This window comes from Pipistrellus kuhlii, unplaced genomic scaffold, assembly GCF_014108245.1.
Source record: "Pipistrellus kuhlii isolate mPipKuh1 unplaced genomic scaffold, mPipKuh1.p scaffold_m20_p_160, whole genome shotgun sequence".
NCBI lineage: Eukaryota > Metazoa > Chordata > Mammalia > Chiroptera > Vespertilionidae > Pipistrellus > Pipistrellus kuhlii.
This window is the reverse complement of record NW_023425472.1, coordinates 41699-106162: the sequence shown is the minus strand read 5'-3', so window position 1 is coordinate 106162 and position 64464 is coordinate 41699. Positions and strand designations below refer to the sequence as shown.

Sequence of the window (64464 nt, the reverse complement as noted above, 5' to 3'; positions counted from 1 at the left end):
GCCACCATCTGGGCATGTGCCCTGACTGGGAATCGAACCCTGACCTCCTGGTTCATAGGTTGATGCTCAACCACTGAGCCATGCTGGCCGGGCAGAGACCCACCCAGTTTTAACGACAAGCATAAGTGAAATCCATGGGTCTGCTGTCCGTGGGGCTGGCTCCACCGTACCCTCAGGGACCGGGCGTCCCAGCACAGCCAGGCAGGACCAGGCCTCACCAGGATGCTGCAGCCTAGGGGAACTCTGAGAAGGTGTGGGCAGCCTCCGGTTTCCGCTCAGGGCCTTGTTGAGGAGAGCAGCGTGGGCTGCCCCTGCCTTAGCTCCAACGCCCAGCCAGCTGCTCTCCCAGCATCAGGCAGCGGCTGTGACACATTACGGTCTGATTAGTGTAGTGAGGTTTTATTGCAGTAAAAGTGCTCGTTGAGTTCACTGGATTATTCATAGTTTAAAAGTTTTATGAGCATCATCTTGGCAAATAACTGTCATTACGATTAAAAATAAAGTGCAGTAAAAAATTACTGATTGAGTCTTGAATAGCCAAGAGAACTTTATGATCTTGCTCTAAACTAGGGGTGTCGAACTCAATCAGAGAAGGGGCCAAAATCTAAAATCCAGCCTAAATCGCGGGCCGAATGGTTTACTGAACAGTCATAAACTGTCATTGTGATGGAAACGCAGCGGAGTGCAGTGATGACAGCGCGGTGCGGGCCACATTGCAAGGCCTGGCGGGACGGATTTGGCCCTCGGGCCTTGTGTTTGACACATGTGACCCGTTTGGCTCCGTGGATAGAGCGTCGGCTTGTGGACTGAAGGGTCCTGGGTTCGATTCTGGTCAAGGGCTCGCTGTACCTCAGTTGCAGGGGCCCCAGGTTGTGTGTGTGTGCCGGAGGCAACTAACTGATGTGTCTCTCTCACATCGATGTGTCTCTCTCTGTCTTTCCCCCTTCTTCTCTTAAAAAAAAAAATCAATGGAAAATATCCTCGGGTGAGGAGTATTTAACGCAAGTTGCATGTGAGAAGTGGTGGGGGTGCAGAAGGCTGCTTGGCAGCTGAGAAGCCGCGCCGGCCGGTGCGGGGGGTGGGGTGGGGGTGGTGTGGCTCTCGCAGGCGCTAGAAACTGAAGCGGATGGGAGACTACAGCTTCCTTCCCAGGGTCGGCCCCGAGAGGATGGGGCTGTGGGGTGACCGTTCCAGGCCTCCCATGGAGGGGTGTCCACGCAGGGACTGGGAAGGCGGGAGTGGGGGGCAGGGAGGGGAATCACAGGGAGAGGGCTGGGCCCTGGAGGGAGCCGAGGCGCCACAGCCGAGCCACAGTGGCCGAGACGTGGGTGCTGCGATGATTTCTCGGCACAACGCCAACACCTGCCTGGAGTGAGTGCTCCTGTCCGGCCGGGGGGTCAGCATAGGCTGGCAGGGCAGGGTGCCTGGATCGGCCCCACGCAGCTCCTGAGGGCCCAGGCCAGCCCTGCCCTTCCAGCCTCCCTGTCCCCCCGCCTCCCACCCCTGCTCCGGCCTGTGAGCACCTGGAGCCCTGGTTCGCAGTGACAGGTGAGGAGCGTGAGGGTCCTCGGCATCGGGGTGGGAGCGGCCTGACTCGTGGTTGGGTCCAGTGACGGGCCTGCCCCCTTCCTCCTCTGATGGCGCCTCCCTGGGGCTGTTCTCAGACCCCGAGGCCCAGGAGCGCCGCCTTCTGGCTGTGCAGCTTCCCTGGAGGTGGGCTCAGGCTCTGGGCCCTGGGCGTGCTCTGGGCCCTGGGCGTGCACCAGCCCCCATGCCGGGCCCCCATGTTGCCAGGTGGGGTGTGCAGTCCCCCCCGGGCTCCCACTCTGAGCCTGTGTCAGCCGGGGACGCCCATAGCCGTGTCTGTGGGGGTGCACGGGGGGGGAGGTCGTGGCTGCAGCGCCCCCAGACCGGACCTCCAGGCTGGGCAGAGACAGCAGCTCGCCCAGGGCAGGAGTGGCCGGACACGGACCAGGCAGGAGCGGCCGGTGCCCAGGACAGTGACGAGGGGAAGCCTCAGAGGGAAGGGTCCGTGTTGGGGGGACAGTGTGGAACCCGCAGCGGGGCGGGGAGCAGCTGGGGTGGAAAGGACAGGCTCCTCTCGGACCGCAGGGCTCAGCAGAGACGCTGGGTGGCATTTGCCAAGCAGGAGCGACTAAACCCACAGACACAGCCCCGGTGGCAGGCGGTGCCGTCCTTTATTGCCAGGGGGGGGTCCGGGGGGCGGGGGTCTGTGGCCGCCCGGAGGCGGGCTGGCGCCTGCAGGCCGGAGGCTCAGCCGCTCGGCCACAGGAGGGCGTAGGCGCCGCGGCTGCAGCGGAAGTCGGGCTCTGGCTGCTCCGGCCGCGGCTCCACGGACACCAGGCGCCGGGAGCCGCGCTGGCTCAGGGGGATGCAGTCGGACACACGGACCTCCAGGGGGCGGCCCTCCCTGCAGCACAGGGAGAGGTCAGGTGCGGAGGGCAGAGGGCAGGGGGACAGGTGGGCAGGCGGGGAGACAGGCAGGGGTGCGGGCCCCGAGCACCCGAACCCCTCGGCCCCGGCTCGCCCCGGCTCACCCCTGGCAGTGTGCGGCCAGCACGCCCACCAGCTCCCCGACGCGGTTGTCCAGCGGCGGCCTCGAGCGGTGCAGACACACCACCAGGTCGTCCTGGCCCTTGGCGTGCAGCACCACCAGCTGGTCCCGCCCGCTGGTCACGCTCAGCCCCGTCACCTGGGGGCCGGGTCAGGGGGCAAGTCCTCCTCTGACCGACCTCGGGGCCCACCCGCTGCTCCCCGTGGGTCCCAGCTCCCCTTCCGCCTGCCGCCCTGTGGGGCCGAGGGGCTGGCCTCCCATTCATCCCGACTCCCACCCCGGGTCTGCCACGGGGACCGGGACCCGCCCGGCCAGCCCTGCCGTCCGCGGGCACAGGCCTGGGGGCGGGCGGTGGCTCAGCCGGGCGGCACGGCGTGGGGAGAGGCCCACGGGGGGCTGCGGAGGGCGTGGTGGGGACCCGCTGTGCCCACAGGAAGCCATGCAGGCTGCTGCTGGGGGGGGGCATCCTGAGCTGAGGCTGTTCTAGAACGTTCCGGGCACCCGGGCAGGCGGGAGGGGAGGGCCCCACAGGCTCACCAGGTCCAGGGGAACGGCCCGCATCACCCGGTACTGCCGGGCGGGCTCCAGCTTGTACAGGTGCCGGTCGGTGAGCAGCAGGGCGCGGTCCCGCCTCTTGTTGAAGCGGTTCACCTGGGGCGGGCGCTGGGTCAGTGCCCCCTGCCCCCAGGGGCCTCCCCGCCCCGCGGTCCCCCCGCCCCGCGGTCCCCCCGCCCCGCGGTCCCCCCGCCCCGCGGTCCCCCCGCCCTGCAGTCCCCACACCCCGTGGTCCCCCCGCCCCGTGGTCCCCCCCCCGTGGTCCCCCCGCCCCGTGGTCCCCCTGCCCTGCAGTCCCCACACCCCGCGGTCCCCCCGCCCCGTGGTCCCCCCGCCCCGCGGTCCCCCCGCCCTGCAGTCCCCACACCCCGTGGTCCCCACACCCCGTGGTCCCCCCGCCCCGCGGCCCCCCCGCCCCGTGGTCCCCCCGCCCTGTGGCCCCCCCGCCCCGTGGTCCCCCCGCCCTGCAGTCCCACACCCCGTGGTCCCTCCGCCCCGTGGTCCCAACACCCCGTGGTCCCCCGCCCTGCAGTCCCCACACCCCGTGGTCCCCCTGCCCCGCGGCCCCCCCCCGCCCCCCCCCCCCCCCCCCGGGCTGGGCTGGCCCCGCCCCCGCCCCCGCCCCCGCCCAGCGCGCACCTTGCGGACGTGGCAGGAGAAGAGCACGGCCCCGAAGCCGTCCTTGTCCCGGAGCGCCTTCAGGCGCTGGGCGAACAGGCCGGAGGCGGCAGGGTTGTCGGCGGCCTGAGCACAGAGGGGGCCGCTGGGGACGGGCCAGGGCAGCCCCTCCGGGCGAGCGGCACAGCCCCCAAACCTCGGAACCACGTTGGGCCGGGCGGGTACTGCCCTCGCCGGGCCACCCTACACGGGCCCTGAGGGCCAGCACAGACCTCCCAGCCCGAGGGTCAAGTCAGCAGGTTCCTGCCCTCCACGCCGGCCCCCTCCCCCCGCCCCCCCGCCCCCCGCCTGCTCCTCGGGCCCTGGGCCTGGACAGATGGACCTGAGAAGGCAGCAGCCAGCGGGACCCGGCCCCATGCTGATGCCCACCTGGGCCTCATCTGCTGTGATCCAGGCCAGGGGCCTGCGGGCAGCACCCAGCCACGGAGGGCCAAGGGGAGCCCTGGCCGGGGTGCCACCCGGGCTTGGGGGGCTGTGTCTGAGGACGGGGTTGGGCTGTACCTGAGAGTGGGGGGCGGTGTTCTTGAGGATAAGGGGGTCGGCCTTAGAATGGGGCGGGGGGTGGCGGGGAGAAACAGGGCGAGGAGCAGGTGCACTGCAGCCCAGGCCAGTGGCTCTGGGTGAAAACAGAACCGGGCGTGGCCCAGCTGAGCGACAACCTATGACCCAGGAGGTCACGGTTCAGCTGACCCACGTGGTCGGTTTGAGTCCCGGCCGGGGCACATGCCCAGTTTCGAGCTCGATCCCCAGTGAGGGGCGTGCAGGAGGCAGCCGAGCAGTGATTCTCATCATGGGCGTTTCTCTTTCCCTCTCCCTTCCTCTCTGACGTCAATAAAAAAATGTTTGAAACAAACAAACCAGAAACCTTGCAATGCTCTAGCAGTTCGGCTCAGTGGACAGAGCCTCAGCCTGTGGGACAAAAGGTCCTAGTTCGATCCCCAGTAGGGGGCGTTGGGAAGCATCATTGATGTTTCTCATCATCATTGATGTTTCTATCTCCCTCTCCCTTCCTCTGAGATCAGTAAGAATATGTTTAAAACAACAAGAAAACCACTTAAACTTCGGCCGCACTCACGGAGGACAGGTAGTCCCGCAGCCAGGCCCGCCGGCAGCCCCAGTCCGGCCGCAGCTCCTGCAGGGCCCCCATGGCAGCCACCTTGGCCTTGATCTGGGCCATGTCCGAGGGGGGGATGTTCTTCACCAGCTGCCGCGCCCGCCACCTGCGGGAAGGTGCTCGGAGGGGCCTGAGCCGCCCGCCCCCCAGGCCTGCCCCTCCCTCAGCCTGGCCTGACCACCCACGGGCACGGCCCAGCCACCCCTCCTGCTCTGAGCTGCCGTCGCCCTGGGGCCCTCCTCCCGGAGAACGCCTCCTCAGCCTGCAGAGCCCCCCTCCCAGCCCAGCTGCCACCCTCCCGCAGGCCTGTGTCCCCTCCGATGCCCAGCGTGGTGGGACTGCAGGGTCTGCTACCAACTGTGGAGTTCCGGCCGGTGTGGCTCACTGGGTAGAGCGAGCGTCAGACTGAGGGGGCCCGGGTTGTGGGCTCCATCCCCAGTAGCAGGGGTGCAGGAGGCAGCTGATGAATAATTCTCTCTCATCACTGATGTTTCTCCCCCCCTCTCCCTTCCTCTCAATAAACGTATTTTTAAAGCAAATAAACAAAGCGCTGTGGAGCAGCCGGCTCTCCCGACGTGTCCAGTCGGCCGCAGGGGCTGGAAGTCGGGGGTCGGGGTCAGGGTGCTGAGCACCGGGAGGCCCGGGCGGTACCTGCAGAAGAGCGCGCGGCAGGCGGCCTGGAAGGACTGCAGCGCGGCGGGCGGCGGCGGCCACTCCAGGTCGCGGCCGAACAGCGGGGGCCGCCGCGCGTCCTGGAAGCGGAGGAGCAGCTCGGCCAGGTGCGCCCGCACCTTGTGCCGCCGGTAGCAGCGCATCACGGTGTAGGCGGCACGCAGGCGGCGGCAGCGCCACCGGGCCAGGGTGCCCCGCCAGGCCTGGGGGACAGGACAGGGTCAGGGTGCCCCGCCAGGCCTGGGGGACAGGACAGGGTCAGGGGGCCCCGCCAGGCCTGGGGGACAGGACAGGGTCAGGAGGCCTGGGGGACAGGACAGGGTCAGGGGGCCAGGGGGCCCCGCCAGGCCTGGGGGACAGGACAGGGTCAGGGGGCCAGGGGGCCCCGCCAGGCCTGGGGGACAGGACAGGGTCAGGGGGCCAGGGGGCCCCGCCAGGCCTGGGGGACAGGACAGGGTCAGGGGGCCCCGCCAGGCCTGGGGGACAGGACAGGGTCAGGGGGCCAGGGGGCCCCGCCAGGCCTGGGGGACAGGACAGGGTTGGGGGGGACAGGGTCAGACCCACCCCCGGCTCAGGGCAGCCTCTGCCCGCCCCCCGCCTGAGTGCCAGTGGGGCTCACCTGCCCGGCTCTGGAGCCGCCCCACCTGGCCTGCCCCGGCCTCTGCCCAGCTCCGGGGAAAGCGGCTCACTGAGGCCGGCCCTTTGAGCTGAGCCCCCCTCCCTCCCCCAGGTGCACCGCACGCACACGCACACACGCACATGCACACACGCACATACACACACGCACACGCACACACACACACACACACACACACACACACGCGCACGCCCGCCCCGCACCTTCTGCAGCAGCAGCACGATGATGGGCACCAGGCGGGCGCGGCTCTGCTCCAGCGCCACCAGCGTCCTCGGCGAGCGGATGAAGAGCTTGCTGCGCCCGAAGGCCACGTCGCCCTGCAGCCCGTGCTGCTCCAGGAGCGCGGCCACCGCCTCGCGGTCCGAGCCCAGCAGGTGGTTGGGCCACGTGTACTCGCAGGTCATCTTGTACCTGTGACCCCGGGGGCGGTGGGTGCCAGGCGGGTGTGTGTGTGTGTGTGTGTGTGTGTGCGCGCGCTGTTTGGCCTCCCCTCCCTCCCCCGTGTGCCGCTCACACACGAGCCCCGCCCACCCACTAGCCTCCTCCTGCCCCCGCCCCTGGCCCTGCCCCATCCCTGCCCCTGCCCCATCCCCTGCCCCCTGGCCCTGCCCTGCCCCATCCCTGCCCCATCCCCTGGCCCTGCCCCTAACCTGCCCCCGCCCCTGGCCCTGGCCCCATCCCTGCCCCTCGCCCTCTCCCCTGTCCCCTGCCCCATCCCCTGCCCTCTGGCCCTGCCCTGCCCCATCCCTGCCCCTGGCCCTCTCCCCTGTCCCCTGCCCCATGGCCCTGCCCCTGCCCCCTGGCCCTGGCCCTGCCCCTGTCCCTGTCCCCTGCCCCATCCCCTGGCCCTCTCCCCTGTCCCCTGCCCCTGGCCCTGCCCCTGGCCCTCTCCCCTGTCCCCTGCCCCCTGTCCCCTGCCCCCTGTCCCCTGCCCCCTGGCCCTGCCCCTGCCCCTGCCCCTGCCCCTCTCCCCTGCCCCTGCCCCTGCCCCTACCCCTCTCCCCTGCCCCTCTCCCCTGCCCCTGCCCCCTGGCCCTGCCCCCTGGCCCTGCCCCTGTCCCCTGCCCCCTGGCCCTCTCCCCTGTCCCCTGCCCCCTGCCCCTGCCCCTGCCCCTGCCCCTGGCCCCGCCCGGGACAGGGGACGGAAGGGGGCGGCGGTACCTGAGCAGGAAGCGCGGGTAGGGCTGGCGGGAGGCGAAGCCGGCCCTGCGGACCCGCACGTTCTCCAGGAGCCCCAGGTAGGCCACCTGGTGGCGGCAGTGCGCCTCGTCCAGCCGCGCGGCAGCCTTGTCCTGGTTGGGCTTGAGGCAGCGCACGTAGAAGGGCTCCTGAGGGGGCAGCCGGCGTCTCAGCGGGGACCCCCCGCCCCCGGGGCCCAGGGCGGCGAGGTCCCCACCTCCCCACCTCCCCACGGCCGCACTGGGGGGGGGAGGGGACGGGGGCGGAGAATGGGACCCCCCGCACCTTGGAAGCCAGGTTGTCCACCAGGGCCACCATGGAGTTCTTGAAGAGCGTGCCGGCCGTCAGCGGGCGCTTGGTCACCTCGGTGATGTCCTGCTGCCCCTCCGGCCACATGGCCCGCAGCGCGGGGTCCGAGCTGTGGACGGGCACATGGAGCGGCCGCAGGGAGCCCCTGTGAGCTGCCTTCCCCTGCGGGCGGGCCCCCACGCTGCGGGCGGGCCCCCACACTGCGGCCGCCTCACCTGTTGTACAGCAGCCGCTTGAAGTCCTGGAAGAGGGCGTCCCGGTTCTTGTCGATGAAGCCCAGCACGGAGTACCTGCAGGCGGCGGGCGTGAGGGCCGGCCTCCCCGCCCTGTCCCCTGTCTCCTCCCCTCCCCTCCCCTCCCCTGTCCCCCGTCCCCTCCCCTCCCCTCCCCTCCCCTGTCCCCCGTCCCCTCCCCTCCCCTCCTCTCCCCTGTCCCCCGTCCCCTCCCCTCCCCTGTCCCCTGCCCTGTCCCCTCCCCTGGCAGCTTCTCCTAAAGAGAGTCCATGGCTGTGCCCTGGCTCTGTACCCAGGTCTCACAGCCCTAAACCTGCTCTGGGCGTCCGTGCTGTGTGACCTGGACCAGTTACCAAACCTCTCTGTGCTCAGAAACACAACTGCATTACAGCCCGGAATTCCCAAGTCATGGTCCGTGTGTGTGTGTGTGTGTGTGTGTGCGCGCGCACACATGTGTGTTTATGTGTCTCTCTGTGTATGTGTCTCTCTGTATGTGTTTGTGTGTGTGCATGTGTGCGCATATGTGTATCTATGTGTGTTTGTGTGTCTGTGTGTGTGTGTGCGCGCGCATGCGCACATATGTATTTTTATGTGTATCTCTGTGTCTGTATGTGTCTCTCTGTGTGTATGTGTTTGTGTGTGTGCATATGTGTGTTTATGTGTATCTATGTATGTGTGTTTGTGTGTGTCTCTGTGTGTCTCTGTGTGTGTTTGTGTGTGTGCCTGTGTGTGTGTGTGTGTGTAAAATATATTTCTGTCCTAGCTGGTTTGGCTCAGTAGATAGAGTGTTGGCCTCCAGGCTGAAGGGTCCCAGGTTCGATTCCCAGTCATAACCGGCTTGCAGGCTCACCCCCAGTGTGCGTCATGCAGGAGGCAGCCGATCCATGATTCTCTCTCATTATTGTTTTATCTCTCTCCCCCTCTCCTGTCCTCTCTGAAACCAATAAAAACACATACAATTTTTAACAAATGGAGGGGCAAGAGGGCGGAGGGAAGGTGCGTGGGGACCTTACGTGACGTCCCCCGCATAGTGCTTGATCCGGAAGTCACGGCCGAACTCCATGGTCTTGTCCGTGGGGCAGAGCTGTGGGGGGGCAGCTGGGGTCAAGGCGGAGGAGGGGCCTGCAGGGCGGGGCGGGGGGGGGCATTCTTGCAGGGGAGGCCGGGCCACACCACAGCCCTGCGAGATGCCAGCGGGCGCCGAGGGTGCTGCCAGCCCGGGACCAGCTGGGTGTGGGGGTGACCGCGGGCCGGGCACCTGGCGGCTGGTGTAGTGCGGGTGGTGGCGGTGGTGCGTGTCCAGGCTCTGCAGGAAGATGCGGTCGGTGATGGTGCCCGCGCTGCAGCAGGCCTCGTCCAGCACGGCCAGGATGCCGCGGTGCGGCTGCTCCACCAGGTCCACGATGATGGCGTTGTTGAAGAAGTCCACCTGGAGGGGCGGGGCGGTAGAGCGAGCGGGCGGGGGCCACGGAGGGGCTCCCGGCCAGGCCTCTCCCAGGGCGGCGGGCACTCACGCTCTGCCAGGCGATGCCCTCCCGCTCGTACTCCTCCTGCTCCTGCTTCAGGATGAGCTGGATGAACAGCTGCTGCAGCTTCTCGTTGCAGTAGTTGATGCAGAACTGCTCGAAGCTGGGCCCGGCCGCCAACGTCAGGCTCAGCCGCCTGCCCGCCCCGCCCTGGCCCCTGGCCCCGCCCCACCCCACCCCCACCCAGTCCCAGCCCCGCCCTACCCAGCCCCAGCCCAGCCAAGGCCCCAGCCCCACCCAGCCCCCAGCCCCAGCCCTGCCCCCTGGCCCCTAGCCCAGCCCCCAGTCCCAGCCCTGCCCTGCCCAGCCCCAGCCCAGCCAAGGCCCCAGCCCCAGCCCTGGCCCCTAACCCAGCCCCAGCCCCCAGCCCCAGCCCCACCCAGTCCCAGCCCTTCCTTTGCCCCCAGTGAGGGCTGGGGCTCAGGATCTTCCCATTGTGGGCACCTTGGACCAGACCGGGGAGCAGGCACCGCTATGACGTGGGGTCAGGGACCACCCAGACATCTCACTGCCCAGCCCGCCCGCTGCCGGGCCGTGGGGCGGGGCTGGCCAGCCGGTCCGCACCTGTTGACCGGGAACACCTCGAAGCCGTAGATGTCCAGCACGCCGATGACCGTGTCCTTGCCGTCCCGCCGGGCGTCCCTGCCCCGCGGCTCCATGACGCTGTTGATGCGGTTCACCACCCACTCGAACAGCCGCTGGTACACCGCCTGGGAGAGCCGCTGCCTCAGGCCGCGCTCGCCGCCGCCCCCCCAGGAAGGCCTCCCAGTCCCTCCCAGGGTACCTTGGCGCAGGCGTCCCGCGCGTAGCTGGCCTCGGCCGCGGTGTGGCCCTTCTCGATGACCTCCCGGCCGCCCGAGGCCACGGTGCGGGCCAGCAGGCAGCGCAGCACCTGCTCCCTGGGCGTGGCCGTCAGCTCGGCCACGTGGTCCACCAGCTCCTCCTCGGCCACCGCCAGCTGCCCCTCCTCCGTCTCCACAAACTCGATGTTTCCCTGGGGAGGGAGCGGGAAGATTCAGGCCGCAGGGCCGGGAGGAGCTGGCGTGCCTCTGCCCCAGGAAGAGGGAGGGCATGGCGGGGACCCAGCCCGAGAGGAGGGCCCCAGCAGCCAGAGGCTTCCGCCGGCCACGCAGGTCCCTGCGCTCAGCTCACGGAGGGACTGCCCTTCCCGCTGGGTGGGCTCATCCGTCCGACACGGTGCGTCCTGGGTACACAGGGCCTGCAGCTCAGGGGGTCTCCAGGGAGCCCACAGCCAGGCAGCCGGGAGGAGGGACAGCTCCGGGCTGCGGTCAGAGGCCAGTCTCCCCCACCCCCTCGCCCCTGGGGCGGCGTGAGGACAGGGCAGAGGTCAGGGCAGAGGACAGGGCAGCGGGCAGAGTGGCCGGCCCAGCGGCGTGAGGACAGGGCAGAGGACAAGGAAGAGGACCGGGCAGCGGGCAGAGTGGCCGGCCCAGCGGCGTGAGGACAGGGCAGAGGTCAGGGCAGAGGACAGGGCAGCGGGCAGAGGGCCCAGCGGCGTGAGGACAGGGCAGAGGACCGGGAAGAGGACAGGGCAGCGGGCGGAGTGGCCGGCCCAGCGGCGTGAGGACAGGGCAGAGGACTGGGCAGCGGGCGGAGGGCCCAGTGGCATGAGGACAGGGCAGAGGACTGGGCAGCGGGCAGAGGGCCCAGCGGCGTGAGGACAGGGAAGAGGACAGGGCAGCGGGCAGAGTGGCCGGCCCAGCGGCGTGAGGACAGGGCAGAGGACTGGGCAGCGGGCGGAGTGGCCGGCCCAGCGGCGTGAGGACAGGACAGAGGACAGGGCAGAGGACAGGGCAGCGGGCAGAGGGCCCAGCGGTGTGAGGACAGGGCAGAGGACAGGGCAGCGGGCAGAGTGGCCGGCCCAGCGGTGTGAGGACAGGGCAGAGGACCGGGCAGCGGGCAGAGTGGCCGGCCCAGCGGCGTGAGGACTGGGCAGAGGACAGGGCAGCGGGCGGAGTGGCCGGCCCAGCGGCGTGAGGACAGGGCAGAGGACTGGGCAGCGGGCGGAGTGGCCGGCCCAGCGGCAGGCTCACCAGGTGCAGGATGGCAGCCAGGATGCGGCGCACGGACGCCGTCTCCTCGGCGCTGAAGCCGATCACCTGCATGGCCTCCATCACCGCCTGGTAGTGACTCCTCTCCTCGCTCTCTGAGGCCTGGGGGGGAGGGGGCTCAGCACCGGCCCATGCTCACCCCTCTTCCTGCCCCAGCCCTGCAGAGGCTGACCGCCGAGCCCCGGAGCCCACTCACGCTGAGCCCCGCGCCCTGGCGGGTGAAGCTGTACAGGGCGGGGTTTCTCTGCAGGTGCAGCTTCTGCAGCTCAGTGTCCTCACAGCCTCGCAGCACCTGCGGGGCACGGGCGGGGTCAGCCTGGGACAGCACAGGGGCCCCTCCAGCCCAATGACCCGCCAGCCAGGAGCTCGTGGTGCGTGGACACTGCCCTCGTGCAGGGAGAGCCCCTTCAGGCTCCGACGTACTGTGGACGCCAAGGTCCAGGCAGAAGGCGCCTCAGGGGAGGGCAGACCCGCTGAGTCCAGGGAACGCCCCCCTGAGCGGGAGGGGACAGGGGGGGCGGGAGAGGGCGGCCGCCTGCCTGGCTCACCTGGTAGAAGGCGTGGAAGTTCCTCTCCCCCACATGCTGCTTGAGGACCCGAGACTGAGGAGAGAGGGAGCGGGCTGAATGGGCGGGTGGGGACCCTCGGGCAGCCCAGAGCCCCAGGCAGTGAGGGAGCAGAGGCTGCCTGGCCAGACAGAGCCCACCTGTGCCTCTGGGGCACAGACGGTGAGTCCCTGCCGGGCATGGGCCTTAGGGAGGTCTGGCAGCACCTTTTCTTTCTTTCTTCCTTTTTTAAAAAATATGTTTTTTTACAGAGAGAAAGGGAGAGGAATAAAGAGCTAGAAACATCAATGAGAGAGAGTCATCGACCAGCTGCCTCCTGCACACCTCCTACTGGGGATGTGCCCGAAACCAAGGTACATGCTCTTAACCGGAATCGAACCTGGGACTCTTCAGTCCACAGGCCAGCACTATCCACTGAGCCAAACCGGCCAGGGTGTAACCCACCTTTTCATTTCTTTTTAAACATACAGGCTAATTCATGTTTATGTGTTTTCGTTAATCCTCACCTGAGGATATTTCCATTGGTTTTTAGAGAGAGTGGAAGGGAAGGGGAGCAACACGGAGAGAGAAACATCCTCTCACATTGATCGGTTGTGTCCCGCACGTGCCCAGACCAAGAGGGGGGGTGGCAGGGGGATAGACCCTGCAACCCAGGCATGTGCCCTTGACGGGAATCGAACCCGGGACCCTTCGGTCCAAGGGCCCACACTCTGCCCCCTGAGCACACCGGCCAGGCCCACCCACCTTCTCCAGCAAGTAGCTGTGGATGTGGCCGCCGACGGGGTCGCCCTTGAAGTCGAAGTTGATGTCCATGTACTTGCCAAAGCGGCTGGAGTTGTGGTTGCGGTTGGTGCGGGCGTTCCCGAAGGCCTCCAGCACGCAGGTGGACTTGAGCAGCACGTCCTTGACCCTGGACGGGCGCGGGGCGGGCTGCACACAGGGACCTCCAGCCGGGTCCGGTTTCCCCCGCGGGGCCCAGGCCGAGCCCCGCCGAGGCCGCCGGGCCCTGTGCCAGGCCAGGCCACCTCCCGCCTCAGGCCAGCTGCCGCCTGCGCGAGGACCTGGGTCTGGACCCTCCACTTGGACCTCCAGCGGCCGGGGGAGCAGCTGCTGTCTTCCCCACAAGCCCCAGGTCACTCCACGTCACAGGAAGAGCAGGTGCCCCCACAGGAAACTGCTCCTCAAGGCTTGGGAGGAAGTCCTGATCTCCAGCTCCTCACGGGCCTCACCGGTACCTGGCCGGGCTCCCTGGCCGCCCCCCCCCCGCCCCCCGCCCCCCTCCCTGCCCGGAGCCTCCCCTCCCCTTGCTGGGACTCGGTGCCTCCTGCTGTCGTCCCGCCCGCCCGCCGCCTCACCTCTCCACCTCGGCCCTCTGGCTGGGGTTGGTGACGGCCGCGATGTACTGCATGATGTGCTTGCTGGCCTCCGTCTTCCCCGCCCCACTCTCGCCTGCCGGGCAGAGGGACAGGCGGAATGGCGGCCGGGCGCCCGGCGCCTCCCGCCGCCCAGAAGGAAGCCGGCCGCCGTACCTGAGATCACGATGCAGGTGTCCCGGGCCCGGCGCTTCATGGCCCGGTAGGCGGCGTTGGCCACGGCGTACAGGTGGGGCGGCCGCTCGTACAGCTCGCGGCCCTGGTACCTGGCGATGGCCGCGGGCCCGTAGAGGGGCAGGGCCTGGTACGGGTTCACCGACACCAGCACCTCGCCGATGTAGGTGTAGATGCGGCCCTTCTCGAACCTGGCGGGGCAGGGCCTCCTCAGCCTCAGGCCGGCACCCAGCTCCCTGCCCCGCACCCAGCTCCAGGCCCCGCACCCAGCTCCCGGCCCCACACCCAACTCCCGGCCCCACACCCAGCTCCCGGCCCCACACCCAGCTCCCGGCCCCACACCCAACTCCCGGCCCCGCACCCAGCTCCCGGGCCGGCACCCAGCTCCCGGCCCCCGCACCCAGCTCCCGGGCCAGCACCCAGCTCCCGGCCCCACACCCAACTCCCGGCCCCGCACCCAACTCCCGGCCCCACACCCAGCTCCCTGCCCCGCACCCAGATCCCGGGCCCGCACCCAGCTCCTGGGCCCCGCACCCAGCTCCCGGGCCCGCACCCAACTCCCGGCCCCACACCCAGCTCCCGGCCCCGCACCCAGCTCCCGGCCCCACACCCAGCTCCTGGGCCGGCACCCAGCTCCCTGCCTCGCACCCAGCTCCCGGCCCCGCACCCAGCTCCCGGGCCGGCACCCAGCTCCCGGGCTGGCACCCAGCTCCCTGCCTCGCACCCAGCTCCCGGCCCCGCACCCAGCTCCCGCCCCGCACCCAGCTCTGGTCCCCGCACCCAGCTCCTGGGCCCCGCACCCAGCTCCCGGCCCCGCACCCAGCTCCCGGGCTGGCACCCAGCTCCCTGCCTCGCACCCAGCTCCCGGCCCCGCACCCAGCTCCCGCCCCGCACCCAGCTCTGGGCCCCGCACCCAGCTCCCGGCCCCGCACCCAGCTCCCGGCCCCGCACCCAGCTCCCGGCCCCACACCCAGCTCCCGCCCCGCACCCAGCTCCCCGCCTCGCACCCAGCTCCCGGCCCCGCACCCAGATCCCGGGCCCGCACCCAGCTCTGGGCCCCGCACCCAGCTCCCGGCCCCGCACCCAGCTCCCGGCCCCGCACCCAGCTCCCGGCCCCACACCCAGCTCCCGCCCCGCACCCAGCTCCCCGCCTCGCACCCAGCTCCCGGCCCCGCACCCAGATCCCGGGCCCGGCACCCAGCTCCGGTCCCCGCACCCAGCTCCCCGCCTCGCACCCAGCTCCCCGCCTCGCACCCAGCTCCCCGCCCCGCACCCAGCTCCCAGCCCCGCACCCAGCTCCCGGGCCGGCACCCAGCTCCCTGCCCCGCACCCAGATCCCGGGCCCGCACCCAGCTCCCGGCCCCACACCCAGCTCCCGCCCCGCACCCAGCTCCCGGCCCCACACCCAGCTCCCGGCCCCACACCCAGCTCCCCGCCTCGCACCCAGCTCCCGGCCCCGCACCCAGATCCCGGGCCCGGCACCCAGCTCCGGTCCCCGCACCCAGCTCCCAGCCCCGCACCCAGCTCCCGGGCCGGCACCCAGCTCCCTGCCCCGCACCCAGATCCCGGGCCCGCACCCAGCTCCCGGGCCGGCACCCAGTTCCCAGCCCCGCACACAGCTCCCGGCCCCACACCCAGCTCCCGGCCCCACACCCAGCTCCCGCCCCGCACCCAGCTCCCGGCCCCGCACCCAGCTCCCCGCCTCGCACCCAGCTCCCCGCCTCGCACCCAGCTCCCAGCCCCGCACCCAGCTCCCGGCCCCGCACCCAGATCCCGGGCCCGGCACCCAGCTCCGGGCCCCGCACCCAGCTCCCCGCCCCGCACCCAGCTCCCGGGCCGGCACCCAGCTCCCTGCCCCGCACCCAGATCCCGGGCCCGCACCCAGCTCCCGGGCCGGCACCCAGCTCCCGGCCCCCGCACCCAGCTCCCGGCCCCGCACCCAGCTCCCGGGCCGGCACCCAGCTCCCGGCCCCGCACCCAGCTCCGGTCCCAGCACCCAGCTCCGGTCCCCGCACCCAGCTCCCTGCCCCACACCCAGCTCCCGGGCCGGCACCCAGCTCCCGGGCCCCGCACCCAGCTCCCGGGCCCGCACCCAGCTCCCGGGCCCCGCACCCAGCTCCCGGCCCAGGCACCCAGCTCCCGGCCCCGGCACCCAGCTCCCGGCCCCGGCACCCAGCTCCCGGGCCCGTCCCACTGGGAGAAGCCCACCCCCACTGCTCCCCGTGGGGCCTGACGGCATAGGAACAGGGACCACCCACTTCATGGAGGGACTGGGCTGCCCAGAGCCACCCTGGGCGGGCAGAGCCGGCAGGTAGGAAGGAGCCAGCGAAGGCAGAGGGAGGGGCCTGGCTGTTTCCTGTTCCTCTGGGCCGGGCTGGGCGGGCGGGAACCCAGTGGCAGAAAGGAGCCCCACCCAGCCCCACCCAGGTGCCAGGGCCTGAGAGGGATGCAGGGAGGGAGCCCCCAACACCTCCTCATCCCTCAACCCTTCCCTTCAGGAACCGGCCACGGGCGGGGGAGGGGGGCCTGCGTCTGCGAGCCAGGCGGCTCGCCCGGGTGTGGGAACTGCCCCCCGGCCCCCAGCACCCGTCCAGGTTCCTCTTCCTCAGCTCCTGGCCTCTGACCGCGGGGTTCCCTGGGTACACCCTCTCCCGCACCCAGGACCCTCGCGGACGCTCTCTCTGTGCCCGCTGAGTGGGTGTGCCCCGGCTCAGCATCTGGGTCAGGATGGGGAGGGGGAGCCGTCCTGTGAGCTGATTTGTGTGAGTGAGCTGCCATCATGCCCAGCTCACTGTCCTCCAGCCCCACCATCTGCCAGGGGCTGCCTTCCGCCTGGCCCGCCACCCAGGGTGAGTCCCTGCCGGCCAGGGCGAGGCCCCCCCGCCCAGGGCGAGGCCAGCTCCTGGCTGCCCCCGGCACCACCTCATCCGGCTCCTCCCTTGGAAGCTGGGCCCCAGGTCATGCTCCAGCTGTGCCCTGCAGCACCGCACACTCGCCCCAAGACTCACTCGCTGCCCACTCCCTCAGAGCAGCAGGGCTCAGCGGGGCCCACGAGGGGGGTGGGCGCCCACCCATCTGGGAGCTGCTTCGGGTGCTGGGCAGGAAGTCATGGCTGTGTGGGAGGCAGGGGCCTGGGGAGTCGGTGCCAGAACTGGCCGGCCACTGGCCCTGCAGGGTCGGTCCCGCCTGGCCGCCACGCCCCCCACAGTGGCCCGGGCTGGACGGGGCCTGTGTCCCCCCCCCCGCCCCCAGGGCCCAGGACGCGGGAGGGCCGCCCACCTGAGCTTCAGGTTCTCCATGAAGTGCTCCATGGTCACCTCGTCCAGAAGCACAAAGTCTGCTTTGCCGCACTCGGGACCTTCGTCCTCCATCCTGCGGGAGCTGAGCCCAGGCCGGGCGCGACCCCACCTTCCCGCCACGGCCCACACTCTCCCCTCTGCCCGCCCCGCCTCCCCTGTGGTGAAGTAGGAAGTGGGTTCAGGCCCGGGAGGGGCTGCCTCCCTTCCAGTGAGGGGCTCTGACCCCTGCTTCCTGGGCGGGCCGCCTGCCCTGTGGGCCGGGTGGGCGGTTCCTCCAGGCCCGGAGGAAACGCACCCCATCGCCAACCCACCCTCCCCAGCAGCCGAGCACCCAACGGAGCGCCCTGCAGTGGAGGGAAGGTTCTGTCACCCCGCCCCACCCCGCACGGCTGCCAGCTCTGCCCTGGGCCCGGCGGGTGTAGGGTGGGCACAGGGCCCCTTGGTGACAGTGGGCAAACACCGTGCCCTGGCCTTTGTGTGGAGATGTCAGGACGTCAAGGACAAGCCCCGCTTTGCCTGGGACCTGCCGTGGGGCGGGCGGGCCGGGTCACAGGCCCTGGTGCGTTACAGAGGCCCTCCCCGTGCCGGCCGCCCACCCACCCTCGGCGGGAACGGCCGGGACCAGCCTCCGGGCCCCTCGCTGTCTGCCGCCCGCGGTCAGCAGCCGCTCAGCCTTGTGCCGAACAGCATGCGTGACCAGGGTGTCCTCCGGGCGGGGCAGGTGGCTCTCTGCGTCCTCCCCTCCACAGGGGGGCCACGAGTTTCCCAAACTCAGCCACGTGCTGCCCTGGGGATTCTGCACTCAGAAAGCTACTTTACCGAATAATTGTCTTTCCCGAACTCCCTTCCTAAGCTCCGGAATAACTGATGTGCAGTCTCCACCCCCTCAAGAACCTTAAAACACACACCAACGTCATCAAACTGAACAGTGCTTATCCCGATGAACCAGGTGAGCTCCCAGCAGAGCAGCCTTTGGCTCTACCCAGGGGTCCCCGGGGCAGCCCACCCGCCCGCCCGCCCGCGGGGGCTGGTGCTTTTAAGGCCTTCCAGCCCGAAGCTGGGGAGAACCTGGGGAGTTCCGCGCAGGCGGGCGGCAGTTTCACTTCTCCCAGCCCCGGGTCAGCATCCTGGGTTTGAGTAAACTCAGAACTGAGGACAGGGGGCCCCAGAGCGTCAGGGACAACGAAACCCGAACTTGGCCACATTTTCACGTCACAGAAGTTTCTTTCCGTTACTTTTTTCATGTAAAACGTCAAGACCCTTTCAGGGATGTGGCTTCCAGGCCCCGGCTCTGGGCCTGAAGCTCACCCAGCCCTCCACCAGACAGCCTGGGGGAGCCCCACCGCCACCTCATTCCTCCGGGGTGAGTGACAGGACACCCAAGTCCTTCCCCTTCCTGGGTGCTGCCTGGTCTGCCTCAGGGCTGTCCTGGGAGCTCAGGGGGTGGCCTGACCCCTTCCCTGCAGGGCCACAGCTGGGGCAGGGCAGGCAGAACAGCAGGAGGGGGCAGCAGGGCCCCTCCCGTCTCCTCTGGAGCCCTTTTTTTAAGCGATTCTTTAACGAACCATGTAGGCCCCTTTCCCCTCATTCGCACCCCATCGCTGTCTGTCCCTGGGTGCTGCATCCGCATGGCAGGTCTTTGGCCGATTACGTGCCTCCCCCCACCCCGGCTCGGAGGAGCTTCCGCTGTCCCACACCCACGTCCTCGGGACCACTCCAGATGCTTCCCGGAGGTCCCCGGCGATGCCAAGCTGGTCACCGCCCCCTTCCCTGAGTCCGGAGGCCCCTCCCCTGGGCTGTGTGGCTGACCGCACTGCCTCGGCGAAGAACCTGCAGTGCTTTTCCGTTCGTCCTCACTAGCGACCGAATGTGAACCAGCCCCTCAGCCGGCGTGTGGCTGGGGACCCCGAGTGCACAGCAGTGGCTGCAGCCAGCACTTGTCAGATGGAACGGACGCTGCAGACCAGAACCCAGCCAGGACTCAGGGGAAGTGGCCCGAGCGCAGCCCTTCCCACCCAGTTGGCAAAGGCGCACGTGAGGGCTCGGAGGCACTTCGACTTGGCCCAGGCGCCTTCAGGGAGGCAGGTCTTCCTTTTTGTGCTGCGCGGACTTTGGGGAGGAGAGAAGCAGGCTGGACTCGATCGCTCATTTAAAGCTGTTTATTAACCCCCCGTTCTCATTCAGATGCCAGAGGGAAGACACAGGGCCAAAACCTGGGGTCAGAGAAGATGCCAGCCTGGAGCCACTACCAGCCCAGAACCAGGAAGCGACTTCTTGCAGAGGGGAGCAGTGAGGGCCTGGATTTAAATCCTGCCGCCCCTCGCTGGGCGTCCAGCGTCGGCATCCACTGCATCTGTAAAACAAGACACTGCTGGGGAAACTGACGACACGCCAGAGGCTGCCGGCCGCGGGGCCAGTGGCCAGAGCAGCCTTAAACCACCCTGGGCTCCCACTCCCGACTCCTGCCCCCCCTCTGCTGACCAGAAGGCCCCGGGGAAAGAGTGCAGGTGGATCCAATGCCTCACACTCAGCCCAGGCCCTGACACCTGTCCACGGCCCGCCCAGTCTCGTGTGCTAGGAGTTGAGCAGCCCTCCCGGGACACTCACCTGACCGCCAGGACGGAGGGGCCAGCCTCACGCCCCGAAGGGAACCCTCTTCTAGCTCCGACGTCCGCGAGACACTGGGGAGGGCGGGCGCAAGTGTCAGGCGCTGGGCAGGAACAGCTGTCTCAGGCACGGCTGACAAGGTGGTCCCACCAGGTTTGTGGGTGCCCTCCTGGGAGGAAGCCGGAGGCCTCAGCGAGAACCGGCTGGTTAGCCACAGGCAGTAAGCACCAGCATTGCTCCCAGGGGGACGTGAGCGGGGCGCCCTGCCTGCAGGGGCCAGAGCGCCGACCAGCACTCTGCTCGGGAGGGGCTACCCGACAGGACAGTCTGGGCCAAAGGCCAGCCAGAGCCTCACCCCAGAACCGAAGGAACACGAGGCTCCCGCACACACCAGTGTCTCCTGACGGCCACTCTGCAGAGGCCAGCGTGCCCATGTCTTCACTCAGACAGGAGAGGAGCCCTGGAAGGAAGGAGGCAGAGTGGGACCCTGCATGCACCATGCCGGCCACCTTTCCCTGGCGCCCACCCCAACTGCACCCATCAGCCCCCACACCAGGGCGAGGACCCAGGGCACGCCCTCCTGTCTGCGGGGCCGAAGGCCTGGCGTCCACTTGCAACCTGCCAGTGTCTGGCTGGGTGAGCCCGGAGAAGGGAGTTAGAGCAGAAGGCGCCGCTGTCTGCCTTGGCCTCCCCTGAGCACCGAGGGGTGGGTGGGGCATGCCTGTGCTGTCTGGTGGGCACTGGCCGCTGGCCCTGATAGCACCAGCTGCCTCAGGCGGATATGGCCGAGGGGAAACCAAAGGCGAGGCCAGAGCTGCCCAAAGAGGCTGTCCCAGCGGAGGGCCCCCTGCTGGCAGAAACAGGTCCCTGACAACACTGACTCCACGGGCACATCCTCAGATATTCCAGGAGCCGCTGGTACTCAATGTGGGATCCAGGTCTAGCTCTGCCCTGGCCCCAGATATTCCAGGAGCCCTGCCAAGGCTGAGGGTGTCAGACCCCCAGAAGGGAACACACAGCAAGAGCAGAAGTTCCTGCCAGCTGTGCCCCACGCAGGCTCCCTGTCAGAGAAGTACGGGAAGTGAGGAGTCCAGCCAAGCCAGCCAAGAGAGGCTTGGCTTCCTACCGGGGTGACCCCGGCAGCAGCTTGTCCTTCCTGACCGGCTGCCGGCCCACAGGCACCTGTGTGGGCACAAGGGCCTCCAAGGCTGAAGACGGAGAAAAGGGCAGGGATGGGCACCCCCAGCTCCTTGCCTGTGGGTCCCTGTGGTCTCCGCCTACAGCCCCTGCCTCTCTCAAGGTCACCCTCGCCTCCAGAAAGGTCACTGCCATGGGGCTTCCTACACCCCGCTCCCCCCTGAGACCCTCAGACGGCCCAACCAGCGTTCTTGTCTCCTGCTGGGATCTCAGCCACACCAGCCTCTCCACAAGCAGTCCCGGACGAGGTGCGATGTGTCCCCCGGCCCTCTGCCCCCCAGCCAAGTGCGAGGCCACCCGACCCCCCACCAGCTGTGGTTCCAGCCCACTGGCCCGCCTTCTGGGTTCCCCTTGCCCCCCAGGGCACCCTTCCTTTATGACTTCACCCACGGAAGTCACCGGACAATGCTGAACGTTCCACCCGAGCAGGGCCTCCAGGAGGCAGGGCAGCCACCGCCAGCCCAGAGGACTCTGCAGTGCGGGTGCGGACACTGCTGGCCCATGTCTCACCGGGGTGCAGAGAGCAGCCTCAGAGGCACAGGGTGCTCCCGGCACCATGGACGATGCTGCCGTCCTCAAGCGGCGAGGCTACATCTTGGGGATAAATTTGGGAGAGGGCTCGTACGCAAAAGTCAAATCCGCGTACTCTGAGCGCCTGAAGTTCAACGTGGCGGTCAAGATCATCGACCGCAAGAAAGCCCCCACAGACTTCTTGGAGAAGTTCCTTCCCCGGGAAATCGAGATTCTGATCATGCTGAACCACCGCTCCATCGTCAAGACCTACGAGATCTTCGAGACGTCCGAGGGCAAGGTCTACATCATCATGGAGCTGGGGGTCCAGGGCGACCTCCTCGACTTTATCAAAACCCGGGGGGCCCTGCAGGAGGAGGACGCGCGCAAGAAGTTCCACCAGCTCTCCTCCGCCATCAAGTACTGCCATGACCTGGACATCGTCCACCGCGACCTCAAGTGCGAGAACCTGCTCCTCGACAAGGACTTCAACATCAAGCTGTCCGACTTCGGCTTCGCCAAGCGCTGCCTGCGGGACGAGGGCGGCCGGCTGGCCCTGAGCAAGACCTTCTGCGGGTCGGCCGCGTACGCGGCTCCCGAGGTGCTGCAGGGCATCCCCTACCAGCCCAAGGTGTACGACATCTGGAGCCTGGGCGTGATCCTCTACATCATGGTGTGCGGCTCCATGCCCTACGACGACTCCAACGTCAAGAAGATGCTGCGCATCCAGAAGGAGCACCGCATCAACTTCCCGCGCTCCAAGCACCTTACGAGCGAGTGCAAGGACCTCATCTACCGCATGCTGCAGCCCGATGTCGGCCGGCGGCTGCAGATCGAAGAGGTCCTCAGCCACCCCTGGGTGCAGCCCAGGGCCGGGGACCTCAGCAAGGAGGGGGGCGGCCTCCTGGCCCCCGAGGCCCGGCGGACCCCCGAGCCCTCGCGGACTGCCGTGCCCTCGCGGACCCCGGAGCTCCGGGCGGAGCCCCCTCGGACCCCGGAGCTCCCTCGGACCCCGGAGCTCCCTCGGACCCCGGAGCCCTCACGGACCCAGGAGCCCCCTCGGACCCAGGAGCCCCCTCGGACCCTCGCGCCCCCTCGGACCCTCGAGCCCTCTCGGACCTCGGAGCACAGCTCTGAGAAGTCCACTCTCCCCCCGGAGTCCCAGGAGGAGGCCGAGCCTGAGGAGATGCCAGAGTCCAAGCCCCAGGAGGAGACGGGGCCAGGGCAGGGCACCGGGCAGCTGGAGCCCATGGAAAGGCGCTCTCTAAAGCCCCCGCAGAACCCGTGAGCCTCCCCCAGGGCCCAGGGGCTGGCGGGCGGAGGCAGAGACACAAGGCCGTGATGGTCGACCCCCCAGATGAGCCACTATTTTTGTCAATTTCCCTCCTTCCTCTGAGCATGCTACAGAAGCAATAAATCACTATATTGGTCCATAAACAGGGTGTAGGGTCAATGAGCTCTAGCCAACATCACTGCCCACCTCTCCTCGGCACACGGAGCTCACCAGCCGTCCGTGCACCACAGGATTCAGCTTGTGGTTCTCCAGGTTGTCTCCTGGACCCTCAGGACAGGGCTCGTCTCCCTTGCTGCTCCCTACTCCCTCTCCCTGCAGCTGACCTGCCTCCACTCCTCCACTCCCCAAACTTGTTTGTTTGTTTTTTAAGGTATTTTTATTTATTTCAGAGAGGGACAGATAGAAACATCAATGATGAATCATTGATCAGTTGCCTCCTGCACGCCCCCCACTGGGGATGGAGCCTGCAACCCCGGCAGGAGCCCTTGGCCAGAATCAAAACTGGGACACTTCAGTCCTCCAGTCAAGGCTCTACCCCCTGAGCCATACCAGCTAGGGCTCCTCCAGCTTCTTGTCAGTGTCTGTGAGGATACGATCAAATAAATGTGTGACAAGCCTAGAACACAGCAAACAACCTAAGGCCCAAAGCGCTTTCTGCAAAAACGTGACTGCTGTGGGGTCTGCCCTGCAGCGCCATCCGCCCCACCTAGTCCCTGTGAGCACCGGAGCCTGGGTGCGGTGAATGGAAGTGGGACTTGGGTTTGGACTCAGTGGTTACCACGGGGCAGTGCAGATCCGGTGTCCAGCACGCCGGGCCCTGGGCGGGAGCACCCGGCTGTCTGAAATGTCTATAACCTTGCTCCGGATGCAGCAGGGCAAGGCCTCAAACCGTTCCAAAATGCTCTCGCAAGCTCGGTAGGAATGCACAGGGTCACCCCAGACCCAAGCACGCTGGAGGCTTGCAGCCCCGCCCCGCCCCGCCCCGCGCCGAGTGGCCCGCGTGGGCTGCCTGGGGACCCGGGACCGGCGGCCTCATCAAAGGACGTCTCTGACACACACACCGCCATTCCAGCCCCGAGAACTTACCAGACCTGGGGGTTGTCCGTGCCGTCACGTCACTGGCAAACACAGGCTCGCTTCACGTGCTTCCTCCGGTGGGGCTCCCCTGCGGGATCACAGGCAGGACCACCAGTGACAGCTGCCCCTGAGCCCGGCGGCGGGGGACGGGGCGCTCAGCTCCGGGGCCTCGAGGCGCCGGGCTCCCTCCCCCGGGGAAGCCGCCCCAGCGCGTCCTGACCACCCCAGGCCCGTGTCAGGTGGCGCCGGGCACAGGGGGCCCCTCCCGCCCGCGCCCCTCACCAGTCTCCGCACTCTGCCGCCCGCCTGCAATCCCGATGGACCCGGATGAAAACCACAGCCCAGGCGCCTCGCAGAACCGTCCCACGGTAACCGCCGGCCATGGCTACCGCCTCTGGCGCCGCGCACGCCGCTTGCGTCATCACGCACTCCGCCGGAAGCGGCACGCGACGTCCGCTGCTCGCGGCCCCGGGGAAGCGACGTTTCGGGTTGCGGGCCGGGCCGGAGCCGGGTAGCTGCGCCCGTCGGCGGTTCCTGAGGGGACAACGCCCCAGTCCAGGCTCAGTGCCGCGAGCCTGCCACCCGGGCGGGGCGGGGGCGGCGGGGCCCGGGCGGCCTGGAAGTTCCTTGTGAGGAACTGAGCCGGGGGCTCCGCAAGTGAAAGCGGATGTTGGTCCACCCTGTTCCAAGTGGAAGGACCTTTTGCCAACAGAATCCCAGTCTCTGCCCTTTTCAAGTGAACGCACATCCCTAATGGCTCGTCTCACAATCCAGGAAGTCCGGGGGGAGGGCAAGGGCCCCACCTGTCACCTGACTCCAAGTCGCACGGCCTCCCCGCACCTTCTGCAGGCCGGGCACGCGCAGGGCCCAGCGGGCCCCGCAGAGCAGGAGCAGAGAGAGTCGGAGCCGAGAGGCAGGACACGCAGCTGCAGGGCACCCTCCCTGAGGAGAACGGGTGGGGACAGACACTGGCTTGGTGGGTAGCGGTTCGCACAGCCTGTGCTGCAGGGTCCGCACTGACAGGCGGCGTGGTTCGTGGCAAGACAGCGGCCTGCAGCCTGGCTGCCCTTTGCAATGTGCTTTCTTTCGGGCAAAGCACCGATCCCAGTTGGCTGGTAGCGTCCACGACTTATCCCGGTGCGTGTGGACGGTGAGGGAGCAGCCTCGGGAGCTTCGTGGTGTAACTTGAAATTGGCTTCCTGCACGGCTTCCTGCACGCTGAGGAGAGAGACCACTCGGAGTCGGCAGGTGACAGGTTTAACCAACCAGGTAACTTATTAGGACGAGCTCGCTCTCACCTTCCTGTTAGTACCGCCCCTCCTCCAGCTGGCCCCGCCCCTCCCCTCAGGCCCCGCCCCTCCCCAGGTCCCTCTTCCCCTTCCTTTGGCCCCGCTCCTCCGGCCCCGCCCTCCTACTCACGCCTGCCCGTGGTCGGCCTCCCTGAGCGCGAGGCAGGCCGGGAAGTTGGCTGCCGTAAAAATGGCGGCGGAATCCAAAAGCTGAAGTTGCTCCGGGGACCCTGAGGGGCAATGGGCGGGCTGGGGGCGGGAAAGGGGCGCGACAGACGCGCTCCCGCGGCCCCGAGGGCGGGGCGGGGCGGGCGCCATCCCACCGCCCTAAACGGCTGGGGGCGGGGCGTTAGGGGGCGGGGCCGAGCCCGGGCCCGGAAGTGCAGGGTGCGGGGTGCGGACGGCCCCTGGCGGCCGCGGGCGGAGACGGCGCAGGGCGGCGGGCGGGCAGCGCAGGAACGCGGCTGCGGCGGCCGCGGGGCCCGGCGAGCATGTAGCGGTCGCGGGGGCGCGGGGCTCCGTGGGCGGGCCGGCCGCGGGGACCGCTCGCGGCGACATGGAGGAGGAGGGCAAGAAGGGCAAGAAGGTGCGTCCTCCGAGGGCCGGGCGGGGGCCGAGGGGCCGGCCGGGGGCCCGGGAGCTCCGCTCAGCGGGCGCGAGCGCGGGCGCGGGGCGGCCGGGGGAGGGCGGTCCGGGCCGGGAGGTCGGACGTGCGGAGCCCAGCGCCCCGGCGGGCGGCGGAGGAGGCGCGCCCGGGACAATGCCGGTAGGTGGTCCGGGCCGGCCGGCGCGGCTGCGGAGGAAGGAGCCACGCCTTTCCGGCCCGTCGTGACTCCCCCAAACCCGGCTCCGCACGTGGCCTGGCCCGGGGGCACTGCCCGGGCTGCGCGGGCTCTCCCGGGACCGGAACCTTGGAGACGGGGCTCCGCGCGATGTACCGAACCTTTGCTGCTTCGAGTCCTCACGTTGTTGGGACCGAGTGAGGCCAGAAGCTGTGCCCGCCGGGCGCGTTTCCAGGTCGGGTTTCCTCCACCCGGCGCCATCGGGGGTCTCGGTGACGTGACGGTTCGCAGTTGGATTTTGGACGCGATCGTTGGAGAGACTCCTTAGTTTTTGCGGTTTCTAAGATGCGGCGCTAAGGACGGGGTAGTAGAGTAGATAAAGAATTTCACCCTCATATGGAGACTGACCGGGCCACGTAGGGCAGGCTACCGTTACCACGGAGAAGGGTTTCAGTGAGATGTGCCTTTTTCAAATCCAGGCTTGATAACCTGCCTAGAAGCGTCCCACCTACCACTTTTGGTCCAGGAAGTGTGTGCGTGTGCACTTTCCCATTTAAGCTCAGCCCTGCGGTCTTACCTCCGCCGAGGTCCTCACCCACCACCTGCCTCACCACGTTCCCGGCTTGGAAACGCTGCGCTGGGAAGGGGTTCTGGCAGGTGGGGCCCAGGGGTTGCCTGGTGCTGCCTCTCTCACCTCGGTTGCTAGTTCTGTGTCAGCCTGAGTGCGGGAGCAGTTACCTACAGAGATGTTTAAATCTGGAAAACGCCCAAGCAAGTGATTCAGCCTGAAGCGCTAGCCTGCAGAGGCTGCCCACCGCAGAGGAGGAGAGCCGCGTGAAGCTGGTGCCAGCGCTGGTGGAAGGCCCTGGAGGACCTTCATTCAGGCAGCGACAGGCCAGGGCCCCGCAGAGACCAGCCTCGCTCCAGTCTTCTCAGTCAGGCCAAACTCTCCCTACTTGCCAAGGAGATTCGCTGGGAATATGGGGCCGGCTGAATTTCTTCTAGAACTTTCTACCAGCTTTGGTAGAAACATTACACCAGTATTGGGGAGACAGACATTCCTGAGCTTTTGGGATAGAAGTGAAAAGCCGGTAAAACTCAGGAAGGAATGTCGGAGTTGTGGCCAGTGGAGAGATTCAGGCCCAGAGATTACTGATGCATGTCCTTGCTGCAGCGGGATTCACTGTCTCCGGTGGGGGACACATAGTAGCCTCAGCTGGGAGGGCGCTGGGGATTCACTGTCTCCGTGGAAGACACATAGTAGCCTCAGCTGGGAGGGCTCTGGGGGTTCACTGTCTCCGTGGAAGACACATAGTAGCCTCAGCTGGGAGAGCCTCTCTCTGCTCTGCGCCTTGCAGCTCGTTTTCCCACAGGCGGCCACGGGCTCTGGGACGGGCTTCCCACCCAGGCCACCACTCGGCACACCTCACCTATTGCCCCGTGCCAGTCGCCCCTGGGAACCCTGCTGCTCTGCTCCTCCAGGCGACGGCGTTTTCATCGTGGTAAACTAAACCACACACATGGGTTCAAGCTGAAACAGCAGGAGTAATGACAGTAACTTCATGAAAGTAAGTTGGGCGTTTTTTAAAAAAACATATTTTTATTGATTTCAGAAGGGAGAGGGAGAGAGAGATGCATCAATGATGAGAGAGAATAATCGTTGGGCCGCCTCCTGCACAACCCCTACTGAGGATCAAGCCCACAACCTGGGTATGTACCCTGACTAGGAATTGAATATAGAATGATATTCAATCCATGGAGCCACCACAGCCAGTTGGACATGTAAATTCTCTTCCCAAGTTAGCGTCCTCAAAAATGCAGCTTTGCCCTTACCAGTTTGGTTCAATGGATAGAGCTTTGGTCTGTGGATTGAAGGGTCCTGGGTTTGATTCCAGTCAAGGGCACATGTGGTCTCGGTCCCCAGCAAGGGGCATGCAGGGGGCAGCTAATTGATGATTCTCTCTCATTGATGTTTCTAACTCCCTTTACCCTCTCAGAAATAAATAAAAAGATGTTTTGTAAAAAGGCAGCTTTATCTCTAACAGCGTGGGTGGCAGGCGCATCTGGGTCTTCGTACTTGGTGCTTGTCTTGGTGCTCGTCAAGTCGTTCTTCAGGCTCGTGCTAACATGGCCTAGTTCCCCGGACAGGAAGCTGCCGAGAACCAGGGGAACCAGTGGATTTCCTATGGAGTGGCCCAGGTTCCGCCTGTCCTCAGGCTCCCCTGGCACGGAGGAGGAGGGTGAACCCTGCCAGATCCCATGGAAGACTCTGGGCGGTGGGGATGCAGGAGGAGCCTGGGGGGCGGTGGTGAGCATGGGGACAGAGAGGTCTGCTGGGCCCAGAGTGACCGGTGCCTTGCAGGCCACACGTCCTGATTGGTGGTTTGGAGAAGACACCTGCCTCCTTCCCAAGTGAACCTCAGTTTTGTGCGTTTGACACTATTCTGTCAGGATGTAACTCCTCTTGTAAGAAACGTAGGTTACACTTGAGTTGGGTTGGGCACATTTTTACAAAAACATTTGACTTAGTTGAGGACCACAGTGATAGGGGGAGGCGGGGGGAAGGGGTGCAGAAACGAAAAAGAGAGGGTGGTGAGGCGTCTGGGAATGCGGGCTGGGTCTGAGATGGTGATGAGGGCTTACTATTAGTCATGTTGTGTGTGATATTTGTGTTTCATCCTGTTCTGATCTGAGGGACGTCCATGCCAAGATGTTCTAGGCGGAATTCTGTGATTTGTGAGATGCGTGTTATTCAAGCTAGAAGAGGAGGGAGACACTGAGTGTTTTGGCAGTGGGTGTTCGGTATTTATTCTGTCTACAGTGGTGAATTCCTGAGGATTTCCGTGTAAAAAGTGGGTTATGGTCCCAGGTTACCAGCTCCGGGACCTGCCAGCTCACCCAGGTTGAGAGCGTGGCCTGTGACACATCTGTGGCTCCCTCCCTGGCCAGTGAGCTCCGTGGTCAGAGATCAGCCTGTGCACCCCGGGTTGTCAGTCCCATTTCTGGTCCAGGGCAGGTACCTGGGTCGTAGGTTCGATTCCTGGCCCTGGTTGGGGTGTGTGTTGGAGGCAACCCATCAGTGTGTCTCTCATTGTTGTTTCTCTCACTTTCTCTCCCTCCCCCTCCATCCACTCTCTCTAAAAAGCAGTGGGAAGTGCCCTGGGGTGAGGATTAACCAAAACAAACAAACAGCAAGCTGCAGGGACTCCAGGCTCAGGCAGTGGGCTTGTGTGAGGCCCGAAGACTCACCTTCTCCGAGGTGAGCACAGGTGTGTAACCTTGTGTGTGAATGAACTGCAGGAGCTGGTGCCTCCTGCAAGCCTCCTGTCCCTGCAGCTGCTGTGGAGATAGTGGCCCGGCTGCCCTGGTCACTCTGGGCTGAGTCCAGGTCAGCTGGTCAGCACGAAGCCCCCTCCATTGGCCGCCGAGGCGCTTGTGCAGCGAGAAGAGGGCTGAGGGCTGGAAAGTGAGCTGCTCACCCGCAGCAGCAGAGGAAGGCTCACGTGTCAGGAGACCCGGGATGGGGCCGCGCCGTGACGCAGAGCAGGGCGGTGGTGAGGCTGTGGGCGCCTGCTTTGGGCCCGGGAGAGCTGGAGCGGCTGGAGCTTGTTCTCTGGCACTGACTGCCCTCCCGGTGCACGTGCTGGGACTGCGAGCTCCGGGCGGGCGAGGGGCTGCTGGGAAACGGGCTTTGATACGAGCGAGGAAGGAACTCTGTTACGAAGGAGCAAGCCCACGTTGAGAGAGAGTCTGGTGGTGCCACCGGGGCCCAGCTCACCAGTGTGCACGTGGCCACGTGGTTCACCCGCGTGTCCTCTGCCAGCCCTGCTCCAGGCCGAGCTGGTTGAAGCCGGGCCCGCAGTTCAGCAGGGTCCTTTGGAGACGGCCTCTGACGAGGTGAAGGTCAAATGAGTCGGTGATGCTCCCATCCCATGGGACCTGCGTCCTAATAGGAGGAGGAGACGGGCACAAGGAGCTGGGGACGGGAGCAGCCCATCTCCACGCCCAGAGATACGCCTGGGTCCAGCCCTGGGGAAGGGGTGTCAGCTGCGGGTGCCCCATCTCCAGTCCCCTATCCTCTGGGCTAGGGGGCAGGTGGCTGTGGAGCAAGCCCAGGACATCTGATGGCGTGACCGGAGTCTGGAGCGGAGGCCTGGGCTGGGCCCCGATCTCCATCGCCCCAGACGGGCCCCGGCACTGAAAGTGGGACCACTACCCCCCCGCACCGCCCTGAGCTCAGGCCGCTCGGTCCCGCGCCTCCCGGTGGGAGCAAGCGCCTTCCTCAGCGCACTGGTTCCCGAGTCGCCGTGTGAGGCTCTGAGCCGGGACCTGTCCTTCGGGTAGAAATACAAGACTGTCTTCTGCTGGGAGTGGGCCCACACGTTAGTTCCTGGGCCCACACGTTACAGTTCCCCTGGCCCACACGTTCCCTGTGCCCACACATTAGTTCCCCGGGCCCACACGTTACAGTTCCCGGGCCCACACGTTACAGTTCCCGGGCCCACACGTTACAGTTCCCCTGGCCCACACGTTACAGTTCCCCTGGCCCACACGTTAGTTCCCGGGCCCACACGTTCCCTGTGCCCACACGTTAGTTCCCCGGGCCCACACGTTACAGTTCCCCTGGCCCACACGTTAGTTCCCGGGCCCACACGTTAGTTCCCCGGGCCCACACGTTACAGTTCCCCGGGCCCACACGTTAGTTCCCGGGCCCACACGTTACAGTTCCCCGGGCCCACACGTTAGTTCCCCTGGCCCACACGTTAGTTCCCGGGCCCACACGTTACAGTTCCCCGGGCCCACACACTAGTCCCCGGGCCGAGCAGTGGTCTGTGGGTGATTACTGAGATTATGCACCTGATGGCAGGCAGGCGCTGGAGCGTGCGGCGAAAAGAATCCTTCCTAAGTAGGAGGCGGGATTCGGGCTTTGTCTGGGGCTTAGGGCGGTGACTGGGTGGCTCGTGGCCAGTGGGCGGAGAGCACTGGACTCTGAAATGCGAGGAAGCCGATCGGAGCCGGGAGACGCGTGTGGGCCTCCGGCGGGCGGTGCCGCTCTGTGTTACTGAGAAGAGAACCTGCTGGGTCTGGCTCTCTATTCCGTCCTCGGCGTAAAGCTGCTCGCCTTTCCCACACACTGAGTGTCCTCTGTGTCAGGACCTTTGCCTCGTAGCTGGGTGTGCCCAGGCATTCCGTTTACACATGGTCCGGTTTGTCCATCCCGCGCCTGCACAGCCTGCGGTCACTCCAGGAAGGGCAGGTCTGACTGGTCCGTCCCTCGGAAGAGCCGGCACGGTTCCTGTTTGGAGGTGCACACGCAGCCCAGGCCCACCTGCCGCTGTGCCCCCTGTCAGAGCCACTGAGGTTTCCTTCCAGATCCTTCCCCTGACAGTCTCCGCCCCTCCAGAGGGGAGTAGGAAGCCATTCTGCCCTCCCCCCCCATTTTATTATGAAAAACCTCGAATACACCGAAGTTGAAAGAGTTTTACAGCAAATGCCCATACACCCACCACCTAGGTCTGCCATCAGTGTTGGCTACACCCATTTTATCCTGTGTCTGCCTGTCTTCTGACCCCTCTGCCCACCCATCAGCCACCTGGCTTTCGGTGCCTTCTGTAGCACATGCATACAGCTCATCAGTCTGACCCTGTGCGTGATGTAAACCCGTCTGTCCCGCAGGGGGCCTGGCGTGCCCTTGGCCATGGCGTCCAGTGTAACCCGGGAAACCAACGTGTGGGCCCAGGCTGTGGGCAGTTGCGAGCATGATGCAGACAGCACAGCCTCCATGGTTCTGACCCGGGGGGCAAGGCTGATCAGCCGGAAGTGTGGGACCACCGTGCCCTCGCTACTTGTGTCTGCCTCCAAGCTAACTTATGATGTGACCCCAATAAAAACCAGGCATTTTCTGGAACTAAACCACTTAACGCTCATTTACATTACAAACGAAAGAACCCCAGGAAACCGAGGAAGCAGGTGGGAGGGCACCCCGCAGCCCGGTCACTGGGAGCCGGTCCCCTGGACCTGTCGCAGGAACGGGAGGGGGGCCCTCAGCTCCCCATGAGGCCGAGGGCGGGAGGGCGGCTGCCCTGGGGTCTGCGTTGAGCCAGGGGCAGTGGGTGCGGGTGGAAGAGACGAAGAGACCCGTCCTGGTGTGCAGCAGGGTGAGCGCAATGGGTCAGACACGACTGGGTGTCTGTGTACAAACCATGGGTGGTCTTCAGAGACCGGGGACGGGAAGCTTTCCTCTCTGTTCCCCAAAACCCTGAGGCGGGAGGATGGTGACCAACGTGTGAGAAAGAAAGTCCAGGAAAACGTTTGCAGACAGGGCCTGTAGCTAGCTCTCCCGGCGTCGAGTTTTCCTGAAGTGAGAACCAGGCACAGGCAACGGGACGGGGGGCCCGGGGAAGATGGATCGGTGGCTCCCAAACATGTGACACACGTGCACCTGTCCTGAGGGACGCGGGGCACGGCCGCTTTCCGGGTGGGCCCGGGCAGGGTGCTGCCTCCTGTCGTTATTTGAGCTGGAAGCAGACAGAAGCTGTGGTCTCTCCTTCCGGGCATCACAGTGTCGGGGGAGGGTCACCATGTGGCCCTAACAGCCCAGTGAGTGAGCGGGGAGCACAGGGGCCTGCTTCCCCTGCAGGAGCTCCCCCTCCCCCGACACCCCCTCTCCCGCTGGTCCATGGAGGGCGAGGTGGGTGCTGGCAGGGGCCTCCAGCTGTCCAATGGGCACCGGGGCCCTGCTCTGGGAGGTGGGTGGGGTTTCGGGACTGAGAACCGGTCTCGGGCAGATGGTGAGGGAGGAGCCGTGGCCCGTTGGGCTCGTGCATTGAGCTCAAAAATGAGGGGCTCAGGGGTCGGCTGCTGGGCCTGGGCAACTGTGGGAGGACCCAGAGCTGAGGTAGAAGAGGACCAGGAGGGAGGTCAGAGAGGGCGGCCACCGCGCCAGGAGCCTCCGTGCCGCCCGGGCGCCAGCGCAGTGCCGGGCGGGCGCAGTGGCAGGTGGGGAGGCACCGCAGGCCTGAGGGCGGGCGGCCCCGGAGTGAATGCTGCTTCTGGGGCTGAGGGGTCCTTTTGTCATTTTGGTGATGAGGAGCCTGAGTGCCCGTCACAATGCTGGAGGGTGAGGAGTGAGTCGTTACAGGGCTGCACACACTTGGTTTCATTAAGAAGAGGTTTTCAGTTCTGTTTTAAAAATATGTTTTCAGCCCTAACAGTGTGGCTCAGTGGGTAGAAGGTCAGCCTGTGACTGAGGGTCCGGGTTTGATTCTGGTCCAAGGCGTGTGTCTTCATTGCAGGCTTGGTCCCCAGTGTGGGGTGGGTGGGAAGCAGCCAATCGATGATTCTCTCTCATCAATGTTTCTACCTCAATCCCTCTTTCTTCTCTGTAAAAATAAATAAATAAATATTTAAAATTTTGTTTTTTTAAAAAATGTCTTTATTGGATTTTCAGAGAAAAAGGGAGGGAGGGAGAGAGAGATAGAAACATCACGCCCCACACTGAGACTGAGCCTGCAACCTGGGCCTGTGCCCTGATCAGGAATTGAACCCTGACCTGGTTCATAGGTCGATGTTCAGCCACGGGGCCACACGGGCCTGCACCGTGAGAGCTAATAAACGTGGCACCTGCCCTGCCTCTCGCTCCGGGAGGGCGTGGCCTGCGGAGTGGGGCCGGGGACCTGCGGCTGCGTGGTCGGGGGCTTCCCCTCCTCCCCCGGGAATCGGCCTCGGCCTTCCAAGTGCCCACGAGCAGCGAGCAGAGCCCGGCACAGCGGGCCCCGGCGGCACTGCTGGCGGCGCCGTGGCCGTGCCGGGAGTCCAGCCCTGCTCTCTGCCCCCAGCCTGGCCTCGTGTCGCCCTTCAAGCGGGTCTTCCTCAAAGGGGAGAAGCACCGGGACAAGAAGGCCCACGAGAAGGTGACGGAGCGGCGGCCGCTGCATACGGTGGTGCTGTCGCTGCCCGAGCGCGTGGAGCCGGACCGGCTGCTGAGCGACTACATCGAGAAGGAGGTGAAGGTCAGTGCGCGCCCTGGGGCACAGCCCAGAGGCAGGTCCGGGGGTGGAGGCCCCCCACGCGGCGGGGACAGATGGGGAACAGCGCCCTCTGGAGGTGGGAGGAGAAGGAGATGCCGTGGTCGGAGCAAACACTGGGTGCCCCGCTCGGGGGCCAGCGAGGCCGGGCGTGGGCCGCCGCGGGCGCCGCCGTCAGGGGCTGCTGCCAGGCCCCGCGGACCTGCCGGTGCGGAGGGCGTGGAGCCCTCAGGCGGGCGGCGTGCGCTCCCCGAGCTCCGGTCTCTGCGGAGGCAGAGAGCTCGGCCACAGCAGCGGCCACGCCCCGACGAGCACGTTGAACACGCTCCCGAGGCGCCGGTCCGTGTGCTGGCGCCGCCTTCGCCGGCCCCTCAGCGTGTGCCCGGCCGCGGTCAGCGCCCCCTGCGCGGGCGGGCTGTGACCGCTGGGCCTTCTCTCTGTGGACCCGGGGTCTCCGTTTGCGGGTTTCCCGTGAGGGCAGGAGGGCCTCCGAGCTCTGCCGGAGAACGGCGGGCGTCCGGGTCCCTGGGGCAGCGGCCGCGTGTGCGTCTGAGGACGGGGCCGCACTCACACACCCTCCGTGGCGCAGGCACAGGCCTGGCCACGCCGGGTCCCGGCTCTTGTCGCAGGGACGTCTGTGCTCTTTCCTCGGCGGCTGCGGGCGCGGGCGGCGTGAACACGCGGGGCTGTGGGCTGGCCCTCTCTCACGCTCCCTGTCTCTCTCAGTACTTAGGTCAGTTAACGTCCATTCCAGGGTACCTGAACCCGTCCAGTAGGACCGAGATCCTGCACTTCATAGACAACGCCAAGGTGACCCTCCTTCCATCCCACCTCCGGCCCTGGGCCACTTCACCTCCTAACCCTGACCTCCGACCCTGGGTCTGTGTCACCTCTGACCTCTGACCCTAAGCCTGCATCACCTCCTAACCCTGACCTCTGACCCTGGGCCCGCTTCACCTCCTAACCCTGACCTCTGACACTGGGCCCGCTTCACCTCCTAACCCTGACCTCTGACCCTGGGCCCGCGTCACCTCCTAACCCTGACCTCTGACCCTGGGCCCGCGTCACCTCCTAACCCTGACCTCTGACCCTGGGCCCGCGTCACCTCCTAACCCTGACCTCTGACCCTGGGCCCGCGTCACCTCCTAAGCCTGACCTCCGACCCTGGGCCCGCATCACTTCCTAACCCTGACCTCTGACCCTGGGCCCGTGTCACCACCTAACCCTGACCTCCGACCCTGGGCCCGCGTCACCTTCTAACCCTGACCTCCGACCCTGGGCCCGCGTCACCTCCTAACCCTGACCTCTGCCCCTTACTCTCTGGCAGCAGCTCCTGGCCCTCAGGCTCAGGCCACCACCTGGGGTTCCCAGTGTGAACGTGGGTTGTTAATTGTTGAGACAGGCTCCTCGGGTGCTGGCTGCCGCACCCACACGCACGGGGCCTGACGGGGCCGGGGCGCGGGGCTCAGGCCTCGGCGACCTCGGGGCCCTGACGCCGCGTCCCCTCCAGAGAGCCCACCTGCTGCCCGGACACCTGACGCCGGAGCACGACGCCCTCATCAGCCTGTCGGCCTACAACGTGAAGCTGGCCTGGCGGGACGGCGAGGACACCATCCTGCGGGTGCCCATCCACGACATCGCCGCCGTGTCCTACGTGCGGGACGACGCCGCGCACCTGGTGGTCCTGAAGACAGGTGGGGCGGGAGGCGGCCCGGCTGCCTGATGCTCCGGAGACGGACGGCTCCTGCACGCCGCGTCAGCCGCAGCCACTGGGCCGAGAAGCGAGAGGCGGCTCTGTCCCTGGGTCGGCCTCGGCGGAGGAGGGCGGGACCCGGAGGTCCCGGAGGGCAGGGTGGGGTCTGGCCACTGGCTCTGAGCTTGTGCTCTGCCCGGCGCTGCCCTCGGGGACACGGGTGCCCCGGGCCCCACGTGGGCGGACTGAGGCCGTGCCGTGGCCATGCAGTCCTCCAAAGCGGGCAGAGGGGAGCCGAGGGATCTGAGTGGTTCCCGGGGGACTCGCAGGGCCTGCTGCAGCCTCTTCTCGCACAAGGGCCACTCCCCGGTGCCCTGGCCAGCTGCCCGTCAGCACAGCCTCTGCCCCGAGGGTGCGGGGTCCCAGGTCGGCACTGCCCGCAGATGAGGGACACCCACTGGGGGGACCCAGCGGGGCCTATGGGAGCCGGCGGCTTCAGGACCATGGGCGGGGTTCCTGGTCTCCGTCCCAACCTGCACTCGGTCCTGACACGCGAGGGCCCAGCCTGGTTTCCCATCTTCAGGACGGACTGCTTAGGCACGGGGCCATCGGTGCCCCCTGTGCTCAGTCGAACAGCAGCGCGGGGTCAGTGCGAGGGCGCTGGGCGGGCCGTGGGGTCTCCGGGCACAGAAGGGGGCTGCTCACCAGTCCTTCCCTCCCTGAGAAGGCGGGGAAGGGCGTGGCCGAGAGCCTGCTGTGGGCCCCTGCCCTGACCTGCCACGGCGTTCTTTCTCAGCCCAGGACCCCGGCATCTCCCCCAGCCAGAGTCTGTGTGCGGAAAGTTCCAGAGGCCTCGCCACAGGCTCCCTGTCTGAGAGTGCAGTGGGGCCCGTGGAGGCCTGCTGCCTGGTGATCCTGGCTGCTGAGAGCAAGGTGAGCCACACCGGGACCGGCCCCGCCCCCACACCTGGCCAGGCCCCGCCCCCACACTGGCCTGGCCCCCAACCTGATCCCGCCCCCACACCTGGCCAGGCCCCGCCCCCACACCTGTCCTGGCCTCCAACCTGATCCCACCCCCACACCTGGCCTGGCCCCGCCCCCACACCTGGCCTGGCCTCCAACCTGATCCCGCCCCCACACCTGGCCAGGCCCCGCCCCCACACCTGGCCTGGCCCCCCCCCCACACACACCTGACCTGGCATTGCCCCGACCCTGACCCTGCCCTCACACCTCACCCCGCCCCCACACCTGATCCTGCCCCCACACCTGGTCTGGCCCCACCCCCACACCTGACCTGGCACTACCTTCACCCTGACCCTGCCTCCACCCTGACCCTGCCCTCACACCTGACCTCGCCCCACCCCCCCACACCTGACCCGGCAGCTGGCCCCACCCTCAGTGGCCCGGGCCCCAGGTCACACTGAGGGGTGCCTGTTGGGCTGTGCTGGGGGTCTCTTCCTCCGTCCCCGTGTGAGGGGGCTGGTTCCCGGTTCCCCAGGCTGTACCCCAGGGAGGATGCCTGGGAGTGGCAAGTGGGGTTTGGGGCCCCATCAGCCACTGTGGGCTGCTCGTCCGGGACCCTCACTCCTCTGCCCCCTTCCCGCAGCCGTGAGAGGTGACCCACCGACCGCCCCTCTGATTACCCCGTCCGGTCCTGCTTCAGCTGCAGGCGGAGGCCTGGCGTTGGGGGTGCTGCCCAGCCCCCCCAGGCCGGGCAGCGGGAGGAGCTGAGCGCATGCAGCCGCCCTCACTCCGGAGCTCGCTCTGCCCTGCAGGTGGCGGCGGAGGAGCTGTGCTCGCTGCTGGGGCAGGTGTTCCAGATCGTGTACACCGAGTCCACCATCGACTTCCTGGACAGAGCCATATTCGATGGGGCCTCCACCCCCACGCACCACCTGTCCCTGCACAGCGGTGAGCGCAGCGGGCGGGCGCAGGGACGTGGAGGCCACGGCGGGTCTTCGGCGGGAGCCAACGCCTTCGTTCCCAGGCTCCCCTGCAAGTGCAGCTGGGACTGACCCGCACCCGGCCCCTCTCCGGACCCCGGCCGGCCGTGGCTGCCTGTACTTTGGGGCTGGAATTCTTTCCTGGAGCCACAGGGGGTTCCGGGCACCTCACCTGAGGCACAACGCGGCCCGGGGTCTCCCCGGCCGCTCGCTGGGTCCCTCCCAGGACGGGCTGGCGGGGAGCAGTTCGGGTGCCCCCAGCACACAGGCCCACGCACAGCCAGACCTGGGCCCGCCCACAGGCCCGCCCACTCCCCCTTCACGGCCCGGCCACAGCCTCTGGGTTTGGATCGTTTATTGAGGGCCGAGGCTCTGAGTTGGTGCAGGAGGGAGGCCGGCAGCCGGGCCTCCGTACAGCGCAGTCACCGCTGCCCAGTGCCGGCTTCTCGGGGTTGACAGATCTGCCTGCCCTGCCAGCTCGTCTGGCCTCGGGACAGCTGGTCCTGCCCTCGCTCTGCTCCCTCAGCCCTCGGTCCCCCATGTCAGTGCCTCAGGGCCCCGTGTTCCGCCCCCCGGACCGGAGGCTGCCCCTTGCAGCTCCTTTGCTGGCCTGGAGGTCGGCTCCTGGGCTGTCTGTCCTTGGGGAGCAGCTGTGCACACGGGAGCTCACTGTCTCCGAGGGAGATCAGCAGCCACTCAGGCTGCAGCCCCCGCCAGCTGTGGGACAGGCAGGCTGAGGACCCGGCCAGCCCCTCAGCCGTGTGTGCAGGCGGCCATTGGCGTTGCTGGGCAGGGAAGTCGTGAGCCCCAGGACGCTGCTGTGGGAGCTCTGCAGCCCCCAGGGGGCCTGTGTGCCCACGCCAGGCCCCGTGGTCCTGTGAGAGCTGGCCGTGCTGGCTGCCCCCCGTAATCCCGTCTCCGCTCTGCGTCCACAGATGACTCCTCCACCAAAGTGGACCTGAAGGAGCCGTACGAGGCGGACGCCAGCAGCTTGTGAGTCCTGCCCCCCCTGCCCCGGCCACAGCGGCCCTCCCGCCCCGGTTCTGCCCCAGCGCGCGGCCCTGCGGGGCCCCGGGTGCAGGTACAGAGCCCTGTCCTTGCAGCTCCTTCCCCGAGTGCATGCCCACCGCGCCCCACGCCAAGACGGTCAGCGAGAGCGAGCTGAGCGCCACGGCCGCCGAGCTGCTGCAGGACTACATGCTCACGGTAGGCGCCTGCCCGGGGCGGGCGGGGGCGGGGCGGGGGCGGGTGGGGTGGGAGCGGTGTTCCCGGGCGGGGTGGGAGCGGGCGGGGCGGGGCGGGGCGGGGCGGGGGCGGGTGGGGTGGGAGCGGTGTTCCTGGGCGGGGCGGGGGCGGGCGGGGTGGGAGCGGTGTTCCTGGGCGGGGTGGGGGCGGGGCGGGGCGGGGGCGGGTGGGGTGCGAGCGGTGTTCCCTGGCGGGGCGGGGGCGGGGCGGGGTGGGGGCGGGGTGGGGTGGGAGCGGTGTTCCCAGGCGGGGTGGGGGCGGGGCGGGGCGGGGGCGGGCGGGGTGGGAGCCGGTGTTCCCGGGCGGGGTGGGGGTGGGGGTGGGGGCGGGGCGGGGGCGGGGCGGGGGCGGGCGGGGTGGGAGCGGTGTTCCCGGGCGGGCGCTCTGGGCCGGCCCCCACGGTCACCGCCGGCTCCCGCAGCTGCGCACCAAGCTGTCCTCGCAGGAGATCCAGCAGTTCGCGGCGCTGCTGCACGAGTACCGCGACGGCGCCTCCGTGCACGAGTTCTGCATCAACCTGCGGCGGCTCTACGGCGACAGCCGCAAGTTCCTGCTGCTGGGTGAGCGGGCGGGCGCAGCGGGAGGCCGGCCGCGGCCTGCAGAGCAGGCTGGTGGCAGTGACCGTGGGAGCTCCGGGCCCCGGCTCTGCCCGCGGCTCGGGGGCTCCGTCTTGTCCACGAGTGAGGGGTCCCCCGCGGTGGGAGCCCGGCCCTCCTGTCCCTCCTGCGGGGCTGGGGGTCACTGCCGTGTCCCACAGGCCTGCGGCCCTTCATCCCCGAGAAGGACAGCCAGCACTTCGAGAACTTCCTGGAGACCATCGGCGTGAAGGACGGTCGCGGCATCATCACCGACAGCTTCGGGCGGTACCGGCGGGCCGTGAGCTCCGCCTCCACCTCCACCTCCAACGGCAACCGCGTGGCCGGCAGCTCCGACGACCAGTCCGCGCCCTCGGAGGGCGACGAGTGGGACCGCATGATCTCCGACATCAGCAACGACATCGAGGCGCTGGGCTGCAGCCTGGACCCCGACTCGGCCTAGCGCCCGGCCTGGAGCGAGCCTCTACTGTGAAGGGGACGGACGGGCAGGGGCGGCCGCGAGCCGGAGCCCGCGGGGTTTGCACACGGCGTTCCTGTGACACTCGGACCTTAAAGAAGCCGCTGCAATGTGAATCGTCACCTCGGCTGCAGCGTGTTTCTGAGCCCGTGGGGCCGTGTCTCCCTCCGTCTCCCCCGCCCCAGGGCTGGGCACAGGGTCCGGCCCCGCCGCCCGGGAGGACCTGACGGGGCTTCGCTTCTGGCCGTGGGCTGGGAGGGGTCCGGCGCCTGTGGAGGGGGTGCCAGGCCCTGGCCGCCGACGGGCACCGGCCCTGAGGGCGTGGCCTCGCTCAGGCCCCAAGGTCCCTGCCATTGTGGTCTCCACAAACCAAGTCCTGAGCCCCGAGTCCCAGCTGTCCTGCCTGAGTGTGGGAGGCGGTGGGGGGCCCCGGGGCGCCTCTCCACAAACCCCGATGGTGCGAGAGGGAACTCTGCATTCTGTGGGGTCAGGAGCCTCTCTGTCAGGGGTCCCCCACCCTCTTATCCTGGCACCGGCACCCCCTGTGCTGGGATGGGAGCCCACTCAGGGGACTCGGGACGGAGGCCGCCTTCCTGTGCCTCCTTCCCGAAGCCTCTGTGGGACCCCCCATGGGACCATCTCCCCTGAGGGACCATCTCCCCCGAGGGACCATCTCCCCCCGAGGGACCATCTCCCCCGAGGGACCATCTCCCCCGAGGGACCATCTCCCCCGAGGGACCATCTCCCCCGTGGGGACCATCTCCCCCGAGGGACCATCCCCCCCGTGGGAACTGCCCGAGGCTCGGTGTTCTTACGGAACCCCAGTCCATGGCCCACACCTTGCCCACAGCCAAGGCACCGCTGGGCACCCCAGAACACAGGAATGGAGGTCCCCCCGAGGGGAGGACGGGGCGGGAACCCGGGTGTGCGGCTCCGGAGTCCGGCCTCACCGCCTGGCTGAGGCCGCGGCACAGGAGGGAGGTGAGGGCGCCGTGTGCTGAGCAGCAGCATGGGGGCCGGGCCAGGGCGGGGCCGGCGGCTACATGGTCAGCTCCTGCAGGAAGCGGGGGTCAGGCTGGGGCCCAGCAGAGCCGCGGGGCGTCTGCAGGGCCGGTGCTCACCATGATGGCGTTGACGATGTCACTCTGGTTGTCCCTCAGCGCCCGCACGGCCTTGGCCCGGGACACGTTGGCCTGGGCCATCACCAGCTCGATGTCCCGCAGCTCCAGGCCCGCCTCGTCCACCTGGTGCGGGAGGTGCTGGGCTGGCACCAGTCCTCCGTGCAGAGCACCCCCACCTGCCCCTCCATCTCCTCCTCTTCCTCCTAACCCTCCTCCATGCAGAGCCCCCACCTGACCCTGGCCCTTCTCCTCCTCTTCCTCCTCCCCCTCCTCCATGCAGAGCCTGCCCCGTACCACTCCTCCATCTCCCTCTTCCTCCATCTCCTCCCCCTCCTCCATGCAGAGCCCCCACCTGACCCTGGCCCTTCTCCTCCTCCATCTCCTCCTCCCCTCCTCCATGCAGAGCCTGCCCCCGTACCACTCCTCTTCCTCCTCCATCTCCTCTTCCTCCATCTCCTCCTCACCCTCCTCACCCTCCTCCATTCAGAGCCCCCACCTGACCCTGGCCCTTCTCCTCCTCCATCTCCTCCTCCCCCTCCTCCTCCTCCATGCAGAGCCCCCCCCCCCCCCCCCCGCCCCGTACCACTCCTCTTCCTCCTCTATCTCTTATCTCCTCTTCCTCCTCCTCTATCTCCATCTCCTCCATCTCCCTCCTCCATGCAGAACGTCCCCCCTGCCCCCATACCACTCCTCCTCTTCCTCCTCACCCTCCTCCATGCAGAGCCCCCACCTGACCCTGGCCCTTCTCCTCCATCTCCTCCTCCCCCTCCTCCTCCTCCATGCAGAGCCTGCCCCCGAACCACTCCTCTTCCTCCTCCATCTGTCTCCTCTTCCTCCTCCTCCTCCTCTATCTCCTCTTCCTCCTCCTCCTCCTCTATCTCCATCTCCCTCCTCCATGCAGAACGCCCCCCCACCCTCATACCACTCCTCCTCCTCTTCCTCCTCCATCTCCTCTTCCTCCTCCTCCTCTATCTCCTCCTCCTCTTCCTCCTCCTCCTCCTCTATCTCCATCTCCTCCATCTCCCTCCTCCATGCAGAGCGCCCCCCTGCCCCCATACCACTCCTCTTCCTCCTCCATCTCCTCTTCCTCCTCCTCTATCTCCTCCTCCTCTATCTCCATATCCTCTTCCATCTCCTCCCTCCTCCAAGCAGAGCCCCCACCCCCGGCCACACCTACTCCTCCTCACCCTCCTCCATGTAGAGCCCCCCCCCCCCGCCCCGTCCCAGGGTGCACCTCCTCTTCCTCGCCCTCTGATTCCGACTCCGACTCCGGCTGCACCCGGGGCCCCGGCGTAGATTCCGGCACGAGGGTGGAGGGCTCCGCCGGCACCTTGAACTTCTCGGCGGCAGCTCTGTGCACTTGCTGGGACAGGTCCTCGATCTGCGGCAGGGCGGGGCGGCCGTCAGCACCTCGCCCCTCGTCCGGCCGCCCCCCCCCCCCCCCCCCCCCCCCGTCCTCTCCCGGCCGCGCTGGCCTTGGCCTCCCCGAAGACCACGTAGGTGTCCGAGGCCGGGCTCCTGAACACGTCGGGCTTGGCGATGACGAAGAGGATGTTCTTGGACTTGTGGATGGTGATGCGGGTGACGCCCTGCACCTGCCGCAGGCCCAGCTTGGACATGGCCTGGGGGCACGGCAGGCTCAGCCCGGCACTGCCCCCGTGTGTGGGGGGGGCACTGCGGGAGGGCGGGTCCCGGGAGAGCAGGCTGACAGGGCCCAGCTGTTTCCAGAAGGAATCCCCAGTGCCCACCCCGTGGGATCCACCCTCGGTGTGGGAGGTCGGGAGGCCCCAGGTCTGGGGGGGCTGACCGGCCCGGCCCCGCCCACCTTCCTCGCTTTCTTCTCGCTGCGGCTCTGCTTGGCCTTGGCTGCCGACTCCTCGGAGACCCGGGTTGCGGCCTGGGGGAGGGCGGGTCTGAGCACAAGATGGGGTGGAGCCCCCTGCCCCCCGCATGCAACCCCTCAGCTGGCACCTGGGCTGGGCCCTGCGGGGCCTGGGGTCCCGGCAGGTCTGGCTCCTCCGGCTCCCCCGACGACTCCCCGTGGCTGTCGGAGCGGCTGCCAGCAGCCGGGAGGGGCTCTGGGGACGGGAGAGGGTGAGGTGGGCCGGCCCCCCCGCCCCCTCCTCTTGCCCCTGGTGGACAACGCCCCCGCCCCCCGCTTACCTTCCTCCAGGCTGTCCTCGTCCAGCTGCTGGGTGGCTGGGGGCCCTGGAGGGCTGGCCGGGGCCCGCGGCCCGGAGCCCAGAGGCACTTGGCAGGGGGGTGGGGGCTGCGAGGCTGGGTCTTTGGCGTGGGGGCCCCGCATAGGGGTCACCTTGGGGCTGAGGAGGGCGGGGGGCGGCGGGAGGCCAGCCCGCTGCCTGGACTCGCGGGGGTGGCCCCTGGTTCCTGAGAAGGCGGCGGCCCACGGGGCTCCTGCCTGGGGCACCGGGAGGGCCTCCCCCTCCCCCTCGGCCTCCCGCGGACCCTGGCAGGGGCAGAGCACAGGGGGTGCTGCAGGGGGCACCCTGGGCACAGAGGGCTCAGGACTTGGGTGTCTGTCCTGGGGCTGGAGTGGCGAGGGGCTGGGGGTTCCGGGGACCGCCTGGGCCTGCTCCTCACCCCCAAGGCCTCGCATCCGCTCCCGCCAGGAGGGGGCTGGTGAGAACCTGGGGGCAGACTCCTCGGAGCAGCCCCTGCCCACCCTGGACACGGCCCTCGATGGAGACTCGGAAGCCACGGCCGACGGACGCCCAGGGACCGGGGTGCCCTCAAAGCCCCTGTCCCCCCGGTTCCCCGCCCCGGGGGCCTCCTCTGGGGGCCATCGGGGCTCAGCCCCCACCCCTGCAGGCAGGTGGGCCACCCTGTCGGTTGCCAATGGGCCTTCGGCTACTTCCTCTCCATCAGAGGCAGACTCGGGGGGGTCCGGGGTCTCCGAGGCATCAGAGGGGTCCGGGGTCTCCGAGGCAGACTCTGGGGGGCCCGGGGTCTCCGAGGCAGACTCTGGGGGGTCCGGGGTCTCCGAGGCATCCTCAGGGGGGTCCTGGGTCTTCGAGGCAGACTCTGGGGGGTCTGGGGTCTCCGAGGCAGACTCTGGGGGGGCCTGGGTTTTCGAGGCAGACTCTGGGGGGTCCGGGGTCTCCGAGGCAGACTCGGGGGGGTCCGGGGTCTCCGAGGCAGACTCTGGGGGGTCCGGGGTCTCCAAGGCAGACTCTTGGGGGTCCGTGGTCTCCGAGGCAGACTCTGGGGGGGCCTGGGTTTTCGAGGCAGGCTCAGGAGGGGCTGGGGTCTCTGAAACATCCTCAGGGGGATCCAGGGTGTCCAAGGCAGAATTGGGGGGTTCTAGGGTCTCTAAGGAAGACTTTGGGGGGTCCGGGATCTCCGAGGCATTCTCAGGGGGGTCCAGGATCTCCGAGGCATTCTCAGCGGGGTCCAGGGTCTCCGAGGCATTCTCAGGGGCGTCCGGGGTCTCCGAGGCATTCTCAGGGGGTTCCGGGGTCTCCGAGGAAGACTCTGGGGGGTCTGGCATCTCCGAGGCAGAATCGGGGGGGCCCGGGGTCTCCGAGGCAGAATCGGGGGGATCTGGGGACTCTGAGGCAGAATTGGAGGGTTCCAGGGTCTCTAAGGAAGACTCAGGGTGGTCTGAGGTCTCCGAGGCAGAATTGGGGGGCTCTAGGGTCTCCAAAGAAGACTTGGGGGTCTCCAAGGCAGAATCGGGGGGGTCCAGGGTCCCCGAGGCAGACTCTGGGCGGTCCAGTGTCTCTAAGGAAGACTTTGGAGGGTCCGGGGTCTCTGAGGTAGGCTCAGGTGGGCCCAAGGCTTCCGTGGGGAGGCGTGGGGGCCCCAGGATCGCTGTGGGGGTGTACAGGTGGTCTTGGGTGTTCGCGGCGGGCTCCAGGACCTCTGGGGCGGACGTGGGGGGGCCGGGGATCCTTGCAGTGCCAGAAGCCTCTGCGGTGGGTTCAGGTGTGTCTGGGGCCTCTGTGGTGGTTTCCAAGGCAGGCTCCGGGGGGCCTGTGTCTCCGAGTGAGGCCCAGGGTGCCCCCGCGCCTACAGCGAGCTCCCGCCCACCCTGGGGGGTCTGGCCCAGGTCCGGAGGCGCCGGGTCCTTCCCCGCAGCGGCCCCTGGGGCCGCGGGGGCCCCGGGCCCGGTCCCCTGGGCGCCGCCCGTGTCTGTGTCTGTGGGCAGGCTCCGCGGACCCGCTGCAGGCTCCCAGCCTGTGTCTGCCCTCGGGGCCCTGGGCTGGGGGCCCAGGATGGCGTGTGCCTGCTCCTGCGGGGACGCAGGTGTGGCCGTGGGCACAGGCTCTGCTCCCGGCCCCTCCTCCCGCGTGGTCTCTTCTGCGACCCCCGGGGCTTCCTGCGGGGACACGGGGCCTGGGGCGGGGCCAGCCCCGGAGACCGCCGTGCCCAGGTCTCCCTCGGAGGCCGCGGGGCTGTCCGGCAGGCCCGCGGGCTGCGCGTGGGGCTCCCCACTGTACAGCCTCTCGTCGTCCGCCCCGGGGAAGGAGGCGGAGTCGGGGTCCGAGGAGGCGGAGGAGTCGTCCGGGAAGGCGAAGGCCTCGTCCATGCCCTCGGTGACGGACAGGTCGGACAGCGACTGCAGGGAGGAGGCGAAGGTGCTGTCGTCCTGGTCCTCGCCGGCCCAGTCCCCGTCGGCGGCCTCGGGCTGCGGCTGCTGCTCCCTGGGGGACAGGGGCAGCACCTCCACCGCCTCCACCTGGAAGAGCAGGCTGCCCCGGAACGGCAGCAGGGCGGCGGGGACCAGCGCGTCCTGGCCCAGGAGGTCCAGGTCCAGGAAGTGGGCCTCCTGCTCCCAGGAGGAGCTGCTGTCCGTGGAGAGGCTGGACTCGGGGGCCTCGGGCCACGCCTGCTCCGGGGCCTCGGAACCGGGTGGGGAGACACCGCGGCCCGAGGGCACCCCCAGCCCCTCCTCGGGGGCCAGGCTCAGGGAGCAGGAGGGGGACGGGGAGGAGGGCCAGCTGTCCGTGTCCGCCGTGACGTAGGAGCCCGAGGGTGAGGTGGGCGGCGAGTCCCCCATGGGCTGGGCCCCGGCTGGGGCGTCCCTGGCTTCCCTGCAGGGCCTGGAGCTGGGGAGCAAGGCCGGGGCCTCGCTGGGGGTGGAAGGAGGCGTGAAGTAGGAATCGTGGTCTGGGGCGGGGAAAGGCACGGGAGGGTCACCCCGAGAACAGGGCGTGGGGGGGTGCAGGCGGGCAGGCCCCCCCTCCGGGTCCCTGAGCCGTGGGGGGGGCGCCTGGCATGTCTCCTCCCCCATCACCACCCGGGCCCCTAGGGTAGCTGGGAGAGGCCGCTCGGCAGGCTGGGCCTCGAGGGGCCTGGGGCCCCCCTCCATGGGGACCGCCCAGGCCGAGAGCGCCCGGCCAGGCCCCACATCCCCGCTGGCGCCCTCGGGCGGGGGCCGGGCGCCTGGCTTGCTGGGCAGGAAGGGGAGGTCCAGGGGGCTGGGCCCGGGGCTCAGGGCGCACTGCTCCGGCTGGTCCCCTCGAGGAGTGGTGGCCGCGGCCGTGCCACACGACCCATCTGTGGAGGGAGAAGGGCGTGAGGAGGGCTGGCCCGCGGGGAAAGGGGGAGGGTCACCCCGAGAACGGCGTGGGGGGGTGCAGGAGGGCAGGCCCTCTCTGGGCCCCTGAGCTGTGCCCCTGGAGGGGGCTGGGGAGAAGTTCCCAGGTCTGACCACAGCAGCCAGCTCAGGGGCTGTGTGGGCGCAGCGGTGGCACAGAGGGGCACCCCGCTTTCCTGCCAGGTGCTTGGCAGCGACGGCGCAGCTCCCTGCCTGTGACCCCTGCCCTGCTGGGCTGGGCCGTGGACCCTTCCGTGACCTCCAGGGTCAGAGGGCCCTGGGGGAGGGCCTGCACGGTCTGGGTCCCTGTGCCTCATTTTCTGTCTGCAGAAGGAAGTGCCCACCGACCTGAGGCAAAGCTCTGAGGGGGCACTGCCCAGGTGCCCACCCGCCTGTGAGTGCTGGGTGGCTGGGTCCTGAGAAGAGGCCCTTTGGGTCCTGAGGTGGGTGTGGTGCAGGTGCCTGAGCCTGGGCCTGCATGGCCCCTTCCCACCCAAACTGGCCCCAATTCAGGGCAGCAGCGGGTGGAGCTGGGCCAAGGCTGCAGTGAGGGGAAGCTAAAGGTCAGACGTCTGAGTGACTGGCTCAAGGTCACCAGCTCTAGCAGGGCCTGGGACACCAGCCCCGTCCCCTTTCCTGGACTCGCCCTGCACCCGGCTCGGCCGGCCCCATCCCCAGGCGTCCTCCCACAGCAAGGTGCCCTTGGCCGGGGCACATGGCTGACCTCCGGCGGGGCCACCCATCTAGTCTTCCTGGCGGGGTGGGGTAAGGGGGAGGGTGGCGCCCAGCACAGCGGCCCGGTCTCCCAGGACGAGGCCTCTGCAGTCTCCCCGCCTGTCCCCCCGCCCCCACGGCGGTGCCCTCTGTCTCCCCCTGCTTCTCCCTCTGGGACCAGTGCAGGCAAGTGGGGGGCAGTGTCCCCGAGACCCAGGATCCTGGGAGCCGCCGCCTCCGGTCCAGACCCACCGCCTGGCCCCGCGCCGCGCAGACAATGGGACGTGGGGTCGGGACCCTCGGTCAGCCCCTCCCCGCCTTTCCCCGGCCCGGGGTGTCGGGGTGCGGGCAGCCAGGCGGGGTTCCGGGGTGTCAGGGTGCTGGGCGGCCGCGGGGGGGGGGGTTGTCAGCATTCAGGGGGCACAAAGACAGGGGCGGGGCAGGGACGGGGGGCGGGGGACGCCCGCGGGGAGCGCGCGGCCTCACCTGTGCGGGCCCCCGGGCCGCCCGCCTCCGGCAGCAGCAGCTCGGCGCGGGCCGCCTCCCCGGGCATGGCCTGGCCGTGCGCCGTCCCTCCGTCTCCGTCCCTCCGCGCGTCCGCCCCGCGGAGCCTGGGCCGCCGCCCCTCGCCCGGGATGGGGGGGGGGTCAGTGGTGACGTCACGCTGCCCCGCCCGCCGGGGCCCGAATGAGCGTGCGCGCCGCCGGCACGGAGCGGGGCGCCCCCCCTCCCCCCCGCCCAGCGGCGTCTCCCCGCGGCGCGGCCCCCCCTTCTCCTCCCAGCCGCCCGGGGCTCCGCTGGCGGGAGGCGGCCAGGCAGCATCACCGCGCTGCGCCGGGAGGCGGGGTCCCAGAGCTCGGGGTGCGGGCGGAGGCAGCGGGAGACCCGGGGGCTGGCGCTTTGGGGGGCTGCGGCCCACCTGTCCCGGGCGAGGTGTGCCCGGCGGGCGCCTCCATCCCGCGGTGAGCGGCCCGCAGCTCCGCGGCCATTGGCTGGTCCAGGCCGGTCCCCATGGCAACCGCCTCCGGCGGAGCAGCCAGCCTCCGCCGTGCCCGCCGGCTCCGCCCCGTGGAAGCGGGAGGAGCAGCTCCCCCCGGTTCCCGGCAGCGCTGCCCGCCCCGCCCCGCCCGGTGGCCTGAGTGCCGTGCCAGGCTCCGGGAGACCGTCCTTGTCACCAAGGCCTGGGGGGCGGGAGCAGCTGTTCGGGCGGGTGGGGTGTCCTCCCTCCTGCCCCGGCTCCTCCCGAGCCCGCCGAGCATCCCGGTCCTCCAGCCGCTGGGAATCCTGCTCCCCTCCCCTCCCCTCGCCTCTCCTCTCTCTCCACTGCGAACAGCTGCCACCACCGGGCACCAGGAACCAAGCCCTATGGGCCGGGGCTTGTCTGGGGCTCTGCCCCCCTCCCCACCATGGTAAACCCCGGAATCTTCATGGAAGCCCCAGTGAGGGAGCTCCGGCTGAGAGGCCCCAGAGCAGCTCCGACAGGAGGGCCCAGCCGACCACCAGGCCCAGGCAGGCGCATTCCACGGGCAATCAGTCCTGCCAGCTCTGGGAGCACCTCCCAACCCCCCTGGGGACCCCAGCAGACGGGTGGCAGGATGCCAGCAGCTATGTCACGGAGCCACAGGGCCTGCGTGCGAAGCCGATGGGATGGCCGTCTGCTAGGACAAAACACATCTGATCGCCCAAGGCCCAGAATGCTGTAAAAACCATTGTACCAGGAAACCAGCTAGAGTAAGTGACGGCCAGCCTGGCCAGTGTGTCAGCGGCTGGGCGTGACCCGTGCCCAGATCCTGTGGGCTGAGCAGAGCTGTGGGGCCAGGTGTGCACAGCTCACACGTCCAGTGGGACCTCCCAGACCCGAGCTGGTGCACCCTTGGTGTGTCCCTGCACCTTGGGGTGCTCCCCACCCTGCCTGGGCTTGGAATCACCAGCTTCAGAAAGCCGTCTATCTCTGTGCCCGCCCGCCCTGTGGTCTATGCACCGGTGCCTGGGGCTCCCCCGTGACCCCAGCCCGCGAGCAGAGGATTTAACGAGGGTGGCAGCAGCTGGGATGGGTACGGGCACGAGGAGGCCCTTGGGCACATGCCCACTGTGCTTCCGCTGAGCTGGTGGAGGCCAGCACCCCGTACCCCCTGGTGAGGGAGCAGGGGGCTCCGTCTCCTCCGGCGCCAGGCGGCACCGGCATCATGTCCAGGGGAGATGCGGTCTCCTGCGCCAATGCCCCCATAGCGGCTCTCGTGACCCTGCCAGCTCAGGCCCCGCCTCACCATGGGTGCCAGGGCACCTCCAGGACGACCTCACACCCAGTGAGACCCCAAGCCAGGCACTGGCCCCAGAACCAGTGCCCAGGCCTCGGGAGGACACCCAGGAGGGAGGCCTGTGGGGCAGAGCAGCCAGGCAGCTGGCGACGGTGCCTGTGGGCAGCCAGCCCCTGCCCAGCCCCAATGGCTCTGCTGATGGGTGAGGAGGGCACGCACGGGCAGTGGCCTCTGGTGGGTGGCGAGAGCAGGGAGGATGGCGAGGGGTCACGGCAAAGCCCAGGAGGCCTCCTGGTGTTGAAAACCAAAGTGTAAGATTTATTTCCAGAGAGGAGAGGGAGGCCCTGCACGGCTGTCCTCACTGCCATGTCCGGGCCCGAGCCCAGCCCCGGCAGTCCATGCGGGCGGGCTACTTGGCCAGCTCCTCTGCCACGGACTTGCGCATCTTGTCCTTGAGGTAGGCGGCCTTCTGCCACTCGGACCTGAGCTCCAGCCACTCGTAGTAGGGGACCTGGGGGAGGGCACGTGTGGGCGGGGCTCCATCCCCTGGGCAGAAAGCGGTTCTGAACGTCCCGTTGTTTTACAAAGAAGCGGACAGCACCCGTGTGGCCCTCACAGGCCGTCTCTGGAAGGAGCAGGGGGACGAAGATCTCCCAGGCGGGAGCAGGCTCCGGGCTGCTCACCTGGTTTGAACGGGGCAACCCGCCCTCCTCCCAGAGGCCCTGGCCGTGGAGGCCCGCCGACATGCCCCTTCCCGGGGGCCCCGCCTCCCGAAGGCACTCACGTCCACCACGAGGAAGCCGGCAGCCAGCACGTGGCGCCGGGCGAGCGCGAAGCGGCCCAGCAGGTCCTTGGTGCGGCTGGCAAAGTTGGGGAACTCCCAGCGCAGGAAGGCCAGCCTGCGGGGGAGGCGCGGGCTGACCCTGTCCATCCTCGGAGGGCCGGGCTGGACACACCCACAAGAGCGGGGGGGGGGGGGGGGGGGGGAGGCGCTAGGCGCGTGGCCTACCTCTTGGCTCTGGGTGGGGGCGGCGGCAGCTGGTCCCCCGAGGGCGGGGCCAGATGAGGGGCCACGAAGTCCCTGAGGGGCAGGAACTGGCCTTCGGCGTCCAGCAGCACCTCCGCATCTGGGGGGGGGGGGGGGCGGCACACAGACGGATGGTTGGCTGTGTCCGGTGGAGGGAGGGGCAGGCCCTAGCTGGGGGACGGGGAGGGAGGCTCACCGAGAACCCAGCCGTACTGTGTGGCCACGGAGAAGCGGCCCCGCTCGGCCGCCCCCAGCAGCCCCTTCAGGGTCTCCTGCAGCTCCTTCTGCAGGGGCGTCACCTTCCTCTCAGGGCCGGGGGGCCCGGGGTCCAAGGCCGAGGCCGGCAGCAGGGGGCCCTTGTACTCGGGGTGCTCCAGCCGGGCTGTGGCATTGATGTGCAGCAGCTTCTGAAGGGTGCTCTGGCCCCTTGGGGACCGGTCACCTAGGGAAGAGGTACCGTGGGGGGGGTCACCTGCAGGCAGGCAGGCGGCAAAGTGCAAATGCTGGGGAGCCCTGGCCACCGTCTTCCTGCTCCTGGCCTGCCCTGGCCGCAGCGCAGCCCCGGGCAGCACACGGACGCTGCCCCGCCCTCACCTAGGAACTGGGCGTGCAGCTCGGGGCGCAGCACGGCTTGCAGCTCTGACGCCCGGGCCTGCTGCAGCACGCACAGGGCCCACAGCACGTCCACCTGCAGGGCCGGCTCCAGGTCGGCCAGCTGGCTCCCCAGCTTCTCGTGCACCTGGGGAACGGGGTGCAGGGAGGCTCTGCTCAGCACACGCACACGTCCTGGTGGGAAAGGTGCCAGGAGCCGTGCAGACCCCCGGGAACAACCTGGACGGGACGTTCAGCTGGGCTGTCCACAGAGCCTCCCTGGCAGGCCGGGCGGACAAACCACCTCCCCGGGACGTCCGAGGGGCCCAGACGGGAGGCAGCGGTCCCGAGAGGGGCTGAGGGCATGAGGGGACACAGCCGGCCGGCTGGGAGGTGTCCCTACAGGGACCCGGCTAGTGGGTTGGGGTCTCGGGGGCGTTGAGGCGGAGGCAGGAAGTGAGCTGTACAGAAAGCCTTTGGGCTGCAGGCGCTCGGCCTGTGATGGAGTGCGGGGTTTCGAGTGTTGCCCCAGACAACCCCGGGAGGTCGGGCTCCAGCTGGCTCGCTCCTGCCCCTGCTCCTGCCTGGCCTCCCTCCCTCCCACCTGCAGGGGGCGAGGCGTCTGGGCGGGGGCGCACCAGCTCGAAGAACGCGTCCTCTTGCTCCGGACGGAAGTTGAGGCGGGCGAAGGCCAGCAGCACGTTGCAGAGGTCTGACACGGCTCCGCTCCGGGCCCGGCTCAGGACGTGCTGGGTGTGGGGGCGGGGCGGGGCCGGGTGAGGGCCCACACCCCCTCCGGCAGCAGCCCCTCAGCGCCGCCCAGCAGTGCCGTGCCCAACGGGTGCCCACGCACCGCAGCACAGGCACCGCCCTCTCCCACCGCCTCCCGGTGGCAGCCGGGTGGTCTGGCCTCGCTGCCTGCCCGGTGCCGCTGCGGCCACCGGGACTGCGGCTTGGGGAGAACGGCGTCCGGCAATCAAGCAGGAACCAGGTTTGCACTGGCGTTTCCAGCCCCTGGACCTCCCTGACGACCCCAGGCCTCAGGGTGCACCGCTCACCTGGGCGAAGGCCTCGAACAGGGGCAGGCTGAGCCACTTGAGGAAGGCGAAGGACTTGGCGCAGCGGGCCACCTCGCCGGGCGTGAGGCTGGGCACGTGGGGCAGCAGGTCGGTGGCCAGGCGCTGGAACACCTGGGTCTGGTGGAAGCCGAGTTTGCCTTGGGGACAGAGCAGAGCCTCGGTTCACCTGGAGGTCCACCCGGCACCCCAGCCCGGCCTCTGGTCTAGGAGTTTGGTGTCTGCAGCCAAATTTATCCCCAAGGCCCAGCAGAGGGGACCAGGGCCCATGGGCCAGTGTTTCTATGGCAGCCTTCCGGGCCGGTGCCTGCCCCGGGGGGACGGGCACCGAATCTGACACGGCTGGGCAGGGGCCCCGCCCTGCGCACGCTCACCATAGGCGTAGGCCAGGTCCAGGAGGATGCCTTTGGTCAGGGGGAAGGGCTTCTGGACCAGGTGGTAGGAGATGGCCCGCAGCAAGGGCACAGACCGCCGGTTCTGAGCCGCCAGCGCCGCCAGCACCTTCTGCAGCTCGTCCGGGCCGAACTGCTCCACCAGGTCCAGGCACTGTCAACCACAGCCCAGGGTCAGCTCGGCGCCCACGGCCGGGGTCCCAGCAGCGCAGCCCCTGCGAGACAGCAACTGGGCCTGAGCTTACTACCCACTGACCCTGCAGGCCGGGGGCAGGGGGCCCAGGGCCACTGAGCGCGGCCCTTGTGATGGCAGCCACGTGGCCGGCCCGCTGTGGGGGACGGGCTGAGCCTTGGGGCGGGCCTGGGCCGTCGGGAGGGGGAAAGGAGCCGCAGGCCCCGCCCCCTGCCTCTCCCTTTGCCCAGCCCAGTACCTTGTCCTCCAGGTGGTTCATCAGCGGCTCGGAGAGGGACCCCGCCTTCGTCAGGAGGGCCACCAGCGTGCGGCCGTCCTCGATCTCCACCCAGCGCCGCTCCAGGTTCAGCAGCAGCTCGGCCAGCAGCTCCTGGGAGCCCCGCTCCTGCATGTGGGCGGCACTGGACTCGGCCAGGAAGGCCAGGTGCTTGAACTTGAGCCTGCGCAGGCGCCAGCGCACCTCCTGCTCCACCGACTGCAGCTCCTTGGAAGAGGCGGGGAGCGGCAGCGTGTAGAGGCTCCGCAGCAGCTTCACCAGCGTTCCGTGCCACACGGCCGTGATCTGTGGGACACGCAGGGTCAACACGAGAACGACAGCCTCAGAACAGGAGGCCCCGTTAACCCCTCGTACGCCATAAGCATCTGCAGAGGCAAGCAGCAAAACTTTTAAAAATATATATATATTTTATTGATTTTTTACAGAGAGGAAGGGAGAGAGACAGAGGGCTAGAAACGTCGATGAGAGAGAAACATTGACAAGCTGCCTCCTGCACACCACCTACCAGGGATGTGCCCGCAACCAACGTACATGCCCCTGACCGGAATCGAACCTGGGACCTTTCAGTCAGCAGACCGACGCTCTACCGCTGAGCCAAACCCGGTTTCGGCAAGCAGCGGAACTTTTTAAATTAAATTAAAAACATCCTGGCAGTTAACTGGTTAAGGTCACTTTAACTTTTTTTAAACCCTCTGCTGAGCATATTTTTCCCATTGATTTTCCGAGTGGAAAGGAGGGGAGAGGAGAGAGGAGGGAGGAGAGAAACACCGACGTGAGAGGCTTCGATCGGCTGCCTCCCACTGAGGGCCTGCACGAGGCCTGGGATGGAATTGGCAACCTCCTGGTGCAGGGCAGATGCCCACCAGCCGCGCCGCACCAGCCAGCCAATCACGGTGGTTTTATGAGCTACCTTCTCCCCATCTCCACCGCATCCTTTGAGGATCGGATTGGCTGAACAACGCTCTCCCCAAGTTTCAGGGCTCCCCCATCAATCGCCAACACCTTCTCAGTGCTGCCATCAGCCAGACCCCGGGGAGGGGGTGGCACATGACGAACAGAGAGCCAGAGGCAGGAGCAGCTGGCGTCCTGTGCCGGTTCCGTGAGGGCACCCTCCACCCAGCAGGCCGCCGTGCGGGTCACAGAGAGCGCGAGCACGTCCACAGACGGCTGCTGTGGTCTCGGGGCCCCTGCGTTCCCACCTGAGCAGCCCGGACCCACCTGGCTGTTGACCAGCTGGAGCAGCTGCTGGAAGCGGGCGTCCTGCACGAGCGAGGCCTTGTCCGCCGGCCTCTCGGCCAGCAGGCGGGACAGCCTGATGAGCGCCAGGGCCGCCTGGTTCTGCCGCAGGCTGTGGCCGCCCGCCAGCAGCCCCAGGAGCTCCTCCGGCCCCGTGGCCTTCTCGATGAGCTCGTCCACCTCCTGGCGCTCCGGGTAGGGGGTCGTCACCGGCTCCTTCTCCAGGTGCTGGGACAAGGACGCTGGGAAGTGGGAACTGGGTGAGGTAGCTGAGGACGTCAGAGTCTTACGGGCGACGCTGGCCAGGCTCAGGCGGCCAGCCGGAGGCCCCGCTGGGGCGAGATGGGCAGCTTCTCTCAGGAGGCAGGCACATCGCTTCACCAGGCGAGCGGCCATGATGGCCGGGCGGCAGGGAGGTGGCACTCCTAGCAAGTCATCCCAAGGCCCTGAAGGGAGAGAGGAGGGTTTGCTGCAGGCCCTTCCTGATGCACAAACAGGAGCACGTGACACATGGGTGGAGCCGCGGGCACACGCTCCATGCTCCAGCCCACACCTCCCGGCGGCTCCCAGGCACGGGCAGCACTTCCTGAAGGAGGTGACCCCCAATGCACAGGGTAACCAGACACCAGAACGGGGGCTGGGGCGCTGTCACTGACTGTGCTTCCTCACTAGGAGCCGTGGACAGTGCAGAGCAGCAGGCCCTCACCCGCATGGGGGGAGTCTGCCAGCAGGGCCCGGAAATTTGTTCTCAGATGTTAAATGTCTTCAGGATTAAGAACGAAGAGAGACCACGAGATAAGATGTTCTCAACCACTTTCTCCCATGTTTCTGGGCATGGAAGCCACATCCCACAGCGTCTGTGGGTAATTTTAATACTTAGAGACACAGATCAGCACTGGTTAAGCATTGACCTCTGAACCAGAAGCTGGTTGTTGGATTCCCTGTCAGGGCGCATGGGCAGGATCTCCAGGAGGGGGCATGCAGGAGGCAGCCCACTAGTGATTCTCATCACTGACGTCTCTCTCTCCCTCCTGCTTCCTCTCTGAAATCAATAATAATAATGTTAAACTCCTAACCAATCACAACAAGCACTTCCCAGGCTTAGAATCCTCTCAGCTTTACCTCCCCTTCGCCCAGCAACACACCCTCAGGCTGAGCAGGCCCGTGCCCTCCTTGCCCTGGGTTCCTGGCCTCGCCTTCCAGCACAGAGACCAGGAAATTGTCCTTGTCTTCCCAACTCAGACCAACCCAAGACCGAAGTTTCCTCCTCCGAGAAGTTGTTACATGTCCCAACTATGTTGCTTTGAGGATCTGTCAGTCTTGTTTACGGGGTCGTTAAGTGACCCGGCAAGGCAGGCGGGAGAGGGTAAAACGTTAGCCGGGCCTCGGGCCAAAGCACAGAGCGTGCATGTTTGATCTCTGAGCTCCGGATGGCCATTATGTTTTGCTGTTACACGGTGTGTGTGTGTGTGTGTGTGTGTGTGGTGGGGGGTGGGGGGGGGTGGGTTCCTGCAGCTGCAGAAAAAGCTCAGTCTGGTTGAGCTTTGACCTATGAACCCGGAGGTTAGGGTTTGATTCTCGGCCAGGCCTAAGGTTGTGGGCTCCATCCCCAGTGGGGGGCATGCAGGAGGCAGCCGGTCCATTGTTCTCTCTCATCATGGACGATTCTAACTGTGAAATCAATATCCCTCTCTGAAATCAATAAAAACATTAAAAAACCCACCAAAAACCTCAGCCTGACTTACAGAGGCCCAGCGAGGGGGGATCCCGGCCCAAGGTCGACGGCCCCTGCGCGGAGACGGTAGCAAGACGACCCCACGAGCCGGGAAGGAAGCTGAGGTCCGGACGCCCAGCTGGGCCTGAGCCAGCACCGGCCCGGAGGGGGCCCCCCGCCCCGGCCAGGGCGGGCTCGCGGGCCGCCACGCGGGACCGGTTGCGAACCGGAACCAGCCTGGGCTGCCCCCTCCTCCTGAGGCCCTGCCCTCCAGCCCCGCGCCCCGTCCGGGCTCCCCTCCCGCCACGCCTCCGGCCCCGTCCCCTCCGCCCGGAGACCTACGCCGGGGCAACGGCCGACTCCGCCGCTGACCTCCCTGCGTCCCGCACGGAGCGCCGCCGGAAGCGAGGCTCGCCGGACGTCTCCCGACCGGAAGTCACGGTGGGGTTCATTTCCGGTCTGGCGCCATCTTTGTTGAGGTCTCCGGCCCGGAAGTTACTGCGGGGGACCATTTCCGGTTGGGTGCCATCTTTGTTGAGGGCACACGACCGGAAGTCACTGCCATTTGCCATCTTTGTTGCGGGCGACCGACTCGGCGCCGTGAGGCGGAGCGCCAGGCGGGGCGGCGGTGGAGGAGCCTGGGCGGGGCGGAGAGGAGGGCCGGAATGGGAGGCTGGGAGGCTGGTGCGCCCGCGGCGTCCCGGGGCTCCGCGAGGTGTGCGGGCGGCCCCCGCCGGCCTCGGGTCCCCGCAGCGCGGCGTGGACTTGGGGGCGGGCCGCGGACCCACGTGCGGACCCGCCGCTCGGGTGCCGCCCCGCGGAGGCCGTCCGGCCGAAATGTGGGCACAGCTTGCCTGCGTCTTGCATTTAAAAAGCGAAAAGAAAGTACCCTGGGGTTTTATGTGCCATATTCGACTTTAAAAGATTGAGGTTTAATTAGAAAAGAATGTGCGGGGTGGGCCTGCTGGTGCATGGACTGCTGGTCTCCCCTGAGATCCCGCGTTCTTATCACAGATCTACCCCATCCCGCACCAGCTGTCTTTCAAAATGCGCCGGGTCAACGTAAAAAAACATGGAAACCTGTAAAGAATTGAGGTCTCCAGCCCGGAAGTTACTGTGTGTATTTGAGCCAAACTGTGGACATATGCGGGGAAGCAGAACCTCAGGAATTGAGGTGATGCTCCGGAGAATGGCGGGTTACACCTGTATTTATACATTGCCACCAAAGGAGGGTCGCAGGTGCGTTGCATGAAATTCATTGGTGACGGATTAAGGAGGTGGGAGAAAGCAGACACCAGAGATGGGGAAGCCCCTGGGACTGGATAAAAAGTAAAATGATGGACACGCACTCAGGTGGGTGCAGGGACAATTAACATAACAATGAAGGGATTTGTGGTATCTGTCTGGAGCCCAGGCACATCAGGTTGTGCCCCAAGGGGTCCGGAAAGGGAAGCTACAAGTTACCCAGACGTGTGAAGGGTGTGTTATCCCAGATGCAAAAAGACAGACAGGCTCAGCTAAGGTAAGGGTGACCTTGTCAGTGGAGATACCGGCCTAGGATGTAACTGCCCACCATCACTGCTTTTAGTGAAAGTTTAATTCCAGACCATCCTTGTGGTGACGGTAGGTCTGAGTCTGCAAGACCGCCACCCAGGCCTCCCCTTCCGTCCGCAGCTGACACATCCCCTCAGAGAAGCCAGTCTGTCCCTGGAGCCTGAGCCATCTATTCGGGGAGCGCTCTCTGCCTCTGCCCTCCCTGGGGCCGCCGCCCGCCCCGTCCCTTCCCGCATCTCATTTCTCACTTAGCTCCACCGGGTTTGGGTGGAGCATGGCCTCCAGCAGCCTGAGACGAGAAAGGAGGAACAGTCTGCTGTGGGACAGACTTCTGCTCTGCCAACAGCTCAGCTGCTCGTGTTTAGAAATCATTTCCTGGTCTGATGGCTTCTTCCCTGAGCCTCTTGCATTGCGTATTTCTGATGGAGAGTCCAAAAACGATGACATGTCCATCCACCCCGTGGTCTGCCCTCCGGATGCTCGTCCCACACACGGGCTGGGACCACAGCTGTGGGAGCTGGCCTGGCCTCCCCAGCACTGAGACCCGATCCCGGAGCCCCATCACCGCCCTTGGCACCTCCACACGACCCTGCTCCTGATGCCCAGGTGCACCCTGCTGACCAGGAAATCCGGCTCTAACTGGAGACTGAGGCCCAGGTGGGGTGACCCCCCTCCCCACAGCACCATGGTCAGTGTCCTTCCTCCAGGCTCCCATCCCTCCCTCCTCAGACCCCTCGCGTGGGAAGCCTGGACTGCCCTGGGCCCTGTGCCTGCGATGCTGTGGGCGCAGCCTGAGGTCAGGTTGGACCTTCCCGCTGTGGCTGGGGCGACCCAGGCTCAAAAGTCTTCCCTTCTTCCTGGCCAATTGGAGAGAAATGGGCTCTGGGTGGGACTCGGGAGAGCGGTGAGTGGCTGCCGAGCCTGTGGCCCTGACTCCATCATGAGACCAGGAGACGGTGTGAAGGGTGGATGCCTGTGTGTGCAGCTGTGTGCATGCAGGTGTGTGCGTGTGCATGTGTGTGCGTGCAGGTGTTTATGTGCATGTGAGTGCAGGTATGTGTATGTGTTTGCGTGATCAAGTGTGTGGGATGGCGCCCTAAGGACAGATGTGGGCTGGGGAAGATGGGAAGTTCTGGGTGGTGGTGCTGACACCACTAGGCTGTACACTGAACAGGCTCAGAGGGCGCCTTTCAATACTGTGTATTTTGTAATCGTTATAATAATAACAATAATAATGGGAAGTTGAGAGGTGAGCCCTGGGCCTGGGGCGGCTGGGAAACAGCTGAGGGCTCCTCCAGGGAACTGGGAGGGTTCCTTTGTCTGGGATTGAGGCTGCCCACCCTCGGGGCCTGCCCTCGGTGAGGCCCACCCACCCAGACCGAGTCACGCTCCCACCACCAGTCATCCTAAAACACCTCCTCTTTGGAGACAGACCCGTCCCCCCACTTCCCATGCCCCCTCCCCCCACTTCCCATGCCCCGTCCCAGGGGGTGGAGATACAATCCGTGCCAGCAGAGGGCGCCACAGGCCCGCGCACCTGCTCATCGCCTCGGCCTCCTGCGGGCTTGGCAGGTCTGGGCCTCACAGGCGCTGCTGGTGGGCGAATCCGGCTCACAGCCTCCTGTAAAGAGGAGGCTACCGTGGTGGCAAGAAAATGCCCTTTAAAACCATTTATAAGTAAGAAAAAATGGCAGAACACACACCACAGTAGGAGCCACCGACACGGGGATCAGACCCAGAGAATTGTGAGCCCAACGGCCGGGGGCTGCACCCCAGAAGGAGCAGGGCCCGTCAGGCACCTGCCTGGGCCGATCCCCGGGGGGAGGGCGGCTGCAGGAGGCAGCGCTCTGCGGCTCTCCCATCGTGGATGTTTCTCTCTGCTCCCTCTTCCTCCCTCTGACATCCGTCACATACATGACTTCCAGGCTGGAGGGACTTTTCCTCAGACGATACCAGTGTTTCTCAGGCTGCCGGCCGCAGCGGCCCCTCGCCTCTGCCCTCCTCCTCGGCAGGCGTCCGGGCTCTCCAGCCCCGGGGCAGGTTTCTCCTTCCGCTGACAGCTCTTTCGGCCACGGCCTCAGGGAGGCTGCTCTGAGGTCACGGGACGTGTTTCAGGGTGACTGGTGGTGGGAGAGTGACTCGGGCTGGGTGGGTGGGCCTCAGCGAGGCAGGCCCCGAGGGTGGGCAGTCTCAGTCCCAGAATGCCCCTCCTCTCAGCCTCCACCTGCCGCACCCCCTGCTGCCCACCTTCAGCCCCGGGACAGCACCCGGCCTGGCGCTCCACCCCCGGGGCCAGGTGCGGGTCCCAGCTGCGCGGCGGCCGGAGGACGTGGCCAGGTGCTTGCCGACGCCACACGTCGGTGCCCAGCAGGTGGACCGGCCCCGTGGGCCTCGCGCCCATCCACAGAGCTGCCCCCACGGATACCGCGAACGTGGAGCGTTTGGAGTGGGGGTGGGGAGGGGAACAAGGAACTGAGTGCCTTCCAGGAGCCGTGGTGACGGCTCTGAGCCGCGTGGACGCACTCCCGGTTTCACTTCTCGCCCGGCAGCAGCGGATCCGCAGGACGAACACGTGTTGCGAGTCGCAGCTTTTCCGGGCTCCCCGCTTTCCGTGAGGGGAGACGGCGTCGTGTGCGTGTGTGCGTGTGTGCGTGTGTGTGTGTGTGTGTGTGTGCATTTGGTAGCATTGCCGGCGGTCCCTGGGGGCCGAGGCTGTGCTGTGGGAAGGGTGTCTGTTTTGAGCCTACGCCGTGGCCCTGGGGTTCCCTGTCGGGAATGGCCTGCTGTGTACGTTTGAAAACGTGTCCTTAAAGTTCAGGAGAGCGCAGACTACGCGGGGGGCACACAGGCGAAAAGACCTGGGTTCGAACCCAAGTTCTGCCTCGTGAGGTAAGAATGGCGGGGCCTTGGCCTGGGCAGGAGGGTCCCACCTGCTCCTCCCGCCCGCTCAGCCCTGAAGGTAAAGCAAAGGCTTCCCGCACACCAGAGGGAGGGGGCCTGCTTGTTGAGGATTTTTACACTCTTCCCTGCCAGGAAAGGCCCGGTGCCCGCTGTGCAGGTGCCCGGCCGCGGTGCCCGGAGGCGGCCGCAGCTTTGATGCGGGCGGAGTCGCTCTCATCAATATTGTATCCGCTCCCTGGGAGAGCGTGTCCAGGCCTCCGCATGCAGGAGCATGGGGCGAGCACGTGCTTCCTCTCGGCAGCTCAGCAGGGGAAGGAACCTCTCGCTGTCGGTGCTGATGTTCTGGGTGCTCGCGGGGGCCTCACAGGTGGTGGCAAGTGTCTTTTTTATTTTCTTTTTAAAAATATATATCTTATTGACTTTTTTACAGAAAGAGAGAGGGATAGAGGATTAGAAACACAGATGAGAGAGAATCATTGATCAGCTGCCTCTTGCACACTCCCCACTGGGAATGTGCCCGCAACCAACGTACATGCCCCTGACCAGAATCAAATCCAGGACCCTTCAGTCCGCAGGCCGACGCTCTATCCACTGAGCAAAATCAGCTAGGGCAGCGTTTTTCAACCGCTGTTCCGCGGCACACTAGTGTGCCGCGAGATGTTGCCTGGTGTGCCGTAGGTGCAGACAAGACAAGAATTTTATAATTTTTCACTATTTTGTTTACTTAATATTTCATAATAAAGTAATTATAAAATACTTTCTTTGTGTTTATTTGATTCCTATTCAAGAGAATTACTTTATATATAGTCAATATAGGCACAGAGTTAAATTTTTTAACATTTTCTAATGGTGGTGTGCCTCGTGATTTTTTTCATGAAACAAGTGTGCCTTTGCCCAGAAAAGGTTGAAAAACACTGAGCTAGGGCAGCAATTATCTTTTTTTAAAAAAAATTGATTTTGGAGAGGAAGGGAGAGGGAGAGAGAAACGCCAGTGATGAGAGCGAGTCATGATCGGCTGTCTCCTGCACGCCCCTGCTGGGCATCGAGCCGGGACCACTTGATTCGAAGGTCAAAGCTCAACCCCTGAACCACGCTGGCTGGGGGGTGGTGATTATCTTTGGACGTCAACCGTTTGAAATGCCCTGGATTCAGAGTATTTCACGTTGTCATTGTAACCGGGAGTTTGTAATGAAGTTGGAGAAACACTGAAGCCAGTGCCCGACCTCAGACAGAGGACACCCTCTGAACAGGCTCTTCCCGCGTCGCTGGGCGAGGCCCTGGGCCTGGCATCCCCGATAGCGATGACCGGTCCAGGCAGGTGTGCCTGTGCGCCTGTGCGTGTGCGCGTGTGTATGGGGGCTGCAGGAAAGCCGTGTGCTAATTCCCAGTGACATTGTGCAAACAGCTGGGCTTGCTGGTGGCTACACGTTGATACGTTTATTTATCCTGTGGTTTTGACACTCTATAGTGTGACTTTCCACAATCTCTCAGCAGCATGAAGTTGCGACATTCCTCCAATTAATTAACCAGCACATTTAATTTCACAGCCCAAAGGTTCGGAACAGCTCCTGTTTGCGAAAATCACTGTCGCAAAGAACTGAACAGCACGTGTAAGGAACCAGCGTGCGGTTTTGTCATTAAGTCCGGGCTGAACGTTAATAAACATGACTCGGCGGGGGAAGCCGTCTGCCGGCGCGGCCGCCTGAGTGGATGCGCCTGACTGCCCGGAGGGCAGGCCGGATGGCCACTGGCCGCAGAGTTCTCCTGAGCGTGTGAGCGAAGCCAGCGCACCCAGGACAGGACGATGACAGAGCCGCTTCCTTTACAAACTGAACACTCACATTGATGTCAGCGAGGCAGGGAGAGGGAGAGGGAGAGGAACATCCATGAGAGGGAGTCATGGATCAGCTGCCTCCTGTATGCCTCCTACTGGGGATCCAGCCACAACCCAGGCCAATCGTGGGTGGAGGGCCAGCATGGGTGGGGAACAATGTGGGTGGGAGACAGCGGGGGTGGGGAACAGTGTGGGTGGGGGACAGCGGGGGTGGGGGACAGCGGGGGGGGGGACAGCGGGGGGGGGGGACAGCGCGGGTGGGGGACAGTGCGGGTGGGGGACAGCGGGGTGGGGGACAGCGTGGGTGGGGGACAGCGGGGTGGGGGACAGCGGGGGGGGGGACAGCGGGGGTGGGGGACAAGCGGGGTGGGGACAGCGGGGGTGGGGGACAGTGGGGGTGGGGGACAGTGCGGGTGGGGGACAGCGGGTGGGGGACAAGCGGGGTGGGGGACAGTGCGGGTGGGGGACAGCGGGGGTGGGGGACAGCGGGTGGGGGACAGCGGAGTGGGGGACTGTGGGTGGGGGGACAAGCGGGGGTGGGGGACAGCGGGGTGGGGACAAGCGGGGTGGGGACAGCGGGGTGGGGGACAAGCGGGGGTGGGGGACAGCGGGTGGGGGACAGCGGGGTGGGGGACAGCGGGGGTGGGGGACAGCGGGGTGGGGGACTGTGGGTGGGGGGCCAGCGAGGGCACAGGGTGAGCCCTGTGGGCGTGGACAGCTGCAAGGCGGGTTCTGTCTGAAGAGAAAGCGCCTCTGAGGCGGGATCAGCCGCCCCCCCCTCCCCCGGGTGCGGGCGGCTGCCTGCCCTCCTCCGGGGCACAGGGCTCGGGGTGGCACCAGGACACCCCATGAAGCTGGTTACCTCCCGTGGTGCCCGCACCCCTCCCTTCTCCTCTGGCTCGGGGACACCCCACTTTGTCTGCAGCCGGGGCCCAGAATAGCTGTGCTCCAGATGGCTGCATGCTTGGCTGGGGTCCCTCTATCTTTCTCCAAACCTCCCGCCCCCCAGCTCAGAGAGGCAGCCAGCACCGCCAGCAGGCCCGGGCCTCCCCCAGGGCCACCCCCCTTCAGCACCCTCCCCCTCCACCCCCCTCCACCCCCCCACCCTCAGCACCCCTCCCCCTCCACCCCTCCCCCCGCCTTCAGCACCCTCACCCTCCACCCCCACCCCCCCACCCTCAGCACCCCTCACCCTCCACCCCCCTCCACCCCCCTCCACCCCCCCACCCTCAGCACCCCTCACCCTCCACCCCTCCCCCTGCCTTCAGCACCCTCCCCCTCCACCCCACCCCCCCACCCTCAGCACCCCTCACCTCCCCCACCCACCCTCCACCCCCCCACCCTCAGCACCCCTCACCCTCCACCCCCACCTCCCACCCCCCCAGCCCTCAGCACCCTCACTCTCCACCCCCACCTCCACCCCCCCACCCTCAGCACCCTTCACCTCCCCCCGCCCCCCGCCTTCAGCACCCCTCACCCTCAGCACCCCCGGCCTTCCTCCTGCCCGGCCTGACGGCCCTCCCAGCCCCTCCGCTTTCATTGACGCTTTGCCGCCCTTTCCGTTTTCCTTCCACGGGTGGCCCTGCCGGCAGGGGGCGTGGCCACCGACATGGGGGCGGGGCCACCTGATCCACCGGAAGTGTGCACGTGGTAGGGGCGGGGCCACGTGAAGATGGAAGGGTGCGGCCAGGAGCCCCGGAAGCTGAGAGGCAGGGAGGCCCCTCCCGGAGCCCTGGGGGGGCACAGGCCTGACCCTGATTGCAGGGCCGCCCGGGAGGGAGCCCGCCTCCTGCGAGCCGCGGCCCAACTCTGGGCTGTGACCGGGTCTGGGAGCCGCTGAGCCCCGTGCCCGCAGGGGGACCCAGACCTCTCCCTGCCGGCCGGGGCCCCGTCCGGTGTCTGCCTCGGCCCTGCCTCCGGCTCCCGCTCCGGCTCCCGGCTCCCCGGCTCCGGCTCCCCGGCTCCGGCTCCCGGCTCCCGGCTCCGGGCTCCGGCTCCCCGGCTCCGGCTCCGGGCTCCGGCTCCCGGCTCCCGCTCCGGCTCCCCGGCTCCCGCTCCGGCTCCCGGCTCCCCGGCTCCCGCTCCGGCTCCGGCTCCGGCTCCGGCTCCGGCTCCCCGGCTCCCGCTCCGGCTCCGGCTCCGGCTCCGGCTCCCGGCTCCGGCTCCTGCTCCCGCTCCCCGGCTCCCGCTCCCCGGCTCCCGGCTCCCGCTCCGGCTCCCCGGCTCCGGCTCCGGCTCCCGCTCCGGCTCCCCGGCTCCCGCTCCGGCTCCCGCTCCCGCTCCCGCTCCCCGGCTCCGGCTCCCGGCTCCGGCTCCGGCTCCGGCTCCCGCTCCGGG

At 67.4% G+C, this 64464-nt stretch overlaps 5 protein-coding genes, 1 long non-coding RNA gene and 2 other non-coding genes across 16 annotated transcripts; 2 read left to right on the top strand and 6 right to left on the bottom strand.

Annotated features, from left to right (window-relative positions):
- Positions 1 to 2173: 2173 nt before the first annotated feature.
- MYO1G (myosin IG) lies at positions 2174 to 17099 on the bottom strand. Its single transcript, XM_036440147.2, has 22 exons — positions 16943 to 17099; positions 13646 to 13854; positions 13472 to 13565; positions 12861 to 13026; positions 12099 to 12152; positions 11747 to 11842; positions 11533 to 11652; positions 10263 to 10472; positions 10043 to 10188; positions 9467 to 9581; positions 9211 to 9381; positions 8966 to 9036; positions 7935 to 8009; positions 7696 to 7828; positions 7393 to 7559; positions 6435 to 6642; positions 5574 to 5797; positions 4884 to 5028; positions 3770 to 3874; positions 3113 to 3226; positions 2559 to 2713; positions 2174 to 2431 (listed from the first exon to the last, which is right to left on the bottom strand). The coding sequence occupies exons 1-22, from the start codon at positions 17032 to 17034 to the stop codon at positions 2275 to 2277; spliced, it is 3027 nt and encodes a 1008-aa protein (XP_036296040.1). The 5' UTR covers positions 17035 to 17099; the 3' UTR covers positions 2174 to 2274.
- Positions 17100 to 19112: 2013 nt separating this feature from the next.
- On the bottom strand, positions 19113 to 24595 carry LOC123652456. 5 transcript variants are annotated; one of them, XR_006741806.1, is made up of 6 exons: positions 23930 to 24146; positions 23657 to 23774; positions 21551 to 21805; positions 19925 to 20029; positions 19570 to 19643; positions 19113 to 19315 (listed from the first exon to the last, which is right to left on the bottom strand). It is a non-coding gene; the product is annotated as an uncharacterized LOC123652456 (long non-coding RNA). The 5 variants fall into 5 exon arrangements; XR_006741804.1 differs by lacking the exon at positions 21551 to 21805 and having other exon boundaries at positions 23657 to 23735; positions 23930 to 24058; XR_006741807.1 differs by lacking the exons at positions 21551 to 21805; positions 23657 to 23774; positions 23930 to 24146 and adding an exon at positions 24451 to 24595.
- On the top strand, positions 20041 to 22749 carry LOC118720338 (testis-specific serine/threonine-protein kinase 1). Its single transcript, XM_045582454.1, has 2 exons — positions 20041 to 22225; positions 22346 to 22749. Exons 1-2 carry the CDS (start codon positions 21323 to 21325, stop codon positions 22562 to 22564), a joined length of 1122 nt encoding a protein of 373 aa, XP_045438410.1. The 5' UTR covers positions 20041 to 21322; the 3' UTR covers positions 22565 to 22749.
- Positions 23404 to 23535, bottom strand: LOC118720340. The gene has a single exon (XR_004988420.1). It is a non-coding gene; the product is annotated as a small nucleolar RNA SNORA9 (small nucleolar RNA).
- A 566-nt stretch (positions 24596 to 25161) lies between the features above and the next one.
- CCM2 (CCM2 scaffold protein) lies at positions 25162 to 39799 on the top strand. Of its 2 annotated transcripts, none has more exons than XM_045582453.1 (10): positions 25162 to 25522; positions 33557 to 33730; positions 34500 to 34555; positions 35256 to 35439; positions 36235 to 36371; positions 37214 to 37349; positions 38317 to 38374; positions 38485 to 38587; positions 39048 to 39186; positions 39384 to 39799. In XM_045582453.1, the coding sequence occupies exons 1-10, from the start codon at positions 25177 to 25179 to the stop codon at positions 39662 to 39664; spliced, it is 1614 nt and encodes a 537-aa protein (XP_045438409.1). In that variant the 5' UTR covers positions 25162 to 25176; the 3' UTR covers positions 39665 to 39799. The 2 variants fall into 2 exon arrangements, with proteins under 2 accessions (XP_045438409.1, XP_036296043.1); XM_036440150.2 differs by having other exon boundaries at positions 25359 to 25522; positions 34472 to 34555.
- An 835-nt stretch (positions 39800 to 40634) lies between these two features.
- Positions 40635 to 47743, bottom strand: NACAD (NAC alpha domain containing). Its single transcript, XM_045582456.1, has 9 exons — positions 47561 to 47743; positions 43522 to 46320; positions 42964 to 43491; positions 42772 to 42878; positions 42626 to 42697; positions 42276 to 42422; positions 42035 to 42181; positions 40801 to 40923; positions 40635 to 40733 (listed from the first exon to the last, which is right to left on the bottom strand). Exons 1-9 carry the CDS (start codon positions 47625 to 47627, stop codon positions 40719 to 40721), a joined length of 4005 nt encoding a protein of 1334 aa, XP_045438412.1. The 5' UTR covers positions 47628 to 47743; the 3' UTR covers positions 40635 to 40718.
- Positions 47744 to 49642: 1899 nt separating this feature from the next.
- TBRG4 (transforming growth factor beta regulator 4) lies at positions 49643 to 56329 on the bottom strand. Of its 4 annotated transcripts, none has more exons than XM_036440148.2 (11): positions 56181 to 56329; positions 54107 to 54570; positions 52850 to 53173; positions 52401 to 52572; positions 52009 to 52166; positions 51589 to 51699; positions 50954 to 51098; positions 50556 to 50801; positions 50342 to 50459; positions 50117 to 50231; positions 49643 to 49843 (listed from the first exon to the last, which is right to left on the bottom strand). In XM_036440148.2, the coding sequence occupies exons 2-11, from the start codon at positions 54518 to 54520 to the stop codon at positions 49742 to 49744; spliced, it is 1905 nt and encodes a 634-aa protein (XP_036296041.1). In that variant the 5' UTR covers positions 54521 to 54570; positions 56181 to 56329; the 3' UTR covers positions 49643 to 49741. The 4 variants fall into 4 exon arrangements, with proteins under 4 accessions (XP_036296041.1, XP_036296042.1, XP_045438408.1 ...); XM_036440149.2 differs by having other exon boundaries at positions 56211 to 56229; XM_045582452.1 differs by lacking the exon at positions 56181 to 56329 and adding an exon at positions 55870 to 55888.
- On the bottom strand, positions 52242 to 52375 carry LOC118720339. The gene has a single exon (XR_004988419.1). It is a non-coding gene; the product is annotated as a small nucleolar RNA SNORA5 (small nucleolar RNA).
- Positions 56330 to 64464: the final 8135 nt, after the last annotated feature.

What these genes read in the sequence shown, in the direction of transcription:
- MYO1G (XM_036440147.2), bottom strand. Translation starts at nt 17,034, where the DNA reads ATGGAGGACGAAGGTCCCGAGTGCGGCAAAGCAGACTTTGTGCTTCTG. An exon ending in CAGAGGGCCGAGGTGGAGAG is followed by an intron (nt 13,027 to 13,471) that starts GTGAGGCGGCGG and finishes GCGCCCGTCCAG; the next exon opens with GGTCAAGGACGTGCTGCTCA. An exon ending in CGCACTACACCAGCCGCCAG is followed by an intron (nt 9,037 to 9,210) that starts GTGCCCGGCCCG and finishes GCCCCCCCACAG; the next exon opens with CTCTGCCCCACGGACAAGAC.
- LOC118720338 (XM_045582454.1), top strand. Translation starts at nt 21,323, where the DNA reads ATGGACGATGCTGCCGTCCTCAAGCGGCGAGGCTACATCTTGGGGATA. An exon ending in CCGAGCCCTCGCGGACTGCC is followed by an intron (nt 22,226 to 22,345) that starts GTGCCCTCGCGG and finishes CCTCGGACCCAG; the next exon opens with GAGCCCCCTCGGACCCTCGC.
- CCM2 (XM_045582453.1), top strand. Translation starts at nt 25,177, where the DNA reads ATGGGCGGGCTGGGGGCGGGAAAGGGGCGCGACAGACGCGCTCCCGCG. An exon ending in GAGGCGGACGCCAGCAGCTT is followed by an intron (nt 38,375 to 38,484) that starts GTGAGTCCTGCC and finishes CTGTCCTTGCAG; the next exon opens with CTCCTTCCCCGAGTGCATGC. An exon ending in CCGCAAGTTCCTGCTGCTGG is followed by an intron (nt 39,187 to 39,383) that starts GTGAGCGGGCGG and finishes CGTGTCCCACAG; the next exon opens with GCCTGCGGCCCTTCATCCCC.
- NACAD (XM_045582456.1), bottom strand. Translation starts at nt 47,627, where the DNA reads ATGCCCGGGGAGGCGGCCCGCGCCGAGCTGCTGCTGCCGGAGGCGGGC. An exon ending in CGAGGACAGCCTGGAGGAAG is followed by an intron (nt 42,879 to 42,963) that starts GTAAGCGGGGGG and finishes TCCCGTCCCCAG; the next exon opens with AGCCCCTCCCGGCTGCTGGC. An exon ending in TGGTCTTCGGGGAGGCCAAG is followed by an intron (nt 42,182 to 42,275) that starts GCCAGCGCGGCC and finishes GCCCTGCCGCAG; the next exon opens with ATCGAGGACCTGTCCCAGCA.
- TBRG4 (XM_036440148.2), bottom strand. Translation starts at nt 54,520, where the DNA reads ATGGCCGCTCGCCTGGTGAAGCGATGTGCCTGCCTCCTGAGAGAAGCT. An exon ending in TCCAGCTGGTCAACAGCCAG is followed by an intron (nt 53,174 to 54,106) that starts GTGGGTCCGGGC and finishes CGTGTCCCACAG; the next exon opens with ATCACGGCCGTGTGGCACGG. An exon ending in ACAGTACGGCTGGGTTCTCG is followed by an intron (nt 50,460 to 50,555) that starts GTGAGCCTCCCT and finishes CCCCCCCCCCAG; the next exon opens with ATGCGGAGGTGCTGCTGGAC.